The sequence below is a fragment of the Amblyraja radiata genome, chromosome 40, assembly GCF_010909765.2.
Source record: "Amblyraja radiata isolate CabotCenter1 chromosome 40, sAmbRad1.1.pri, whole genome shotgun sequence".
NCBI lineage: Eukaryota > Metazoa > Chordata > Chondrichthyes > Rajiformes > Rajidae > Amblyraja > Amblyraja radiata.
In genome coordinates, this window is record NC_045995.1 from 10,786,280 (window position 1) to 10,858,368 (window position 72,089).

General features: G+C 43.9%; 1 long non-coding RNA gene across 1 annotated transcript; it reads left to right on the forward strand.

Moving 5' to 3' along the window:
* The first annotated feature begins 15,120 nt into the window (after positions 1-15,120).
* Positions 15,121-31,700, forward strand: LOC116967630. The gene is made up of 3 exons (XR_004410284.1): positions 15,121-15,131; positions 18,046-18,056; positions 31,529-31,700. It is a non-coding gene; the product is annotated as an uncharacterized LOC116967630 (long non-coding RNA).
* The last annotated feature ends 40,389 nt before the right edge of the window (positions 31,701-72,089 follow it).

The following is a 72,089-nucleotide window of genomic DNA, read 5'->3' on the forward strand; positions in this document are numbered from 1 at the left end:
ACCGATATTCAGCTATGCCATTTTTGATCCTATTTATATTTCTTCACTGTGATGGGCGATGGATGCAAGATCTGCAACTTTAGAATGAAATGACTAACACACTTCTTTGTGGGCTTTGTTTCATCACATCACAGTGCCACAGGACGCACAGTCGCATAGCCGGTAGAGGTGTTGCCTCCCAGGGTCAGAGACCCAGGTTCGATCCTGACCTCGAGTGCCTTCTGTGTGGAGTTTGTACGTTCTGCTTGTGACCGTGTAGGTTTCCTCCGGGTGCTCCGGTTTTCTACCACATCCCAAAGACGTGTGGGTTTGTAGGTTCATTGGCCTCTGCAAATTGCCCCTAGTGTGCAGGGAGTGGATGTCAAAGAGGGATAATGTAGAACTAGTGTGAACAGGGCAATCTGGACTCGATGGTCAATGTGCACTCAGTAGGCCAAAGAGCCTGTTTGCATGCTGTATCTTTCAGTCAATTTAGACATTTCAAGCAATCTCTTCTACACTGTCCCTGTCAAAGGCACAGAGAGAAAGTAAGAAAAATACACTCAGAATATTTTAATTTTGTCAGTATCAAATTTTATTAACTCTTGATTATAAAAACTGAAACCAAGCATGTGAGACCGACTTTGGTTATAAATTGATTCTCTGGCTTATGATTTCCTTTCTCCACTATAACAAGTTTTGTTATAATACAAATAAAGCCAATGGATTATTTTTGATGCCACTTTGTGGCTTGGGGTTTATTTCACAGTTGTAGAAACGTGTATTTGCAAACCAATGCAGTAGGACATAAGTAGAACAGACTCTTGTAGAGCAATTTGTAAATATTTCTTCCATCATATTATGTTATTGCTTTCCTTATGCTAATCCCAAAATCTACACCACCATCCCTATTCTCCGCTCTCATCTGCCACTTTATAATCCATATTTTTTATCTTCCTCTGCTTGAGATATTTATTCAGTTTTCCTGAACTCTTGCTTGAGCTATTTCCTATGGAAAAGTACATGTGCTAATAATGCACAGCGGTAGAGTTGCTGCCTTACAGCGCCAGAGGCCTGAATTCAATCCTGCCTACGGGTGCTGTCTGTACGGTGTTTGTACGTTTTCCCTGTGACCTTCATTGGTTTTCTCCAGGAGCTCCGTTTCCCTCCCACATTCCAAAGACATACAGGTTTGTAGGTTAATTGGCTTTGGTAAGAATTGTAAATTGTCCCTAAGTGTGTGGGATAGTGGTAGTGTACGGGGATCGCTGGTCTGCTGGTCTCGGTGGGTGAAGGGCCTGTATTTCTAAAACCAAAAAGTAAAACTAATGGGCCTTTCCCACTAAGGCGACTTTTTAGGTGACTACAGAGGAGACTTTGCAATCGCCATATGGTCGCCACATGTTCACGGGTGGTTGCCGGAGAGTCACCTTCATGGTCATGAGGAGTTCCCACAATTTGGGAACTAGTTGCGGCCTCATTATGTTGAAAATGAGCGTCGACTATAATGAAGTCGCCATGGAGTTTAGCGAGAATTCTCGAGCCGTAGATGGGTCACCAGAAGGTCGAAGGTTCTTGTAGGTTCTCATAGGTTGGAGCCGGTGCTGACCAGTGAATTTCATTGGCTCATTGAGGGGAAAAAGGTAAGCAGTAGTTTTCAGAACCAAGGAACCGATGGGTAATGTTAAATGTCCACTGAACTTCATAGCTGTGCATCTCTGGTTTCTTAAAAGTTGTTGCCACTCCTTCTCCCTCCTCTCCCCCCCCTTTTTTTAAAGGACTTACCATACACTGTGCTTTAGTTGTCTTAATTACAGCACCAACTTTCCTGTTCATCGCGGTGTGTGTCTGTATCTCCTTGGCTTTGCACGGTGGGAAATTTTTAGACAGCGCTCCCCCGCTTGCCTTGTTCCCCGCCTTTGTGATGTGTTTATGTGTGTGTGTTCCACTCTGACAGTCGCCGTTCCATTTCCCGATTTTTCAGGCGACTGCCGGCAACTCGACAGTCGCCAGCAATCCATTGAAAAATCACCTGAGTGGGACAGGCCCATTAGCCTTCCGTAAACAGTGGAAGGAAAATGATCTTCATTTTCTCCCCACTTACAAAGGGAAAATTCCAAATGAATAATCTGTCATCTTTAAAGCTGGAATATGGAGAAATTTCATAGAAGTTAATATAATCAATTTCTAAAATAGTTATCCAAGAAATTTATATTTTATGCTTTGCATATGGGAACCAAATTACATTTGAGAAAGATTTTAGCAGTAATTTGCTATAAAGAGATATATTTATTCCCTAAATTGTTTTGAAACATAGAGTTGGTGACCATTGAACCCTCATGGGAATAGAATAATGGTGTTTGAACCAACTATAGTCGGTGATATATAAAGAAAGCACAGAATACTATAGAAATCTATGACAGTGAAAAAGGCTTCAGTGCAATTGTTTGACTACTCAGAGGCTCTATAAGGCATCAGACTACATTTGGAGTATTGTGAGCTGTTTTGAGCCCCATATCTAAGGAAGGATGTGTTGGTGTTGGATAGGGGCCAGAGGAGGTTTAGGAGAAAGATCCCAGGAATCATTGGGTTAACATATGATGAGCGTTTAACAACACTGGACCTGCACCTACTGGAGTTTAGAAGGATAAGGGGAGACCTCATTGAAACTTACAAAATAATGAAAGGCCTGGATAGAGTGAATGTGGAGAGGATGTTTCCACTAGTAGGAAAGTCTAGGCCATAGCCTCAGAATAAAAGGATGTACATTTAGAAAGGGGATGAGGAGGAATTTATTTAGTCAGAGGGTGGTGAATCTGTGGAATTAATTGCCACGGATGGCTGTGGAGGCCAAGTTAATGGATATTTTTAAGGCGGAACTTGACAGATTCTTGATTAGTAAGGTGTCAGGGGTTATGGAGAGAAGGCAGGAGAATGGGGTTGAGTGGGAAAGATAGATCAGCCATGAGTAGACATGGGCTATATGAGCTAATTCTGCTCCAAGAACTTATGAACTCATTAACATTGGGTGCAAGACCATAGCTTCCTGACAGTGGAATCACAGGTGGGTAGGGTTTTGAAAAAGTCATTTAGCAAGCGTGTCTTCATAGGTGGAAGCAATATTGGAGTTGCGATGTTGTGTTGCAGCTGAACAAACCATTGTTTTGGTCATACTTAGGGGCGTTGAATGTAATCCGTGCAATTGGACTGACAATTATGTGCATTGCCTCTGTATCACAGACCAGCAGTGATGGATTTAACTCTGCCATCCAGCTATTTAGCTCTGTCCACTCACATATTAAAGTCTTAGATGGTTGCCATGGTAGGAGAGGACCAACATTGAGCCATGTCACTGGTGTTAAAATCACAACCTCTTAGGTTTTAGGTGAAGGGGAAAATATTTAATAAGAATCTGAGGGGTAACATTTTCATACAAAGGGTGGTGGGGTGTATGGAACAAGCTGCCATAGGAGGTAGTTGAGGCTGGGACTATCCCAACGTTTAAGAAACAGTTAGACAGGTTCATGGATAGAACAAGTTTGGAGGAATATGGACCAAACGCACGCAGGCAGGACTAGCGTAGCTGGGATATGTTGGCCGGTGTTGGGCATGTTGGGCAAGTTGGGCCTGCTTCCACACTGTATCACTCTATAACTATGACTCTATAACTGAACTTTTAATAATTTATGTTGGATTTTACAGGTTTTGAATGCATCAAGAAAGTTTGATATATTAATCACATTGTCTTTCTCTATGAAAATGGCATGGGTTACAAATTAAATTTGGATTATTACTAAGCAGCTGCTAACAATGCAATAAAGTAACAATCATCAGAACATTGCAAGGGATTTTTTGTTTGTAGTGGGCTATTTGAATGGAAAATGTAGGAGATATAAATGGCACAATGGTTACATTATGCAGGATAATTTGACATATTTCCTATGCCATTCGTGAGCAGGGTATGCATGATTCCAATTTCAACTCAAAGTCTTCACATTTCATATTCCTGTGAACATTTCATATTCCTGATATTAGCCAGCACTAAAACTCTCACACATACAGTCATCAATTCATAAAGCATGGAAACAGGCCCATTGTTTGGCCCATCTTGACCACGCCGACCAACGTATCCCACCTACCTACGTTTGGTCCATATCCCTCTAAATCTATCCTATCCATGTACCTGCCCAAATGTTTTTTTAAACAATGTGATTTCATTTGCAAATCTACTTGGTGCAAACATTTGTGTAAGCTGGTTTAAACCGAAGATAGACAAAAAAAAGCTGGAGTAACTCAGCAGGACAGGCAGCATCTCTTGGAGAGAAGGAATGGGTGATGTTTTGGGTCGAGACTGAAGAAGGGTCTTGATCCGAAACGTCACCCATTCCTTCTCTACAGAGATGCTGCATGTCCCGCTGAGTTACTCCAGCTTTTTGTGTCTATCTACTACATTACGGAGTTGGCCCGTGTAGGGATCCGCATTGTATCTCATTTGGTATTAATTCAGTTTCAATTGAGATTTGTTGATTCTCACTGTTCAAGTTCATGAACACTGGAGAGCTCATAAGTGCTTCTATCTACAACACCTTTTATTAGTACTCAGCCCATTTGTTGCCTATGGTATCCCATAGACTGCAGCTGAAAACAAATCTTCCCGATGGGCAAGGTATTCAGCAGGGAACAGAGGGAGTAGGAATCGCTGAGGAATCTGTGAAATGTTCTTCTACTAAGGGCTGGAGGCTCTGAAAATGCAGTAACTTTAAAAAAAAACAAAAGAAAAATAATTGACATTTGCGCCCTACACATACATCATGGTTCCAGATATTACGGTGCGGTGATTTGAAAGCCTGACACTGGCAAGATTATAGCAACATTTAAAAGCAAAGTTCATATGGGTCATGATTTTCAATACCATGTACACATAGAATTAGATTAAAGAATAAAATAATAGGTAATCAATTTCGTGGGGTTTCAATTTTAATTAAAAATATTATGAAAGATAAAAAGGTACCTTATTGCTTCACATCTTTGCCAATTCTACTTTGTAATACTCAACATGAAGATTTATGGACAATCATTTCCATTTTTTTCATCTGTAATTTATTTTCAAAAGCTTAAAATCCTATCATTTAAACAAATCTGGTGCGGCTGATAACCTTATTGGAATAAGGATGAATGAATTATGCTAATTTGACCCACTTTAAAAAATCTGATTCAAGACAAATTGGAAACTGGCTTTTTTGCAATGAATTAAAAGTCCTTTCCTTTGTAAAACTCAGTGCTTCAGCGCACGAAACATTATTTAATGAATCATCAGTAATTAGATCTAATTGTCACTGACATGCCATGCTTCGGGGGAATGCGACTTTTTGTCGTATCCCCCTTCTCTTCCCCCGTCTGCGCTGAGGCCTAATGGCGGAGCTGGCGGCCTCCAACCTGCGACCGACCTCGAGGGTCCGGAGGTAGAGCCAGCCAGGACTCACCAACGCGAGGCTGGCCGTCTTCGAGCTGTGGCGACGTCCGGGTAGCGGCACGACTCGGCGCTCCGGTGAGGGCGGACGGTGCGGGGCTGAGACACTCCTGTGCGGCCGGCACGGCTACCGGCTGGAAGGTGCTCCCGTGGGGGCAGCCCGTTGCGGGGCTGAGACGCTGCCTTGTGGGCGGCCCGGTGCGGGGCGGAGACGGTGCTACGGCGGCTGAGGCGGCGTTCTGGCGGCGGCAACCTGGATCCGGGGCTCGGCCGCGGGCCAATGGAGGACAATGTCGGGAGCTCGCAGGTCACAGGCTGGTGCCTGTTTTCCGGAGCACCCGTTGCAACAGCTGAGGGCAGCTTCGACCACCCCCCGGGCCGCGGAGCTTGAACCGCGGGACTGACTTACCATCGCCCGGTGGGGTATCGCCTCGGCGCAGAGGGAGAAGAGGAGGGAAGAGACAGTAACTCTAAGACTTTTGCCTCCATCACAGTGAGGAGGTGTTTGGTGAACTCACTGTGGTGGATGTTAATTTGTGTTTATTGTGTTTTGTTATTATTACATGTATGGCTGCAGGCAACAGCATTTCGTTCAGACCGAAAGGTCTGAATGACAAATAAAGGATTCAATTCAATTCAATTCAATTCAAAAACAAACACTGGAGTCCAAACTCTTCTTTATTTGTAAACGGTACCACGGAGCCGGACTTGGATCCACTCACTCGAGCCCTCACCTGCCTCACGTAAACAGAACAGAAGAAAGAGACAATCGGCACCAAAGATCATAGAGGAGCTCCTCTATGACCTGTGGAGCGAAGGGAATAGACCCCTCACCAAGATGGCCGCCGGCTGACCACCTCACCTGCCCTCACCAAGATGGCCGCCGGCTGACCACCTCACCTGCCCTCACCAAGATGGCCGCCGGCTGACCACCTCACCTGCCCTCACCAAGATGGCCGCCGGCTGACCACCTCACCTGCCCTCACCAAGATGGCCGCCGGCTGACCACCTCACCTGCCCTCACCAAGATGGCCGCCGGCTGACCACCTCACCTGCCCTCACCAAGATGGCCGCCGGCTGACCACCTCACCTGCCCTCACCAAGATGGCCGCCGGCTGACCACCTCACCAAGTTGTTTCGGGCCGAAACCCTTCTTCACACGTGTGTTTGTGGAAACAGAGGCATAAAAAAAACCACCTCGGGTTTCGGCCCGAAACGTCGCCTATTTCCTTCGCTCCATAGATGCTGCTGCACCCGCTGAGTTTCTCCAGCATTTTTGTGTACCTTCGAACTTCCAGCATCTGCAGTTCCTTCTTGAACACCTCACCAAGATGGCCGCCGGCTGACGACCTCACCTGCCCTCACCAAGATGGCCGCCGGCTGACGACCTCACATTCCCTCACCAAGATGGCCGCCGGCTGACCACCTCACATTCCCTCATCAAGATGGCCGCCGGCTGACCACCTAACATTCCCTCATCAAGATGGCCGCCGTCTACGTCATATTTAGGCCCCTCACCAAGATGGCCGCCCTTCCGCCCGCCCCATCGACCGCATGAAAATGGCGGCGGAGAAGAAGCGGCGGTTGGTGACGTCGCTGCGGACGGTCGGAGCTGAGGTAAATAATGTTGTAAATGTAGTTTAGTGTAAATATAGTGTGTGTGTGGTCAATATATATATATATAGTGTAGTGTAAATATAGTACAGTGTAGTGTAGTTACACGTGTGTGTGTGAAACTGGTGAATATAGTGTAGTGTAGACTAGACCACACACACACAGTGTTCTGTACAACACGTGTACTACACTGGACTGGAACTACACGGACCGAGCTGAGGACAATAATGTTGTCAATGTGTGTGTGTGGTCAATATATATAAATATATAGTGTAGCGTAGTATAAATATACTTACACTGTGTGTGTGGGGTCAACATGTAGCAACGACCACATCATCTACAGTTACACGTGTGTGTGGTCAATATGGGTCAATGACCACATAAATACAGTATGGTCAATAAACTAGACGGACGGAGCTAAGGTAAATAATGTTTTAAATGAGCGGGAAATGTCTTTATAGTTCAGTCTAGTCTAGTATAAATGTAGTGTAGTGTAGTACAGAACACTGTGTGTGTGGGTCAAAATGGGTCAATATCACCATATAATGTACAGAATGGAGAAATTAGTGAGGTAAATAATGTTGTAAGTGAGCGGGAACTGTCTGTGGGCAATATTGTCAATATATATAAATATAGTGCAGTTACAGTTACAGTGTAGTACAGTGTAGTACAGAACAATGTGTGTGTGTGGGGTCAATAAATATATAAATACAGTAACAGTATAGTGTAGTATAGTACAGAAAACTGTGTGTGTGGGGGAATTAGTGAGGTGAATAATGTTTTAAATGAGCGGGAACTGTCTGTGTGGTCAATATTGTAAATATAGTATAGTGTAGTACACGTGTGTGTGGTGAATATTGTCAATATATATAAATATAGTGCAGTTACAGTGTAGTGTAGTCTAGTACAGTCTAGTACACGTGAGTGTGGGGAAATTAGTGAGGTAAATAATGTTGTAAATGAGCGGGAAATGTCTTTGTCTGTGGTCAATAAATATAAATATAAATATATAGTTATAATGTAGTCTAGTAGAGTACACGTGTGTGTGTGGAAACTGGTCAATATGGGTCAATGACCACATAAATAATGTTGTAAATGAGCGGGTACTCTGTGTGTGGTTAATATATATAAATATAGTTACAGTACAGTGTAGTACAGAACACTGTGTTTGTGTGGGGTCAATATAATTAGTATGCCACCCTACAACTTCAGGACTGCTTTGATCGCACCGACTGGGACCTATAAACACACAGGGGAGTGGAATAAACGCGGTCTGGGGTAAAACTGGGGTAAATAAGTAAGTGATTTGGCCAATTATTCACATACAAGGAATTTGCCTTGGTGCTCCGCCCGCAAGTAACAACATGACATACAGTGACAGTAAATAATGTTATAATACAGTATAATACAGTAAATAATGTTATAAACACACAGGGGAGCAAAATAAACCCGGTCTGGGGGTAAGACTGGGGTAAATAATGTTATAAACACACAGGGGAGTGGAATAAACTGGGCTGTGGAGTCGTTCCAAAAACATCCGACCCCGACCCCTCAGTAAAATAATTCTAAATCTGCTGTGATGACATTACACAAGTTGACATTTCATAAGAACCATGTGAATCATCTTTTAAACCCATGTCCATAAAGTTTTGAGTCTAATGGTTGTAGCTGTGCTATTGTGGCTTTTCTTTTAATGTTTATTCTTGAAATAAAAACGATAATTCATTATGCTAAAAGAAAACAAAATGACAGAAAAGACCATGACAAAATTAAAATTCCGTTGAATTAAGTAAAAATTATAAAAGCATTACTCCAAAATGTATTAAACTAAGGCCACAGGTCTGAGCTAAATGGCTAAATTATAACAAAAATTAATCTCATGTGCAATAGAAATTAAAAGTAAATGCCTAGGTAGTTAAGTTTGCTACAAAAGTACATACCTAAAATGTATTAATAACGTCTGGAACAGAATTGCTTCTGTCAGAGAGAGACAGAGAGAGAGAGGGAGAGTGGAGGGAGGGAGGGAGGGAGGAGAGGGGTGAGAGGCTGAAGGTGGAATGGGGGTGAAGTGAGTAGCGGGGGGGGGGGAAACAGGGAGCAAAGGGAGGGGGAGGATTCAAGGGAGAGTGGGCTTGGTGCCGAGGGGGTGAATGGGGGCAGGGAACTGGGGGGGGGGGGGAGAGAGAGGGGTAGGGAGCCAGGTGGAGTAAAGTGGGTTCACATTGTTTGGGGGTGGGTAGGAGGGGGGAGGGAGAAAAGGGGGTTAAGTAGCAGGAGGCGGCAGGGGTATGGAGGAGGTCACATTGTTTGGGGGTGGGGACTGTGTTGCCATTTAGGAAGTCAAACCAGGGCAGGGTCTTCACTGTGAATGGCGGGGCGCTGGGGCAATGTGTGGAACCGAGGGATCTAGGAGTGAAAGTACGAGTTGGGCCGAAGGGCCTCATTCCAAAGCTGTATCACTCTATGAATCTATGGCAAAGTGCTGGAGTAACTCAGCGGGTCAGGCAGCATCTATGGAGAAGATAGACACAAAGTGCTGGAGTAATTCAGCGGGTCAGGCAGCATCTGTGGAGAGATTGAATGGGTGACATTAGGGTTGAGACCCTTCTTTGCTTTAGTTATTTTAATTTAGTTTGGAGATGTAGCACGGAAACAGGTCTTTTAGCCCGCGGAGTCCTCGCCGACCAGCGATCACCCCGTACACTAGCACTATCCTACCACATTAGGGTCAATTTAACAATTTTGCGGAGGCCGATTAATCTCAAACCCTGAAGGTCTTTGAAATGTTGGAGGAAACCGGAGCACCCGGAGTGAAAACCCACGCAGGTCAAGGGGAGAACGTGCAAACTCCGCACATACAGCACCCGTAGTCAGGATCAGACCCGGGTCTCTGGCGATGAGGCAGCAACTGTACCGCTGTGCCGCGCAGGATTATATAATAGAATAGAATAGAATAGTTTCTTTATTGTCATTGTAACATGAACCATGTACAACGAAATTGTAAAATGTCAGCCAGTCAGTGCACCATTCAAACATTTCTAAAAGCTAAAGATACATACAAGGTAAAATATTTAAAAAAAGATAAACAACTAAAATAAATATCATGAAAATAGCATGCATAAACACCCAGCCCTACATCCTTCTGTCGATTTCACAGTCTCTTAGTATGTATCGCCCCTGCGTTCCTTGGCGGCTACATTTAGTGCCTTTATAGCAGTGGGGTAAAAACTGTTTTTAAGTCTGTTTGTCCTTGTCCTTGTAGATCTGTAGCGTCTGCCTGACGGTAACAGTTCAAACAGGGAGTGTCCGGGGTGGGAAATGTCCTTTATAATACTCTGGGATTTTTTGATGCAGCGGGAACTGTGTAAGTCCTCCAAGGTAAGGAGAGGGCAGCCGACAATCCTCTGGGCGTTGTCAATGGCCCTCTGGAGCGCTTTCCTCTGAACCGCTGTGCAGCTGCTGTACCATACGCATACACAGTATGTTAGGATGCTCTCAATGGAGCACCGATAAAAGGACAGCAGCAGTCTCTGAGTGATGTTATTCTTCCTGAGCACCCTCAGGAAGTGCAGTCTCTGCTGGACCTTTTTCAGCAGCGCAGAGGTGTTCACGCTCCACGTCAGGTCCTCCTCAATATGGATTCCCAGGAAGCGGAAATCCGCCACCCTCTCCACACAGTCCCCTCTGATAATTAATGGTACCATGTCCGTTTTATTCTTTCTGAAGTCTATTATTATTTCCTTTGTCTTTAAGGTGTTGAGGAGCAGGATATTTTCTCCACACCACACTGTCAGCTGCTCCGCCTCATCCCGGTAGGCGTACTCGTCCCCCCCGGAGATGAGTCCCACCACCGTAGTGTCATCCGCAAATTTGACAATGGTGTTGCTGTGGTGGGCGGGGGTGCAGTCATGTGTGTAGATGGTGTAGAGCAGGGGGCTCAGTACGCAGCCCTGTGGAGAGCCGGTACTGAGGCTGAGGGCCGTGGATGTGTGATGGCCCACTCTGACTCTCTGGCTGCGACCCGACAGGAAGCTATTTATCCACATGCAGGTGGAGTGTGGAAGTCCCAAGTCCCCCAGTTTGTCCACCAGTTTGTGGGGAAGGATGGTATTAAAGGCAGAGCTGTAGTCCACAAAGAGCATCTGCACGTAGCTCCCCCGCTGCTCCAGGTGGGACAGTGCAGCATGGAGAGCTGTGGCTACAGCGTCCTCTGTAGATCTATTCGCTCTGTACGCAAACTGGTGGGGGTCAAAGCTTCGGGGCAGGAGTGATGTGATATGACCCCGGACCAGTTTTTCAAAACACTTCATCACCACTGGTGTGAGTGCGACTGGCCGGTAGTCGTTGAGGCTGGAAATGTGGGTTTTTTTGGGCAAGGGGACTATGGTTGCGGACTTCAGACAGGGTGGAACAGTGGACTGGGCCAGAGACTGGTTGAAAATCCTCGTACAGAATCCAGCCAGCTGGTCAGCGCAGTCCTTCAGCACGCGTCCAGAGACGCCGTCGGGTCCAGTAGCCTTCCTTGGATTGATGGCCCGCAGCGTGCACCTCACCTCATGCTCCTCTATCTTGAGGGTTAGGCTGCTGTGGACCATGTGGTGTGATGTGGCTGTCTCGGGTGGCTCCACTTCAAAGCGAGCAAAGAAGAGGTTCAGCTCCTCTGCCAACGAGGCGTCACCTTCAGCAGCTCCAAGGTTGGTCTTGTAGTTGGTGAGATACTGGATCCCCTGCCACACCTGCCTGCTGTTGTTACTGTCCAGGTGGTCCTCTATCCTCCTCCTGTAGTCTGATTTGGCCTCTCTGATGCCTCTCTTCAGGTTAGCTCGGGCCGTGCTGTATAAAGCCCTATCGCCAGACCTAAAAGCGGTGTTCCTCTCTTTTAACAGCTGCTGGACCTCCCGGGTCATCCAGGGCTTCTGGTTGGGGTAGACCCGGATGCGTTTGTCCACTGTGACCGTGTCCATGCAGTTTTTAATGTAACACAGTACACTGTCTGTGAACACCTCCAGGTCCCGGTGTTCAAACACATCCCAGTTGGTCCTGTCGAAGCAGTCCTGCAGCTGCTGAGATGCACCATCAGGCCAGGTTGTGATGGTCTTTGTGATGGTAGGAGCGGTTTTCCTGAGGGGGGCATATGCAGGAATTAAAAACAGGGACATATGGTCCGACTGACCCAGGTGTGGTAGTGGTCTAGCCCTGTAGCCCAGCTTGATGTTGGAGTAGACCTTGTCCAGTGTGTTAGCTCCTCTTGTAGCACATTTAACATGCTGGTAGAATTTGGGGAGCATTTTCTTCAAGTCCGCGTACAGTTTCGGTAACAGACGGATAACAGTTTCCTCCGCCATAAACGCGCCCGATATGTGCTAGTAATGTCCTGTTTGCCAGCTTGTTGACCCTCTGTGTTTCCCGCCTGCGGGGTTTTGTAGCCGTTGCTGTGGACAGAGAGACCGGGGACGTGACCGGCCATTGAGGGCGGCGAGGGTGCCGGAGAGCCCCCCCCCCCCCACCCAACTGCTCGGTGTGCGGGCTGAGCTTCGAGGGGCTGAGCTTCGATGGTGGACCACATGACGGGGCACAACAAAGAGAAGCGTTATGAGTGCGACGTGTGTGGCAAGGCCTGGCGGTACCCGAGCGAGCTGGAGATCCACCGGCGGATGCACACGGGAGAACGCCCCTTCGACTGCTCCACCTGCGGCAAGAGCTTCACCAGCTACGACAACCTGCAGCAGCACAACCGTGTGCACTCTGGTGAGAGGCCCTTCACCTGCTCCACCTGGGGCAAGAGCCTTGCCAGCTACGACAACCTGCAACAGCACAACCGCGTGCACACGGGAGAAAGCCCCTTCAACTGCTCCACCTGCGGCAAGAGCTTTGCCAGCTACGACAACCTGCAACAGCACAACCGCATGCACTCTGGTGAGAGGCCCTTCACCTGCTCCGACTGCGGCAAGAGCTTCACCAGCTACGCCAGCCTACAGCAGCACAACCACTTGCACTCGGGAGAACGCCCCTTCGACTGCTCCGACTGCGGCAAGAGCTTTGCCTGGATGTCGGGGCTACGGCATCACCGGCGGGTGCACAGCAGTGAGCGGCCCTTCACCTGCTCCGACTGTGGCATAGGCTTCAAATCGTCGCCAGAGCTGAAGAGGCACAGGCTCGTGCACACCGGGGAGCGCCCCTACACCTGCGCCCAGTGCGGCAAGGGCTTCACCCATTCCAGCAACCTGCTGTCCCACCAGCGCACGCACACCAGCGAGCGCCCCTACACCTGCGGCCAGTGCGGCAAGGGCTTCACCTGCTCCAGCAACCTGCTGTCCCACCAGCGCACCCACACCGGCGAGCGCCCCTTCACCTGCGCCAAGAGCGGCAAGGGCTACACCCATTCCAGCACCCTGCTGGTGCACCAGCGCACCCACACCGGCGAGCGCCCCTACACCTGCGCCCAGTGCGGCAAGGGCTTCATCCGCTCCTCCAAGCTGCTGGAGCACCAGCGAACCCACACCGGCGACCGTCCCTTCACCCGCGCCCAGTGCCGCAAGGGCTTCACCCGGTCCTCCTATCTGCTGTCCCACCAGCGGGTTCACGCCTGCGATCGCCCCATCCCCAACCCGGTGTGTGAAGAGCGCTTTGCCATGGCCTCCCACGCCCCGTCTCACCAGCGCATGCACACCAGTGGCCAGCCCTATGACTGCCCGTACTGCGGTGAGGAGTTTGACAGCTCACGGGGGTTTCGGCAGCACCAGCGGACCCACGTCGGTGAGCAGCTGCTCCCACTGTGACGAGAGCACGGGGGCTGCGGGAGCACCAGCGGATACACACCGGAGAGAGACCTTATGTGTGCGCTGAGTGTCAAGTCACGCTTATTCGCCAAATACACATACGAGATGTGCAGTGAAATGAAAAGTGGCAATGCTCGCGGACTTTGTGCAAAAAGACAACCAAACAAACTACAAACAGAATGGAACAGAATCACATATTCTTTTACATATTGTAGGCGGAAGGAAAAATGGAAAAAACAGCAATTTAAAAAAAAGCAGTAGAGTGGTACAGTAAAGTTAGTCCCTGGTGAGATAGGAGTTTACAGTCCTAATGGCCTCGGAAGAAACTCCTTCTCAACCTCTCCATTCTCACAGCATGGCAACTGAGGCGTTTGCCTGACCGTAACAGCTGGAACAGTCCGTTGCAGGGGTGGAAGGGATCTCCCATGATCTTATTGGCTCTGGGGTTGCACCTCCTGATGTATAGTTCCTGCATGGGGGCGAGTGAAGTTCCCATAGTGCGTTCGGCCGAACGCACTACTCTCTGCAGAGCCTTCTTGTCCTGGGCAAGGCAATTCCCAAACCAGATTGTAATATTTCCAGACAAGATGCTTTCCACAGCCGCTGAGTAGAAGCACTGGAGGATCCTCAGAGACACTGAATTTCCTCAATTGCCTGAGGTGGTAAAGGCGCTGCCTTGCCTTACTCACGAATGCTGCGGCGTGTGATGTCCATGTCAGATCCTCTGAGATGTAGACTCCCAGGTATTTAAAACAGCTCACCCTATTCACAGTATCCCCATTTATCTTCAATGGTGTGTACATCCTCGGATGATGTGCCCTCTTAAAGTCCACGATCAGCTCCTTAGTTTTTTTGATGTTCAAGAGGAGGCTGTTGGCCTGACACCAGAGTGCCAGATCAGCCATCTCCACCCGGTAGGCCTTCTCATCGTTGCCTGAGATCAGGCCCACCATCACAGTGTCATCAGCAAACTTGATTATCGCGTTGGAGCTGAACCTAGCCACACAGTCATGTGGGCACAGGGAGTACATAGGGTGCTGAGGACGCAACCCTGGGGCGGATCCTGTGCTCAGGGTGAGGGACTTCGATGTATTCCCTTCCATCTTGACTACCTGGGGCCTGGTGGTGAGAAAGTCCAGGACCCAGGCACACAGGGGGGTGTTGAGCCCTAATTCCAGTAGCTTCTCGGCCAGTCTGGTGGGGACTATCGTGTTGAAGGCTGAACTGAAGCCTATGAACAGCATCCTCACGTAGCCCCCCTTCTGGCTGTCAAGATGAGAGAGAGCGGTGTGCAAAACCTGGGAGACCGCGTCGTCCGTGGATCTGTTCGGACGGTATGCGAATTGTAATGGGTCCATGTTGCGAGGGAGGAAGGCACAGATGTCAGTGGATATATATATATTAGTGGGACGACAGATGGCACAATGGGCTAAGTGTTCGGCTGGCAACCGGAAGGTAGCCGGTTCAAATCCCGCTTGGAGTGCATACTGTCGTTGTGTCCTTGGGCAAGACACTTCACCCACCTTTGCCTGTGTGTGAATGTGTTTGAATGTGTGTGAGTGATTGGTGGTGGTCGGAGGGGCCGTAGGCGCAGATTGGCAGCCACGCTTCTGTCAGTCTGCCCCAGGGCAGCTGTGGCTACAGAAGTAGCTTACCACCACTGAGTGTGACTGAGGAGTGAATGAATAATGCGATGTAATGCGCCTTGAGTATTAGGAAGGCGCTATATAAATCCCATCCATTATTATTATTATTATTATTATTATTATATTTCATGAAAACTAACAGTTTAAGGTATGGGTGAAAGATGATTTAGAATATTTTAAAAAAAAATCTCATTGTGGCGATTGAATAATCTCCCTACTGCTTTCCTTCTTCACTTATTCCTTCTCTTTCACTTTTACTTTATATATATATATATAATATATATATTTTTTTAAAATTAGAAGTGAGTACAATGCATTGGTACAAAAACGATGTTAACATATTACAGTCTCTGTACAACTTCCCTTTTTTTTTAAGAGAGAAGTGAGAAAGGAGAGAAGAAAAAGAGGTTATGAAAAGTGAAGAATAGATTAGTGAGCGTGGGTGAAAAACCGATAAAGAAAAAGTGAATCAATTGCTCCCAATTATCACTTTGTTCCTTTTTCAGAATCGTTATTTCACGAGCCATCTCCTTCATTCCAGTTGTAATCTCTTCTATCACGATGTCAGAGTGTTTCATCTCTTCAATCAACATATCAAATTTCTTTTTATGATCACTTTCTAGTCTTTCAAATTCCAGCGTGTTCCCTGATCAAAGTCACTGAGTTTCTGCTTCAGAGAAGTATACATTTCCCTTGATTCTTCTCGAGCAGCATCAATTTTCCTGGATAAATTAACTTCCAGTTTACAGAGATTGTTCTCCAGTTTAGTATTAATACTGCATATATTACTCAGTGGATATATTTAAGGCAGAGATAGATAGATTGTTGATTAGTGTGGGTGTCAGGGGTTATGGGCTGTGGATGGGAGCAGTGGTCCTGGGCTGTGGATGGGAGCAGTGGTCCTGGGCTGTGAATGGATGGGAGCAGTGGTCCTGGGCTGTGGATGGATGGGAGCAGTGGTCCTGGGCTGTGGATGGGAGCAGTGGTCCTGGGCTGTGGATGGGAGCAGTGGTTCTGGGCTGTGGATGGATGGGAGCAGTGGTCCTGAGGTGTGGATGGGAACAGTGGTCCCCTGACAGGGAGTCTCCCCTTGTGCCTGATGTGGATCTACATCTCCAGGGCATGAGGTCGGTGAGAACACTATCGCTTTCTACTGAATTGTGTTTGCATCTTTGATTAATTGTGCTGACTTTTACTTTCAATTGTTGTCATTTGAAGTGTCCAGGGTTTTTAATGTTGATATTTTTCTGGTACAACTGGAATTGTGTTGTTTCTGTGCTCTATCTCCAAACTAAACTGATGTTTCCACTAGTGGGAGAGTCTCGCACCAGAGGGCACAGTGTCAGAATAAAAGAATGTAACTTTGGAATTTTATTTGTGTAATTCCCTGCCACAGACGGCAGTGGAGGCCAAATCACTGGATGGATTTAGGAGAGAGATGGAGCTCTAGGGGCTAGTGGAATCAAGGGATATGTGGAGAAGGCAGGCATGGGTTATTGATTGGGGATGATTAGCCATGATCGCAATGGATGGTGGTGCTGGCTCGAAGGGCCAAATGGCCTCCTCCTGCACCTATTTTCTATGTTTACTAAAGTGATGATACCCTAACCTTATCACAACTGAAATTGAATCTGGCTGATGTAAATATAGAAACAAAGATTTGTAGAAGCTGGTTTATACCAAAGATAGACACAATGCTGGAGTAACTCAGTGGGTCAGGCAGCATCTCTGGCGAAACAAGAGATTTTGGGATGGAATAAAAGGGTTCTTACACAAAATATCACCCATCCTTTTCCTCCAGAGATGGTGCCTGACCTGCTGAGTTTCTCCAGAACTCTTATCATTGTTACTCGTACCAAGGACAGAGTCCCCATGTCCCCCATTGCAGGCATTGAAGAAAACGAATGGCCTGTTGGCCTTTATAACAAGAAGAATCGAATAAAGGAGCAACGATGTCCTTCTGCAGTTGTACAGGGCCCTAGTGAGACCACACCTGGAGTATTGTGTGCAGTTTTGGTCCCCTAATTTGAGGGAGGACATTCTTGCTATTGAGGGAGCCCAGCGTAGGTTCACCAGGTTAATTCCCGGGATGGCGGGACTGTCACATGCTCAGAGAATGGAGGGGCTGGGCTTGTACTCTCTGGAGTTTAGAAGGATGAGAGGACACACTAGAGGCAGGAAACATGTTCCCGATGTTGGGGGAGTCCAGAACCAGGGGCCACAGTTTAAGAATAAGGAGTAAGCGATTTAGAACAGATATGAGGAAACACTTTTTCTCACAGAGAGTTGTGAATGAATGGTGGTGCTGGTTCGAAGGGCCGAATGGCCTCTACTCCTGCACCTGTTGTCTATTGTCCTCACCTTCCACCGTCACATACAACAGATAATCCTCCAACATTTCGCCACCTCCAGCAGGATCCCAACATTGGCCACATCTTCCCATTCTCCAATTTCAGTGTTTTCTCCCTGCTTACACTTTCCAAGCTCTCCCACAGCCTACTGTCTCTGCCTCTTCCTTCCTCTATCCCGCACCCCCCCCCCCCCACCCCAACTTCAGTCTGAAGAAGGGTCTCGACCTGAAAAGTCACCTATTCCTTCTCTCCATGGATCCCATGGATGCTGCCTCACCCGCTGAGTTACTCCAGCATTTTTGTCCATCTTTGATTTTACCAGCATCTGCAGTTCTTTCTTAATCCACACGGTGGGAGTGTTGACCACAAATTGGAGCGACCTGTTATGTGAATTCACTACATTTTAGGAGTTGCTGTCCACAAATTAGATATAATTATGCTCTTTACTGCAAAATGGTTCTTTGTTGCTCTGTGACCCTTTACGTTTCCCCGTAATGCCCCCATTGCACAGATGCCAAACTTAGTAAAAGCCCTGAAACCAGGGAAGATTTGGGATGAAAATCAAGGAACTGCAGGTGCTGGTTGACAAAAATAAGGCACAGTGCTGGAGTAAGTTCAAGTTGAAGTTCAAGTGAGTTTATTGTCATGTGTCCCTGTATAGGACAATGAAATTCTCGCTTTGCTTAAGCACACAGAAAAATAGTAAGCATTTACTACAAAACAGATAAATGTGTCCATATACCATGATATAAATATATACACACATGAATAAATAAACTGGTAGTGCAAATAACAGAAAGTGGTTGCTAATAATCAGAGTTTTGTCCGAGCCAGGTTTAATAGCCTGATGGCTGAGGGGAAGTAGCTATTCCTGAACCTGGTTGTTGCAGTCTTCAGGCTCCTGTACCTTCTACCTGAAGGTAGCAGGGAGATGAGTGTGTGGCCAGGATGGTGTGGGTCTTTGATGATACTGCCAGCCTTTTTGAGTCAGCGACTGCGATAAATCCCCTCGATGGAAGGAAAGTCAGAGCCGATGATGAACTGGGCAGTGTTTACTACTTTTTGTAGTCTTTTCCTCTTCAGGGCGCTCAAATTTCCGAACCAAGCCACGATGCAACCGGTCAGCATGCTCTCGACTGTGCACCTGTAGAAGTTAGAGAGAGTCTTCCTTGACAATCCGACTCTCCGTAATCTTCTCAGGAAGTAGAGGCGCTGATGAGCTTTTTTGATAATTGCGTTAGTGTTCTCGGACCAGGAAAGATCTTCAGAGATGTGCACCCCCAGGAATTTGAAGTTCTTGACCTTTTCAACCATCGACCCGTTGATGTAAATGGGGCTGTGGGTCCCCCTCCTACTCCTTCCAAAGTCCACAATCAGTTCCTTGGTTTTGCTGGTGTTCAGGGCCAGGTTATTGCGCTGGCAACAGATGGACAGTTGCTCGATCTCTCTTCTGTACTCTGACTCATCCCCATCAGTGATACGCCCCACAATAGTGGTGTCGTCAGTGAACTTGATGATGGAGTTCGCACTGTGGTTCGCTACGCAGTCATGGGTATAGAGTGAGTACAGCAGGGGGCTGAGCACACAGCCTTGAGGTGCTCCCGTGCTGATTGTTATTGAGGCTGACACATTTCCACCAATACGAACAGACTGTGGTCTGTGGACGAGGAAGTCGAGGATCCAGTTGCAGAGGGATGCGCAGAGACCCAGTTCTGCGAGTTTGGTAACCAGTTTGGAGGGGATGATTGTGTTAAATGCCGAGCTATAATCAATGAATAACAGCCTGACATATGAGTTTTTGTTGTCCAAGTGGTCCAATGCGGAGTGGAGGGCCAGCGAGATCGCATCCACCATTGATCTGTTGTGGCGGTATGCGAACTGCAGTGGGTCCAGGTTTTTGTCGATGTAGGAGTTGATTTGCTCCATGATCAACCTCTCAAAGCACTTCATCACCACCGGCGTTAGTGCCACTGGTCGATAGTCATTGAGGCACGTCACCTCAGTAACTCAGCGGGTCAGGCAGCATCTGTGGAGAACATGGATAGGTGTCGTTTCACAGGGTGCTGGTGAAACATAGATAATAGGTGCAGGAGTAGAGGGCATTCGGACCTTCGAGTCTGCACCGCCATTCAATATGATCATGACTGATCATCCAACTCAGTATCCTGTACCTGCCTTCTCTCCATACCCCCTGATCCCTTTAGCCACAAGGGCCACATCTAACTCCCTCTTAAATATAGCCAATGAACTGTGTGGCCTGAACTATCCTCTGGGGCAGAAAATTCCACAGATTCACCACTCTCTGTGTGAAAAATGTTTTCCTCATCTCGGTCCTAAAATATTTCTCCCTTATCCTTAAACTGACCTCTTGTTCTGGACTTCCCCAACATCGGGAATAATCTTCCTGCATCTAGCCTGTCCAACCCCTTAAGAATTTTGTAAGTTTCTATAAGATCCCCCCTCAATCTTCTAAATTCTAGCGAGTACAAGCCGAGTCTATCCAGTCTTTCTTCATATGAAAGTCCCGACATCCCAGGAATCAGTCTGGTGAACCTTCTCTGTACTCCCTCTATGGCAAGAATAACTCAGCGGGTCAGGCAGCATCTGTGGAGAACATGGATAGGTGACGTTTCACAGAGTGCTGGAGTAACTCAGCGGGTCAGGCAGGATGCCCTTAGTAAAGAGAACAGGTTTGGTGGGCAACTCTGTGAGGGAGTTCACTAATTGTGTACAGGGTTTGATGCCCATAGTAAGAGTTACAGCATTGGGCAACTCTGTCGGGGAGTTCACTGTTTGTGTGAAGTGTTCTCTTTGATATAGCTGGCATGTTGCTGTGCCAGGCTGATTATGAAAATACTCAATGTATTCTTCTACCCTGTAGGATTCACTACTGCAGACACATTTAAATTTCACTGGACCTTAATTGGTACATGTAACGATAAACTGACCTTGAAACATTGGGCCTAGAATTATTTTTCCCGGCCCTGTCCATCCAGTGTTTGATATTTTGAGGTGAATGTAGAATCTTCTCACCTGCTGCTGTTTCTCCCTCTACAGTTATTCTACAGAGAAGGTTCACCAGACTGATTCCTGGGGTGGCAGGACTTTCATATGAAGAAAGACTGGATAGACTCGGCTTGTACTCGCTAGAATTTAGAAGATTGAGGGGGGATCTTATAGAAACTTACAAAATTCTTAAAGGGTTGGACAGGCTAGATGCAGGAAGATGCATCCCGATGTTGGGGAAGTCCAGAACAAGGGACCACACACAGTTTAAGGATAAGGGAGAAATCTTTTAGGACCGAGACGAGAAAAACATTTTTTTTCACACACAGAGAGTGGTGAATCTGTGGAATTCTCTGCCACAGAAAGTAGTTGAGGCCACAGTTCGTTGGCTATATTTAAGAGGGAGTTAGATGTGGCCCTTGTGGCTAAAGGGATCAGGGGGTATGGAGAGAAGGCAGGTACAGGATACTGAGTTGGATGATCAGCTATGATCATATTGAATGGCGGTGCAGGCTCGAAGGGCAGAATGGCCTCTACTCCTGCACCTATTGTCTATGTTTCACTAAATATATGGAAATATTTTTCAGGAAATTCCGGACCCCCTTTTGGACTCTGGACCCGGGTCCGATGTTCCCCTCACACCCCACTCTCTCATCGAGCCCTGTGAATATGTACGTGTGCACATAAACACAATATTGTGTGTGGTCGTGTACCTTTGTTAGGTTTCTACAAATGGCCTCAACAAATTGGTCTCAGCAGCCCCCAGATTTGGTGCCCGTTGTAAACAGTTTAACAAATTTAATTTTAGGTTATATTTTAGTTGTTTCCAAGTTCTAATTGTACTGTGTATAATTGGATTTTTATTGTATTTTGTGTTATTCAGATTCATTGGTGAGAGGAGGATCGGTCCTATATTGCAAGGGGAGCAATCCTCCCTCTCCATTATAAACCAATCCACCTGCTGGGCAGAGTTGTCCAGCAGGTGAATCATATTTTTGATATTTACTGCCCAATAATAGTACATAAAGTTAGGAAGTGCTAAACCACCCAATTGTTTGGGTTTGCTTAAGTGAGTTTTTTGTATTCTGTGGGATTTATAATCCCATGTAAAATTTGTAATGTCTGAGTCCAGTTTTTTAAAAACTTTTTTGGTAGGTATATAGGAATTGATTGGAATAGGTATAGAACAAGTAAGTATTTACCGGCGATTTTTCGGGCTCACTTTCCCAGCGGTTCGTTTTGCGGTTCGCCTTCCCGCCCGGTCTAGAATTAGTTTTTCCCGGCGCGGGGTTTGAATCTGGCACAGCTGGCTCAACGCAAACTGCCTGTGCCGTCGGCTGCTGCTGCGGGTCCCCGGCACCTTTACCGCCGACATCCTGCAGCTTCTTCACAGCCTTTCTGCGTCCTCTATCCATTCCTAAAAAACGGTGAAAATGCAGAATCACTTACCTGCCGTCGACCGGCTTGTTAACTCTCCCGTTCAAGGGGACGTTCTCCCCAGGTCCGACACGTTCAATGCGTGTATGCGATATGACACGCATGCGCCGTAGGCGGGGTTCTTCACGAAGTCACTCACGTGACTCCGAAGTAAAATTTGTGGTAGAAAGATCATTTTTATAGCATTTATTCAACCTATTAAAGACATCGGAAGAGTTTTCCAGAATTTAATTAAAGTATTTAATTTCTTAAGTAGGGGACTATAATTTGCATTAAACATAGCTTGATATTTTCTAGTGATTTCAATTCCCAAATATTTAAATTTTTTGTAGCTATTTTAAAAGGGAAATTTAAGAAGTGTGTTGAGTCTTTTGGTTTTATCGACATCATTTCATTTTTATTCCAATTTATTCTGTAGCCTGAGAAAGACAGTTTAACAAAGAGGAGAGTTGAAACAATCTCTGAAAGCTGCCTGTATGTCTCCAAAGACAATTGATTCAGCTACAGAAAGTAAACAAACATGTACTTAATAACCATTGAGGACTGTGTTAATTGTCGGCCTGCGAGGATAAGAAAGGAAGGAGCACACAAGATAAGTAGGAAGTTTAAAACAAATACAACATGTGCTAATTGCCTGCCTTCAGACAACAGGGGGCGCTGACCTGTGCGCGGCTGCCCAGCCAGCAGCTGTCTGTCTTTTCATCTTTTTTTTATTTTTAGTTAGTTAAAGTGCTTTTGTTTCTGGAGTTCTAGACTTTTTTATGTGGGGGGGGGGAAGGGGGAAACTACCTTTCAGGGTCCCTACCTGGTCGGAGAGGCAGCTTTTCTCCGGGCTGCAGTTTCGACCCGTCCTCGCGGCCTACCAGCGGGCCTGGAGCGGTGTTTCCTGTCGGGGACCGCCCAGAACCACGGCTTCGACAGCGGCACAGCGCTGGAGCGCTATCGTGGAGCGGGCGATGCCTTGTCCGGGTCGCCGCGCTGGAGCTCCAGTGAGCTGAAGACCGCCGGGAACAACATCGCGGAGCTGCGGGTCTGAGGAGCGGCCAGCTGCGGGCGGCGGCGCCGAGCTGTACATCGGGAGCCTGGGATCTCGCGACGAGATCGCCAGTAGTGGAGCTCCAACCGGCGCGGCCTTGTTGGCTTTGGAAGCCGCGGCCTCCAGTACGGAAGCGGCCGTTCCAAGTGTTCCAAGCCGCTGTGAGGATTCTCCCGACGCCGGAGCACCATCACCCGGCGAGAACGGCCAGGAACATCGGGCCTCCGTAGAGGCAACTGTGGAGGCCTCAATTGGCTCGACTATGGGTGAACTGGGGTTGGGGACTGGACTTTGTGCCTTCCCTCATGGTGGGAGCCATTGTGGGGGGATGTTCTTTATGTTTAAATCTCTTATTAATGTTATGTCTGTATTCTTTCTTTATGTGCTGCATTGGCAAGAAGCATTTCACTACACCTAGGTGTATGTGACCAATAAATAACCTTTGAAATAACCTTTTTTTCCTGCATATTTAACGCAGCATTTGGAGACAAGATTCGAACTTCAAACACATGACCTGTGGAAGGTGTTTGCAAGAGAATGGAAGAGGGGCTGCAGAATATCATTAACAACTTTGATTGCCTGCAACCCTGCTAGAGAATTACATAGATATAAAGGGTTATTGCAGGTAAAAATATGAAAGTTTACATCTAAATGAACCTGTCCAAATTGCAGTCATAGAAACATAGAAACTGCATCTGCTGTTCCTTGATTTACATCCCAAATCTTCTGTGGTTTCAAGGCTTTTACTAAGTTTGGCACAGAAACATAGACAATAGGTGTAGGAGGAGGCCATTCGGCCCTTCGAGCCTGCACCGCCATCCAATATGATCATGGCTGATCATCCAACTCAGTATCCTGTCCCTGCTTTCTCCATACCCCCTGATCCCTTTAGCCACATGAGCCACATCTAACTCCCTCTTAAATATAGCCAATGAATTGACCTCAACTACCTTGTGTGGCAGAGAATTCCACAGATTCACCACTCTCTGTGTGAAAAAAAATGTTTTTCTCATCTCGGTCCTAAAAGACTTCCGCCTTATCCTTAAACTGTGTGTGACCCCTTGTTCTGGACTTCCCTAACATCGGGAACAATCTTCCTGTATCTAGCCTGTCCAACCCCTTAAGAATTTTGTAAGTTTCTATAAGATCCCCCCTCAATCTTATAAATTCTAGCGATTACAAGCCGAGTCTATTCAGTCTTTCTTCATATGAAAGCGCTGACATCCCAGGAATCAGTCTGGTGAACCTTCTCTGTGCTCCCTCTATGGCAAGAATATCTTTCATGGCTAAAAGAAAATTATTGAGCTACTGAAGACATAAAATAAGCAGGTACTCACAAGTGCAGTCAGGATACCCTCTCTCACAAGCAGTACTTGGAACAGCAAGTTGACAAAGCACATCTATCACAAACCATAGAAAACTGGGGACATTAGAAGATCTCCAAAGACCTTGACTCATCAACGAGAAACAAGTAGAGTAACTGTAGAGGGAGAAACAGCAGTCCTAATCAGAGGAAAGACATTCTTGCCATAGAGAATGTACAGAGAAGGTTCACCAGACTGATTCCTGGGATGTCAGGGCTTTCATATGAAGAAAGACTGGATAGACTCGGCTTGTACTCGCTAGAATTTAGAAGATTGAGGGGGGATCTTATAGAAACTTACAAAATTCTTAAGGGTTTGGACAGGCTAGATGCAGGAAGATTGTTCCCGATGTTGGGGAAGTCCAGAACAAGGGGCCACGCACAGTTTAAGGATAACGGGGAAGTCGAGATGAGAAAAACATTTTTTTGCACACACAGCGAGTTGTGAATCTGTGGAATTCTCTGCCACAGAAGGTAGTTGAGACCACAGTTCATTGGCTATATTTAAGAGGGAGTTAGATGTGGCCCTTGTGGCTAAAGGGACTTGCACTTGCTAGAATATAGAAGATTGTGGGGGGATCTTATAGAAACATACAAACTTCTTAAGGGGGTGGACAGGCTAGATGCAGGAAGATTGTTCCTGATGTTGGGGAAGTCCAGAACAAGGGGCCACACACAGTTTAAGGATAAGGGGGAAATCTTTTAGGACTGAGATGGGAAAAACATTTTGTCCACAGTGGTGAATCTGTGGAATTCTCTGGCACAGAAGGTAGTTGAGGCCACAGTTCATTGGCTATATTTAAGAGGGAGTTAGATGTGGCCCTTGTGGCTAAAGGGATCAGGGGGTATGGAGAGAAGGCAGGTACAGGGTACTGAGTTGGATGATCAGCCATGATCATATTGAATGGCGGTGCAGGCTCGAAGGGCAGAATGGCCTCTACTCCTGCACCTATTGTCTATGTTTCTATGTCTCACAAAATATATGCAAACATTTTCTGAGATTTCAGGTCCGATGTACCCCCTGCACCCCACTCTCTCATAGGCCCTGTGAATATGTACGTGCGTATGTGAACACAATACTGTGTGTGGGATGTATCAAAGATCCTATAGGCCACTGCTGCGAAATGCAATGGGCTGACGTGTAGTAGCTACGGAGGGGAACCTGGGCATTTATTCCGCACATTTTAGTAACCGGAACCTATCCGACCCGACTCGCAGTGTAATCAATGTTGCGGGGGAACAGTTTGTGTGTGTGATATAGGGTTAGATTCATAATTCTGTTAGTCCATACTTCTGTTAATTCTTGTTAAAGAATAAAATTTGACTGGTAATTGTCTTTTTTAATGTTTTTTAAATCATTTCTTTTTAAGTTGGGATGTAATGTTAAAATTGTACAAGGCATTGGTGAGGCCAATTCTGGAGTATGGTGTACAATTTTGGTCGCCTAATTATAGGAAGGATGTCAACAAAATAGAGAGAGTACAGAGGAGATTTACTAGAATGTTGCCTGGGTTTCAGCAACTAAGTTACAGAGAAAGGTTGAACAAGTTAGGTATTTATTCTTTGGAGCGCAGAAGTTTAAAGGGGGACTTGATAGAGGTCTTTAAAATGATGAGAGAGCTAGACAGAGTTGACGTGGATAAGCTTTTCCCATTGAGAGCAGGGAAGATTCAAACAAGAGGACATGATTTGAGAATTAAGGAACAGAAGTTTAGGGGTGACATGAGGGGGAACTTCTTTACTCAGAGAGTGGTAGCTGTGTGGAATGAGCTTCCAGTGGAAGCGGTGGAGGCAGGTTCGATTTTATCATTTAAAAATAAATTGGATAGGTATATGGACGGGAAAGGAATGGAGGGTTATGGTCTGAGTGCAGGTTAATGGGACTAGGGGAGAATAAGTGTTCGGCACGGACTAGAAGGGCCGAGATGGCCTGTTTCCGTGCTGTAATTGTTATATGGTTAAATGGCACATAAGCTGTGTTTGAGATGATGTTTGTAATACACTTGCACTCTGTAATTCATTCATCTAATCACACTAATGCAATCACACTGTTCACATCTGCGGTATTTGGGAAAATAATAGCAATATGAAGATTCCAGTTGCTCTAGCCCTGGAATGTTACTTAATGTTTTTGTGCTTATTTTCTATTTTCTATGGATTTGTTTCTCCACAAATAAAAAGGGGTTTGGTCTTCCCAATAGCCAGACAGTGGAATGAAATCTGTCTGTAATGGTGGGATTATCTAATTGAAGAATTTCACAAAATTAAATTTGTTTTGAGCAAGATTTACAAAAGATGTCTAACTTAAGGATGGTTTTATTCTACGAGCACACAACTGACTAGATTGTGCAGCAAAGATTCGCTATTAGATCTTTGGTCTGTACCTTTGTTAGGTTCCTAAAAATGGTCTCAACAAATTGATCCCAGCAGCCCACGTTTGGTGCCCATTGTAAACAGTTTAACAAAGAGGAGAGTTAAAACCACCTCTGAAAGCTGCCTGTATGTCTTCAAAGACAATGGATTCAGCTGCAGAAAGTAAACAAACATGCACTTAATAACCATCGAGGACTGTGTTAATTATCGGGGATGCGAGGATGAGAAAGGAAGGAGCACACAAGATAAGTAGGAAGTTTAAAACAAATACAACATGTGCTAATTGCCTGCCATCCTGCATATTTAATGTAGCAGTGAAGCCGGCGCATGTGCGGATGTGCAGGACATTTCTAGAGAGTGCGCATGTGCAGGACATTTCCGGAGTGTGCGCATGTGCGAAGTATTTCGGGCGGGAAAAGCCTGCGGAATCAGCCATGTTTGCCAGACGTTTCTGAGATTATGTATTAAAGAAATAAGTTGCTTAAAGCTTAAATAAAGTTAAGTAAATTACGAGTAGTGAAAGTTTCATTTATCTCACAACAATTTAAGCAACTTAATCTTAGAAGTCAAACAGTCCGACTTGGAATGGAGAAACTACTGAAACCACAACGCATGGATCTGGATCCCAACTCACCTGCTGCTGCTGCAAAGGATTGGAAGCACTGGCTTCGTAAACTAAATAACTTCTTTGATGAGTGTGGCAATGATGGACCAGACAGACTCAGGACATTAATAAGCTTTGTCTCTTCTGATGTATATGATTACATAGAGGAATGTACAACTTATGATTCTGCTATTGATGTACTAAGCAAACTCTTCGTTAAGACACCCAACGTGATATTCGCTCGACACCTCCTTGCTACTCCGAAACAAAAACCTGGTGAATCATTTGATGAATTTTTACAAGAACTTCAAAGACTTAGTAAAGACAGTGCCTTCAAAGCAGTTACGGCTGATCAATATCGACAGGAAGTTATTCGAGACTCTTTTATCAATGGTTTGGCATCGCCTTTAATACGACAGGAGACTATTAGAAAACAAAACCTTGGATTTACAGTCAGCTTACAATCAAGCTTACTCTTTAGACTTGGCTCAGAAAAATTCAGATGCTTATGGCTCATCTAATGTGTATTCTGCTGCGACTACGCCAATGTTAAGGTTCATTTTCTTAAAACAGCCAACTTACAATGTTGGGTAAAACCAATACAAGCTTTAATGATCATTTAGCTAGAGAGTGCTAGGAGATACAAAGTCAAGCATATAGCAGATGCTTAACTCCTCCCAGGCCATCACTCTAATGAATGAAGACATACAGCATCTTTTTATACTGTTTTGGAACCATAGTCACATGTTCATACAGAATGGCAGCAATGATGTCTAACATATCAATCACAGCTCTACCCATTCAAAGCATGCTTGTCACTAATACAATATACTCATGCTATGGTTATATCGATCTTAGTTTAGTTACGAAACCCCAAATAACAGGAAGTTAGTCAAAGGTCTATCATCTGCTGTACCTTCTTAAACAATGTAAGGATCCTTATCAGTTGCCCACAGAAGTTTCTGCTAGTCGAGGATACATAATTCTCAGGAAGTTCCCAAGCTCCCAAGGCTTGTGTTTACAGAAGCCAGAACCTTCTCACCATTGTCAATATCTTTTGCTTGGGCACAACAGGAAGCAGCTTGGATGCAGTTTGAATACTGGCCTCCAATTTCCTGATCTACAGTACCCAATTTTAAAGCTTTCATTTACTCAGAACCCAAAACCCAATTTAATCTTTACTTAATTAAATACATAAAGTATTCCATTATTAACTAGGATATTATCTGTCTTACCCCAAAGGTTATGTGTGCTGAGCCATAGAGTGATAGTGTGGAAACGGGCCCTCTGGCCCAACTTACCCACACCAGCCAGCATGTCCCAGCTACACGTCCCATCTGCTTGCGTTTGGCCCATATCCCTCCAAACCTGTCCTATCCAGCTTCTTCTTCTTTTGTGTGGCGTGCACAGCCTAAAGTTGTTGATCAACTTGTTCTATTTGATCTTCCGTTTGTGCATGTCGAGTTGATTGTATTAGTCGAAACAGGGCGGACCACGTGAAGGTTGCAATCTTCTTCCCCGTCCTATCCATGTACCTGTCTAACTGTTTCTTAGATGTTGTGACAGTCCCTTTCTCAGCTAACCCCTCTGGCAGCCTTTTCCATACACCTACCACCCTTTGTGTGAAAAGGTTACCCTCAGATTCCTATTAAATAATTTCCCCTTCACCTTAAACCTATGGGATTAAGGAATAATCATCTTAATTTGGCAAATTTTCAAACAGGTTGTTTAAATAACTAGTGAACATCATACTCAGCTAGTTTCCCCATCTTTAGGAAATGGATTTCCACCTTCTCCACCTGTGGCACTCCTGAAACGGCTGTGAATAGCTTTGTCTAGTTCCAGTTTTTCATTCTTTGCTGGGACAACATGCTGGAGGGACTCTGCTCGACAGACACTGCATCTTATCCGTATCCATCTGTTGCTCCCTCCCTGCCTCTGTCCTGCTTTCTCTGAGCTATCTGCTTATGGCGAGCAGTTGTGGTCACTGTGAGTGGAGGGGAAGGGGAGAGTGGTGAGGGGGAGAAGAAGAGGCAGTTCTGGTCATTGTTTTGAGGATGGAGGGAGGGGGAGATTGGCGAAGGTGTGGGGGGGGGGGGGAGGGGAGGGGGGCAGTTCTCGTCACTCCGTGACAGGAACCACACGGCTGGGTAGCAAGCAGAGTTGTGAAAGTGTGGCAATAAATGGTGACCCCCGCATGTTTTGATAGCGATGTCCATGCCTGGAGGGGCGGGTTGGAATGTTGGGGTGATGTTGCCGCAGTCCCGGGGAGATGGAACATTGACACAAACTAACATTCTATAATGTAGCATTTTGAACGATGCACACAATGGGCAGGAAGATAAACAGACACAGACACAGACAGACGGCGTTGGAGGAGGTCGTGTTTGCTCTGTTTAGCTCAACCATCTCTACCCGACCCCACCCTACCCTACCCTCACCAGAAGGGGAGTGGTTGAAGTGGCCACGCTCCCGCTCCTTATTCCCAGCGCCGCGGGGAAGCTTCTGCCGCTCGGACCCGCAGGGACCATCACACCGTGAGTCTGTCATGTCGGTCCCTGGCCCTGCACAGGTGACCGCTCTTCCCCGTGTTGGGGGCCCTGCGTCCGGGGGTGGCTCCCAGCCTCACCCCCTTGACTGCCTCCCCTTAAACACCGACCCACGGCAGCGCTGTCAGAGCCAAGAGGCGCTTCACCGCTGAATGAACCAACCGCCCATTTTAAAGAGGTATTGTACAAGATGCTAATAATAGTCTGTATTTACACCATTAAGGTGTATTATCGCTGTGAGGATTTGCTGCTTCTTCTCTGGCACTTTAACTTTGGATCACAAGTTTATAGTTTACGTTTATTATTGTCAATATGATCCACCGTTTGGTTTGGTGGATCATACACCAAACGTCCAGTTCAAGGAGAGGCCAAAGGCTGCTGTTTTGGAAACAGTATGGAACCTTCACGCTCTCTTGAAGGTCCTGTGCTAATCCTGGGCATTAGCCTCTGTCTACCTTCATTTTGTATCAGTGCAGGGCTGGATTTACATATAAGCTTGGCAAGCTTAAGCTTACGGCCTCAAGATCTAGGGTGGCCTCGCAGAGCCGGATTCACCACTAGGCTTCATAGGCTGAAGCCTAGGGCATCGAAATCTAGGCGACCTCCGGCCAAGGCAGGATACCTGGCGTTCAACTCTGGGCGCCCCCCCCCCCTCGCTATCTCTTTATCTCTCTGTCTGTCAGCTCTCCGTCTCCACCCACCATCCGTATCTGTGTCCGGGCTGCAGGGTTCCCGCTCTCCTCTCGCTTCTCATCCACGGCCAGTGCATCATCGGCCGCCCTGCGCTTGCGCGCTGCCACGGCAACTGGTCGGCGCTGGGCACTTTGTGGGGTATCTGGCCGCCATTGCTGTCCGGTCGCCACCTCGCCGCAACCGCTGAAAACCAACGCAGAATCACTCCCTGACCCTGGATCTGGAGTAACTCCCTGGAGTAACTCTCTTGTTTCTGGTTTCCTGGTCCTCCATAAATATTCTAAATGGAATTTAAACTGAAGATGGTAAAGGGCTGAACAATAACAGCCTATTGCATTTTATCTATTGTGTATATATATGGTCTATGGTATATACACTTAATTAACTTTTATCTCCTGTTCTGTATTATGTTTACATATTCTGTTGTGCTGCAGCAAGCAAGAATTTCATTGTCCTATCTGGGACACATGACAATAAAACTCTCTTGACTCTTGACTTGGACTTAACCAAAAAAGGGTTCTTGGGGGAAAAAAGAGGTGCCTTAAATTTAGTTGCGTCTGGTTGGGTAACTATGGTAGGGTGAAGACTATTCCATGCTTTAATTGTGCAGGAGAACTCCATGGAGCAGCCAACAGGAAGGAGATGGGAAGATGTGGCCAATGGGGGGGATCCCGTTGGTAGCCAAAAAAGGTGGAGACAATCAGCGGGTAAGGCAGCATCTGTGGAGCGAAGGACTAGACGACGTTTCGGGTCGAGACCCTTCTTCTGATTGATGGGGGGGGGGGGACACGAAAAAGAAAGGAAGATGCAGAAACAGTAGGCTGTGGAAGAACTGGGAATGGGAGGGGAAGGAGGGAGAAAGCAAGGACTACCTGAAATTAGAGAAGCCAATGTTCATACCGCTGGGGTGTAAAATACCCAAGCAAAATATGAGGGGCTGCTCCTCCAATATGTGGTGGGCCTCACTCTGGCCGTGGAGGAGGCCCCGGACAGGAAGGTCGGATTCGGAATGGGAGAGGGAGTTGAAGTGTTGAGCCACCGGAAGACCAGGTTGGTTATTGCAAACTGAGTGGAGGTGTTGTGCGAAGCGATTGCCAAGCCTACGCTTGGTCTCACCAAGGTTGATCATAGGCTGAATCGCATTTTTGTTTGGAAGTGGAAAGAAATAATACTTGCATTCATTGAAACGTGTAAAAAGAGTTGAGATACTGTATTATGATTTTGCTGCATGTCATTTTGGTATATAATGTCTTGATTGGTGAATATGTTTAGTTTGTGACTTTATTTGAAGCAGAAATAATATGTAAATGCTTCATTGAGCATAATTCCGACTGGTAACTACGCACTTCGTCCGAGCACATTATCGCACGCATCTTGCAAGCCGTCTTAAATGACCACTTAAACTGTCATTTGGCAACTTAAAAAGCTGCCAAGGTTGCCCGGATGACAACAGAGAAAAAAAATTAAGTGAGAGCCCTGCAAGATGTATAATATTTTTGACACTGTCATAGGCCTTTCTTACATATGCTGTCACAATGCACAGCTGTCTCTAATCAACCCTTCAGTAATTTTCCTTGCCCTCTATTTCAGAATAATAGTGTTTTAAGCCAATAACTTGACACTAGCACTGGCAAAAAATAAATAAATAAAAAGCACCGCTTTCCATCCTCTTATCTCATTGGCCACGCTTGGCTGCAAATCGGTGTCAATCTGGTGGACCATCTTCCTCTAATCATGGGGGTGGGGGATTGGGAGGGGCCTCACAAGTGGAACAGCTCTTCATCTAAATCCGGCCCTGTATCAGTGTGTTAACTGGTGCCGGTATCTTGGCCCTCTGTGACCGATGAATTGATGAATTTGCAGTGTCGTGGCCGTGAAGCTGTAGAGGTTTTCAAACCATATCAACCCTGTGCTATTGTTGGCGTCTTGCTGCAAACTTCGTTATCTCTGATACAGGGGTGGTAGCTGATGACTCGTGGAGTCAACTGAACGGTTAATAATAGGGAAACTGTGATAAAATCTGAAAGAAAATGTTATGTTAAAGGGAGAATAACAATTTTCCAAAAGTATTAGTATCTATCTCTTATTAATATATATATATATTTTTTTTTATTGGAGGCATCTGCATATAATAGTCCAAACCAATACAAACTTTGTTTAATGGTTACATATTAAATATCCTGGATTCCAGGGACCCAATTACCAAAGTAGCTGGGATCCTCCTTTATTGATTACATATTAACATTGCCTCTATTTATTTATTTATATTTATAGATAGGAAAAATAAAGAAAGAAATTAGAAAAGTAGGATAAACTATCAATAATACAACTTAGGAGGTCCGTAGGTCAGAGAACATAACTATTCATCTAGTCCTGGGTTCAGGTTTCAGTCAGGCCTCTGAGCCAGTCCAATCTACCCCTTCAAATAATCTATAAATGGAGACCACATTCACGTTCTGGTTTGTCAATTAAGACAAATCTAATTTTTTCCAAATGTAAGGTCTCCGACATCTCCATAAACCACATCTTGATTGAGGGGGTTGCTTGGTTTTTCCAAAATGTTAATATTAATTTTTTCCCAATTATACTGTAATTTAGGACATTTCTTTGGTTTGTTGTAGGTTTTTGTTATTATTCTAATATGCCCAATATTATTAATTTAGGATCGGGATCCAGTTGGATATTAACAACTACAGAGATTATTTTTAAAATATCCATCCAGTAATTTTAAATTTTTATACAATTTACAAAAGTATGGGTTAAATTAACTGCAGAATATTGACATTTATCACAGATAGGAGAGATATTAGGAAAAATTCTATTTAATTTTGTTTTAGAATAATGCAGTCTATGTAGAACTTTAAATTGTATTAAAGAATGTCTGGCATTTAATGAACATTGATGTATATGTTGTCGGCTTTCCTCCCAAATATCTTTCGTTATGGGTTGGGTTAATTCCTTTTCCCATGCTAGTCTATATAATTCCTTCGACGGAATCTCACTGCCTAAAAGGGTATTATAAATGTAAGATATTAATTTGACTGTGTTAGGGTGTTTATTCAAACATTCATCTTGAATTTCTGGTTCTCTAGTTCTGTATTCTTGTGTATGTGATTTAACATAATCTTTAAATTGTAAATATCTAAAAAAATTATTTGAATGTAATCCGTAATTCTGTTGTAATTCCTGAAACGAGAGAAAAATACAATTTCTATAAAGATGTCCCATCTTTTTAATTCCATGATTTTTCCATTGTGCAAACCCTTTATCCAACACTGAGGGTTTAAATGAAGGATTATTTGCAATGGGGATAGAAAGTGATAAATTATCCAATTTTAATGTCTTTTTTAATTGTTTCCAAATTCGAACACCACTATATATTATAGGGTTTTCACGATAGATTTTTTAATTCAATTTTGTGGCAGCTAATAGAATCGGACCAATTTCAAAAGGCAGACAGTCTTCCTTTTCCATCTTTAACCAGTCTGGTTGTTGATCCATATCTTCCAACCAAAAATTAATATTTTTGACATTGACTGCCCAAAAGTAAAATAAAAAGTTTGGTAAAACTAATCCTCCTTTGGCCTTGAATTTACATAAGTGTCTTTTATTATTCTATGGTTCTTATAATTCCAAATAAAACTTGTCACTATAGAGTCAACCTTTTAATATAATTGATATATAATTGATAATTGATATAATTTAATTGCCACACAACCAAGGTCGGTGGAATTTGGGTTGCCAGCAGCGGTACAGTAATAAAGAACACAACCACAATAAAAAATGTACACAAACATCCACCACAGCATTCATCACTGTGGTGGAAGGCACAGAGCTTGGCCAGTCCTCCTCCATTTTCCCCCGTGGTCGGGACCACCACCCTCCACAGCCGTTGCTGTGGGCGCCCAGATGGTAAGGGACAAAGTCAAAGTCAAGGTGAGTCCAGGATCGGCTCTTCCCAACCAGAGACCGCGGCTTCAGGCTGGTGTAGGCCGCAGGCCGGCGGTCAAAGTTTTAAAGTACCTGCCGTGCCGCAGCCGGAAGCACCGCAGTCTGCAGGGCCGGCGGTCGAAGCTCCCCTCCAGGGGAGATGGTAAGTCCATGCCGCACCCGCGGTAGAAGACGGCCGCGGGCCGGCGGTGGAAGCCCTTCTTCGCCCCGGGTCCTCCACAAGGGATCCCGGGCTGTAGACGCCACACCAGCTGGAGTTCTGCAGACTGCGGCTTCAGGCTGCCGGCTGCCGGCTGCCGCGGGCCAGCGTAACGGAGCGCTCCCCTCCAGCGAGGTCTCACCCGCTCCGCGCCGAGAGTCCACGCTGCGCCCGCCGCTAAAGCTCCGGGCGCGTCTCCGGGAAAGTCCGTGCCGATCCTTGCTGTTAGGCCACGGGGGAGGCGACCTGAAAAAATCGCCTCTCCATGGAAGAGGCGGCGAAACGGTTTCCCCCTCACCCCCCCCACACCACCCCCCCCCACACCACCCCCCACACATAACACACAAAGAAACATTAAAAACACACTTTTAAACATACTAAAAAAATAAAAAAAGTTGGGGGGAAAACGGACACGCTGCCGACAGGCTGCTGCCAGTGCAGCGCCCCCTTTCAGTATGTAGGAAATATATAGGAAATATATAGGAGATATATAGGAATTGATTGAAAAAGGTATAGCAATTGCGGAAGGAAAATCATTTTTATAGCATTAATTCTACCGAGCATTGAAATAAGTGTTTTCCAATATTGATTATTCTTATGCAATTTATTAAGTAAAGGCATGAAATTTGATTTAAATAAAGAAGTATATTTCTTGGTCACATAAATTCCTAGGTATTTAAATTTTTCATTGTCTATTGTTGCAATATGTATAAATTAGGTTCCGTTATTGGCATAATCTCACTTTTATTCCAATTAATTCTACAGGTATATCGGAAAATAAACCAAATTGAGTTATAAGATTTAACAAGTTTGGAATGCTGATTCCTGGGTTTGTAATATATAGTAATACATCGTCTGCATATAGAGAGATTTTATTAACTGTATTTTTTGTATTATACCCATATATTTCTGGATGTGCTCGAACACTTTCTGCTAGTGTTTCAATAGCAAGGGTGAATAATAACGGAGATAACGGGCATCATTGTCTGCAACCTTTAGATAAATCAAATTGTGTTGATAATATTTGATTTGTCATTATTCTAGCTGTTGGGTTAGTATATAAAAGCTTATCCCATGTGCAAAACTTTTCACCCAGTTGAAATGTTTCCATCACCGAAAATAAATAGGGCCATTCCACTTGATCGAATGCTTTCTCAGCGTCTAATGAGATGACTGCTAGATCTACATTAATTATACTATTTGAGTATATAATATTAAATAATCGTCTCAGATTATAATATGAGTAGCGTTTTGGAGTAAAGCCTGTTTGGTCGGGGTGTATTAATTTATGAATCACTAAACTTAATCTATGGGCTAAGATTTCGGTTAATATTTTCGGTGTTTAAGGGAGCAATGAACCTGGGTCATCAGGGTCCTTATCCGTTTTGGGTATGTATTATTGTTGATTCATTTAAAGTTTCTGGTAGTTTCTGTGTGTGAAGGCATGAGTATACAGTGTCTGTAGGCGTGGGGAGATCAGATCATTGAATTGTTTATAAAATTCGCTATTTAAACCATCAAGGCCAGCGGCCTTTCCATTTTTTAAAGATCTAATAAATTCTTCAATATCTTTTACTGATATTTCGGCCCCTAATAATTCCCTCTCTTTCAGATCTAAACCTGTAAGATTACATTTCTGTAAAATTGATTCCATTCCTGCAGACCCCACTATCGTTTTGGTTGAGTAAAGTGTTTGATAGTATTGAGAAAATCTATCATTAATATCCTTGGGTAATGTTAGTATTTCTCCCTTATCTGATTTAATTTTATAAATTGTTTTTTCCCCTTCCTGTTTCCAGAGTTAACGTGCTGGTAATTTTTGTGGTTTATCACCGAACACAAAATGTAGCTGTTTAGTATTTTGATAAAGTTTTATGATTTGATCTGAATATATTTGAATTAACTTATATTTGAGTGCAGCAATTTTATTATGTATTATCGTGGATGGGCGCGATTGCATTTTCCATATCTATTTGCCTTATCTCCCTGTTGTTTGGCGCGATTCTCTTTATTACGAAATGCTTGCGTGGAGATTAACGCACCTCTTATAAATGCTTTAAATGTTTCCCAAGAAGGGAGGCAGATATTTCAGGGCAGTCATTAGTCTCGAAAAACATATTTATCTGTGTGATAAGGTATTCATAACATGCTCTATCATTTAAAATTTGAGGAATAAGTCTCCATTGTGTCTGCTTCTCAGTCATTCCACTTAGTTTGATCATAAATGTTAAAGGAGCATGGTCAGAAATTATAATATTATGATATTTCGAGTTATAAGTAAATGGGATAAGCTTAGAATCTACTAAAAAGTAATCTATCCTTGAATAAGTTTTATGTATCGGTGAGTAGAATGAGTATCCCTTTCCGGATGGGTTTTCAATTCTCCAAACATCTTTGATATTAGTAGTATTAATGTACAAATTTAATAATTCGCTTGTCTTGGATTTTGCTTTTCTTTGGCTTGATGATCTATCTAGATAAGAGTAGTGTACTGAGTGATACAAATACATCGATAGATGCTCCTGAACACATCATCAGTGATGTAACCGGGGGTCATTGGGTGTTTCGGGTCTTTCAACATCAGACACCCTCACCCAGGCGACCCAGCCGTGGTTGATCAGACCACGACTTGTGTTCAGGTGGCATTCGTTCCACCCCATGGACCTCCTCTCCTGATCCAGAGCCAGTTCGAGGCCTTCTCCTCTGCCTCTGTGGTGTTCTTGATGGCCCTTCTCCTTGCCACTCCGTTGATGCCCAGTGCACTCAAGGCTTTGTAGAGCGATTGCCCTGCAAAACCTCTGCAGCCAACCTCGATGGGCATACACCTTGCCTTCCAGCCCTGCTTGCGGCAGTCTATGACCAGTTCTTCATATTTGGCCATCTTCCTCTCATGGGCCTCCTCCAGATGGTCCTCCCACGGCACTGTCAGCTCCATCAAGACGATGTTTTTGGTCGCCTCTGAGACCAGGAGGATATCTGGCCTCAGGGTGGTCGTGGAAATGTTCTGTGGAAACTTCAGCTGTTTCACCAGGTCTACGGAAAGCTGCCAGTCCTGCGCAGTCGCCAGGATTCCTGATGGATTCCTGGCTGCTGTGGTTCTTGGCAGCTGCACTCCGTCCTTCACGAAGGTGATCATCTGGGTGGTGGGGCGTTCTCGTCTGCAGCTGCTGATCCCCATGCTGATGGCATCTGCAATGGGTTTAAGAACCTGGTCGTGACGCCATGTGTACCGGCCCTGCCCAAGAGCCTTTGGGCAACAGCTCAGGATGTGCTCCAACGTCCCCTTGCCTGAGCATAGCAGGCAATCTGGAGATTTCGCTTTGCCCCAGATGAAGAGGTTCGATGGGCTGGGCAGGACATCATACACTGCCTGGACCAGGAACTTGATGCGTTGTGGTTCAGCCTGCCAGAGCTCAGTCCATGTGACTGTTCGGTTCATGGCCTGCTCCCACCTTGTCCAGGCTCCCTGCTGCCTAAATCCAACTGCTCTGGTACACCTCTCCTCCTCCACCACTGCCCTCACTTCCTCCTGGACCAGCCTGTGCCTCTCCTTCCCCTTGGCCTTGTCAAACTGGGGAGATGGGAAGATTCCCAGGCCTGTTCTTCCCCGAGTCACTGCTCCCACCAGGACTCTGCGGCATATCCGGGACTCTGCTTGCAGCACGGCTTCGCTGGCTCTCCACTTCCTCCCAGGTTTCACCTCCACCCCTGCTTGAGCCACCTTGGGGTCGCTGGGGTCCCTGTACAGCATCACCTCTCTGGCCCGAGTCACCTTGAACTCCTCCTCCAGGGACTTCAGGGGCAGCTGGAGCTTGGTGTTATTTCTGTGAAGGGCGATGCTGCTAAGGCTCCTGGGCAGTCCCAGCCACCTTCTGAGAAAGCTGCTGACTTTCCTCTCCAATCTCTCTACGATGGATATTGGGACTTCATAGACAAGCAGTGGCCAGAGTATCCTTGGCAGGATACCATGCTGGTAAATCCATGCCTTGAACTTGCCGGGAAACCCCGACCGGTCCACTGCTCTCAACCAGCTCTCCAGCTCCTGACAGGTTGCCTGGACAGATGCTGTATCCTTCAGGCTGCTGTTAAACACCTTGCCAAGACTCTTCACTGGCTTTTCGGAGACAGTTGGGATTGGTGACCCTTCGATGCTGAAGCGGAACCTGTCCATGACTTTGCACTTCTTCAGCACCAGTGACCTTGATTTTCCTGGCTTAAACCTCATCCTTGCCAATCCAATCAGTTTCTCCAACCTCTGCAGGATCCACCTGCCTCCTGGCACTGACTCAGTGGTGACAGTCAGGTCGTCCATGAAGGCTCTGATTGGTGGTTGGCGCATTCCTGACTTGCTCCGAGGGCCCCGGCACTCTGGCTCAGCAGACTTGACGATCATGTTCATCGCCAAGGCAACAAGGATCACAGAGATGGTACAGCCTGTGATGATCCCAACCTCTAGTCTGTGCCACTCTGATGTTACTGACCCTGATGAGACTCTCATGCTGAACTGGTTGTAATAGTCCAGGATGAGATCTGCCACTTGGCCCGGCACATGATGCTTGGCCATGACTGTCTGGATCAGCTTGTGCGGGATGGAGCTGTAGGCGTTGGCCAGGTCAAGCCAGAGCACTGTCAGGTCACCCTTGTTCTCCCTGGCTTCTCTGATGAACTGGGTCACCACTCCCGTGTGCTCTAGACACCCCGGCACTCCAGATAAGCCTCCCTTTTGCACTGAGCTGTCGATGTAACCATTGCTGGAGAGGAAGTTGGTCAGCCGCCTTGCCACTATGCTGAAGAAAATCTTGCCTTCAACACTTAGCAAGGAGATGATTCTGAACTGATCGATCTTCTTGGAATCTTCCTCCTTTGGGATCCAGACTCCTTCAGCGAATCGCCACTGCTGCACCACTTTTTCTCTCCTCCAGATGACTTTCAGGATCTTCCACAGCCGTTTCAGTAACAAGGGGCAGTTCTTGTAGACCCTGTAGCGGAATCCGCTCTGGCCAGGGACTGAGCCAGCTCTTGCTCTCTTCAAAACGTCCTGGACCTCTTTCAGGAGTGGCTCTCTACTATCAAACTTTAAATCTCCACCAATTATCAAGTTATGTTGTGTGAGTTCTCGGATAGTATGTTCTTAAAAAACAAAGGGTTATCAAAATTTGGTCCATAGACATTGAGAAAAATCACTTTTTTTAGATATAATTCACCCACTAGAATAATATATCTACCATTATTGTCCGCAATAGTTGATATGTGTTTAAAAGGTATACCTTTACGGATTAAAATTGCGACCCCTCTGGCCTTATGGGAGAATGAAGAATGATATGTTTCAGCAATCCATCTTGCTATCAATCTATGTTGTGCTTCGTTTTTAAGATGAGTTTTTTGAAGGAATGTTATATCTGCAATGAGTGACTTTAAGTGTGCTAATGCTTTACCTTTCTTGATTGGTTCATTAATTCCCTTAACGTTCCAGCTGCAAAAGGTAATTCCTTGACCCCCAATGTTTCTATTGCCGTCTTGCATCTTATGGTTAGGGTGGTCTATAAAAGAACAGATAGCTCAGCACAGTAAGCCGGACATTCTACCCCAACACAGGACAGATGAATTTTAAATTTAATAAATCTTCCTCCTCTCTCCACAAATAATATGTATAATTCAAATCAAGTTTAAGATAGTAATTAAATAAGAAATAAAGAATGTAAAAAAATAAAGGGTTAATAAAGTGCAAGAAAAAAGAAGAAACTACATCTACAAATAGTATAGTTAGTGTTAGCCACACTAGCGTGGCTGGCCATCTAAGGACTTCCGTAGCCTTAGAAGAAATTATTACTACTAGCTCCACGCTATAATAAAAAATTCAATGTCTCATTCTCAAAATTCGTCGCTTTATGTGTCCTGAATTTTCATCGCTTTTAGCATGCTGAATTTTCGTCACTTTTCGTGTGCTGAACTTTCGTCACATTTCGCATGCCGAATTTTCGTTGCTTTTCTCATGCTGAATTATTGTCGCTTTTCGTGTGCTGAATTTTCGTCGCTTTTCCCGTGCTGATATTTCGTCACCTTTCACGTGGTGAATTTTCGTCGCTTTTCGCGTGCTGAATTTTTGTCACTTTTCACATGCTGAATTTTCGTCGCTTTTCTCGTGCTGAATTTTTGTCGCTTTTCGCGTCCTGAAGGTTCGTCGATTTCCGCGTGTTGAAATGTTGTTACTTTTCACGTCCTGAATTTTCATCGCTTTTGGAAGGCTGAGTTTTGTCGCTTTTCGCTTGTTGATATTTCGTCGCTTTTCACATCCTGAAATTTCGTCGCTTTATGCGTCCTGATGTTTCATTGCATTCATGTCCTGAATTTACATTGCTTTTCATGTGCTGAATTTTAGTCGCTTTTCGCGTGCTGAATTTTGGTCACTTTTCACGTGCAGAATTTACCTTGGTTTTCGCGTGCTTCATTTTCATGATTTTTTTGCGTCCTGAGTGTTCCTCTCTTTATGCGTGCTGAATTTTCATCTCTTTTCACTTGCTGAATTTTCGTCGCTGTTCCTGAGCTGAAATGTTGTCACTTTTCTCATTCTCAAAATTCGTCGCTTTATGTGTCCTGAATTTTCATCGCTTTTAGCATGCTGAATTTTCGTCACTTTTCGTGTGCTGAACTTTCGTCACATTTCGCTTGCCGAATTTTCGTCGCTTTCCTCATGCTGAATTATTGTCGCTTTTCGTGTGCTGAATTTTCGTCGCTTTTCCCGTGCTGATATTTCGTCACCTTTCACGTGGTGAATTTTCGTCGCTTTTCGCGTGCTGAATTTTTGTCACTTTTCGCATGCTGAATTTTCGTCGCTTTTCTCGTGCTGAATTTTTGTCGCTTTTCGCGTCCTGAAGGTTCGGCGATTTCCGCGTGTTGAAATGTTGTTACTTTTCACGTTCTGAATTTTCATCGCTTTTGGAAGGCTGAGTTTTGTCGCTTTTCGCTTGCTGATATTTCGTCGCTTTTCACATCCTGAAATTTCGTCGCTTTTCACATCCTGAAATTTCGTCGCTTTATGCGTCCTGATGTTTCATCGTATTTCACGTCCTGAATTTACATTGCTTTTCATGTGCTGAATTTTCGTTGTTTTTCGCATGCTGAATTTTGGTCACTTTTCGCGTGCAGAATTTTCCTTGGTTTTCGCGTGCTTCGGAAGTGGCGGCGCTGGAAACGGCTGCGGTTCGCCTGCAGTCCGTTTGTCTTTACTTTTTTGTGTTGTTTTTTTTCATTTTGTGTAGTTTCGTTTTTGGTTTTAAGTTGTGTTTATGTGGGGGTGGGGGGGGGTGGGGGGTTGAAACGGGGCTTGCTGTCTCTCCCTTCAGGGGAATACGTATCCCCCTTCTCTGCCTCCGTCTGCGCTGAGGCCTAATGGCGGAGCTGGCGACCTCGAGGCTCCGGAGGCAGAGCCTGTCAGGACTCGCCCTGGCCTCGCTCCCGTGAGGGCGGCCTGACGAGGGGCTGAGACTCTCTCGTGAGGGGCTGTGACGCTCCCGTCGGAGCAGCCCGGCCCGAGGGTGGAACGGCACTCCCGTCGGAGTGGCCCAGCCCGAGGGAGGAACGGCACTCCCGTCGGAGTGGCCCAGCCCGAGGGAGGAACGGCACTCCCGTCGGAGTGGCCCAGCCCGAGGGAGGAACGGCACTCCCGGCGGTGTGGCCCAGCCCGAAGGAGGAACGGCACTCCCGTCGGAGTGGCCCAGCCCGAGGGAGGAACGGCACTCCCGTCGGAGTGGCCCAGCTCGAGGGAGGAACGGCACTCACGTGAGGGTGATCCGGCTCGGGTCTGCAACGGTGCTCCGGTGGCTGGGACGGCGTTCCGGCGGCGGTGACCTGAGTCCTGGGTTCAGCCGCGGGCCAGCGGCTGCGTACGCTGGACTGGAGGTCGGCAGCTTCGACCACCCCGGGCCGCGGTGTTTGAACCGGCCTGTTTGCAGGGTTCGGTGGGCCGCGGGACTGTTTGTGCCATCGCCCGGTGGGGAATCGCCTCAGCGCAGAGGGAGAAGAGGAGGGAAGAGACAGTAACCCTAAGATTTTTGCCTCCACCACAGTGAGGAGGTGCTTGGAGGATACACTGTGGTGGATGTTAATTTGTGTTTGTTGTTGTTTTATATTGTATGATTGTATGTATGGCTGCAGGCACGAAATTTCGACAATAAAGGTATTCAATTCAATTCAATTCATTTTCATGGCTTTTTGCGTCCTGAGTGTTCCTCTCTTTATGCGTGCTGAATTTTCGTCGCTTTTCACTTGCTGAATTTTCGTCGCTGTTCCTGAGCTGAAATTTTGTCGCTTTTCTCATTCTCAAAATTCGTTGCTTTATGTGTCCTGAAATTTCGTCGCTTTTAGCATGCTGAATTTTCATCACTTTTCGTGTGCTGAACTTTCATCACATTTCGCATGCCGAATTTTCGTCGCTTTTCTCATGCTGAATTTTGGTCACTTTTCGCGTGCAGAATTGTCCTTGGTTTTCACGTGCTTCATTTTAATGGCTTTTCGCGTCCTGAGTGTTCCTCTCTTTATGCGTGCTGAATTTTCATCGCTTTTGGCGTGCTGCATTTTTGTAACATTTCGCATGCTGAATTTCCGTAGCTTTTCTCCTGCTGAATTTGTGTTACTTTTCTCATGCTGAATTTGTGTTACTTTTCTCATGCTGAATTTTCATCGCTTTTCGCATCCTGAAGGCTCGTCGCTTTTCGCGTGTTAAATTTTAGTTGGTTTTCGCGTTCGGAATTTTCGTCATTTTCACATCCTGAAGGTTTGCATCTTTTCGCGTGCTGAATTTTGGTTACTTTTTGCGTGCAGAATTTCACGGCCTGAATTAATGTCGCTTTTCATGTGCTGAATTTTCGACGCTTTTCAACTGCTGAATTTTTGTCTCTTTTCGCATGCTAAATTTCCGTTGCTTTTCGCGAGCTTCATTTTCATTGCTTTTTGCATGATGAAGAATTGTCGCTATACGCGTGTTGAATTTTCGTTGGTTTTCTCGTTCGGAATTTTCATCGCTTTTCGCATCCTGAAGGTTTGTATCTTTTCACGTGCTGAATTTTGGTCACTTTTCGCATGCAGAATTTTCCTTGGTTTTCGCGTGCTTCATTTTCATCGCTTTTTGCATCCTGAGTGTTCCTCTCTTTATGCGTGCTGAATTTTCGTCACTTTTCACTTGCTGAATTTTCGTCGCTTTTCTCTTGCTGAATTTTCGTCGCTCTTCGTGTGCTGAAATTTTGTCGCTTTTCTCGTTCTGAAAATTCGTCGCTTAATGCGTCCTGAAATTACGTTGCTTTTCACGTTCTGAATTTTCATCGCTTTTTGCAGGCTAAATTTTGTCACTTTCAGCTTACTGAAATTTTGTCGCTTTATGTGTCCTGATGTTTCATCACATTTCACATCCTCAATGTACGTCGCTTGTTGTGTGCAGAAGTTTTGTCGCTTTTACCCTGCTGAATTTTTGTCACTTTTCGCATGCTGAATTTTTGTCAATTTACACGTGCTTCATTTTCGTCGCTTTTCGCGTCCTGAAGGGTCGTCGCTTTTCGTGTGTTGAATTTTCGTTGGTTTTCGCGATCGGAATTTCCGTCACTTTTCGCATCCTGTAGGTTTGTCGCTTTTCGCGTGCTGAAGGTTTGTCACTTTTCGCCTGCTGAATTGTGGTCACTTTCCAAGTGCAGAATTTTCCTTGGTTTTCGCGTGCTTCATTTTCATCGCTTTTGGTGTCCTGACTGTTCCTCTCTTTATGCAAGCTGAATTTTCACTTGCTGAAACTTCGTCGCTTTTCGTGTGCTGAAATATTGTCGCTTTTCTTGTTCTGAAAATTCGTCGCTTTATGTGTCCTGAATTTTCATCGCTTTTAGCATGCTGAATTTTCGTCGATTTTCGCGTGATGAATTTTTGTAACTTTTTGCATGCTGAATTTTTGTCGCTTTTCTCATGCTGAATTTTCGTCGCTTTTCGTGTGCTGAATTTTCGTTGCTTTTCATGTTCTGAAGGTTCGTCGCTTTTCGCTTGTTGAAATTTCGTTGCTTTTTACGTTCTGAATTTCCATCCCTTTCCACAGGCTGAATTTTGTCGCTTTTCGCTTGCTGAAAATTTGTCACTTTTCACGTCCTGAAATTTCGTCGCTTTATGCGTCCTGATGTTTCATCGCTTCACATCCTGAATTTACGTCGCTTTTCGAGTACTGAATTTTGGTCACTTTTCACTTGCTGAATTTTCGTCGCTTTTCACTTGGTGAATTTTCGTTGCTTTTCACATCCTGAAAGTTCGTCGCTTCATGCGTACTGATGTTTAATCGCATTTCATATCCTGAATTTACATGGCTTTATGTGTGCTGAAGTTTCTTCGCTTTTCACGTCCTGAAATTTCGTCGCTTGATGCGTACTTTTGTTTCATCGCATTTCACGTCCTGAATTGACCTCGCTTTTTATGTGCTGAATTTTCGTCACTTTTTCCCTGCTGAATTTTTGTGACTTTTCGCATGCTAAATATTTGTCGCTTTTTGTGTGCTTCATTTTCATCGCTTTTCGCGTCCTGAAGGTTCATCGCTTTTCGTGTATTTAATTTTCGTTGCTTTTCACGTTCTGAATTTTCATCGCTTTTTGCCGGGTGAATGTTGTCATTTTTCGCATGCTGAAATGGTGTTGCTTATAACGTCCTCAAATTTAATCGCTTTATGCATCCTGATGTTTCGTCGCATTTCACATCATGAATTTTCATCAATTTCGTCACTTTTCGCATCTGTAGGTTCGTTGCTTTTCGCGTGCTGAATGTTTGTCGCTTTTTGCATGCTGAATTTTCGTCGCTTTTCTCATGCTGAATTTTCGTCGCTTTTTGTGTGCTGAATTTTCGTCGCGTTTCACGTTCTGAAGGTTCGTCGCTTTTCGCGTGTTGAAATTTCTTTGCTTTTTACGTTCTGAATTTCCATCCCTTTCCACAGGCTGAATTTTGTCGCTTTTCGCTTGCTGAAATTTTGTCACTTTTCACATCCTGAAATTCCGTCGCTTTATGCGTCCTGATGTTTCATCGCTTCACATCCTGAATTTACGTCGCTTTTCGAGTACTGAATTTTGGTCACTTTTCACTTGCTGAATTTTCGTCGCTTTTCACTTGGTGAATTTTCGTTGCTTTTCACATCCTGAAAGTTCGTCGCTTCATGCGTACTGATGTTTCATCGCATTTCATATCCTGAATTTACATCGCTTTATGTGTGCTGAAGTTTCTTCGCTTTTCACGTCCTGAAATTTCGTCGCTTGATGCGTACCTTTGTTTCATCGCATTTCACGTCCTGAATTGACCTCGCTTTTTATGTGCTGAATTTTCGTCACTTTTTCCCTGCTGAATTTTTGTGACTTTTCGCATGCTAAATATTTGTCGCTTTTCGTGTGCTTCATTTTCATCGCTTTTCGCGTCCTGAAGGTTCATCGCTTTTCGTGTATTTAATTTTCGTTGCTTTTCACGTTCTGAATTTTCATCGCTTTTTGCCGGGTGAATTTTGTCACTTTTCGCATGCTGAAATGGTGTTGCTTCTAACGTCCTGAAATTTAATCGCATTATGCATCCTGATGTTTCGTCGCATTTCACATCCTGAATTTACGTCGCTTTTTGTGTGCTGCATTTTGTCTCTTTTTGCGTGCTGAAATTTTGTCACTTATCGCGTGCTGAATTTTCGTCAATTTTCGCGTGCTTCATTTCCATCACTTTTCGCGTCCTGAAGGTTCGTCGCTTTTCGCGTGCTGAAATTTCGTTGGTTTTCGCGTTCGGAATTTTCGTCACTTTTCGCATCCTGTAGGTTCTTTGCTTTTCGCGTGCTGAATGTTTGTCGCTTTTTGCATGCTGAATTTTCGTCGCTTTTCTCATGCTGAATTTTCGTCGCTTTTCGTGTGCTGAATTTTCGTCGTGTTTCACGTTCTGAAGGTTCGTCGCTTTTCGCGTGTTGAAATTTCGTTGCTTTTTACGTTCTGAATTTCCATCCCTTTCCACAGGCTGAATTTTGTCACTTTTCACGTCCTGAAATTTCGTCGCTTTATGCGTCCTGATGTTTCATCGCTTCACATCCTGAATTTACGTCGCTTTTCGAGTACTGAATTTTGGTCACTTTTCACTTGCTGAATTTTCGTCGCTTTTCACTTGGTGAATTTTCGTTGCTTTTCACATCCTGAAAGTTCGTCGCTTCATGCGTACTGATGTTTCATCGCATTTCATATCCTGAATTTACATCGCTTTATGTGTGCTGAAGTTTCTTCGCTTTTCATGTCCTGAAATTTCGTCGCTTGATGCGTGATTTTGTCTCATCGCATTTCACGTCCTGAATTTACCTCGCTTTTTATGTGCTGAATTTTCGTCACTTTTTCCCTGCTGAATTTTTGTCACTTTTCGCATGCTAAATATTTGTCGCTTTTCGCGTGCTACATTTTCATCGCTTTTCTCGTCCTGAAGGTTCGTCGCTTTTCGTGTATTTAATTTTCGTTGCTTTTCATGTTCTGAATTTTCATCGCTTTTTGCCGGGTGAATTTTGTCACTTTTCGCTTGCTGAAATGTTGTTGCTTTTAACGTCTTTGAAATTTCGTCGCTTTATGCATCCTGATGTTTCATCGCATTACACATCCTGTATTTACGTCGCTTTTTGTGTGCTGCAGTTTTGTCGCTTTTTGCGTGCTGAATTGTTGTCACTTTTCGCATGCAGAATTTTCGTCATTTTTCATGTGCTTCATTTTCATCACTTTTCGCGTCCTGAAGGTTCGTCGCTTTTCGCGTGCTGAAATTTCGTTGGTTTTCGCGTTCGGAATTTTCGTCACTTTTCGCATCCTGTAGGTTCGTTGCTTTTCGCGTGCTGAATGTTTGTCGCTTTTTGCATGCTGAATTTTCGTCGCTTTTCTCATGCTGAATTTTTGTCGCTTTTCGTGTGCTGAAGTTTCGTCGCGTTTCACGTTCTGAAGGTTCGTCGCTTTTCGCGTGTTGAAATTTCGTTGCTTTTTACGTTCTGAATTTCCATCCCTTTCCACAGGCTGAATTTTGTCGCTTTTCGCTTGCTGAAATTTTGTCACTTTTCACGTCCTGAAATTTCGTCGCTTTATGCGTCCTGATGTTTCATCGCTTCACATCCTGAATTTACGTCGCTTTTCGAGTACTGAATTTTGGTCACTTTTCACTTGCTGAATTTTCATCGCTTTTCACTTGGTGAATTTTCGTTGCTTTTCACATCCTGAAATTTCGTCGCTTCATGCGTACTGATGTTTCATCGCATTTCATATCCTGAATTTACATCGCTTTATGTGTGCTGAAGTTTCTTCGCTTTTCACGTCCTGAAATTTTGTCGCTGGATGCATACTTTTGTTTCATCGCATTTCACGTCCTGAATTGACCTCGCTTTTTATGTGCTGAATTTTCGTCACTTTTTCCCTGCTGAATTTTTGTGACTTTTCGCATGCTAAATATTTGTCGCTTTTCGTGTGCTTCATTTTCATCGCTTTTCGCGTCCTGAAGGTTCATCACTTTTCGTGTATTTAATTTTCGTTGCTTTTCACGTTCTGAATTTTCATCGCTTTTTCCCGGGTGAATTTTGTCACTTTTCGCATGCTGAAATAGTGTTGCTTCTAACGTCCTGAAATTTCATCGCTTTATGCATCCTGATGTTTCGTCGCATTTCACATCCTGAATTTACGTCGCTTTTTGTGTGCTGCATTTTGTCTCTTTTTGCGTGCTGAATTTTTGTCACTTATCGCGTGCTGAATTTTAGTCAACTTTCACGTGCTTAATTTCCATCACTTTTCGCGTCCTGAAGGTTCGTCGCTTTTCGCGTGCTGAAATTTCGTTGGTTTTCGCGTTCGGAATTTTCGTCACTTTTCGCATCCTGTAGGTTCGTTGCTTTTCGCGTGCTGAATGTTTGTCGCTTTTTGCATGCTGAATTTTCGTCGCTTTTCTCATGCTGAATTTTCGTCGCTTTTTGTGCTAAATTTTCGTCGCGTTTCACGCTCTGAAGGTTCGTCGCTTTTCGCGTGTTGAAATTTTGTTGCTTTTTACGTTCTGAATTTCCATCCCTTTCCACAGGCTGAATTTTGTCGCTTTTCAATGCTGAAATTTTGTCACTTTTCACGTCCTGAAATTTCGTCGCTTTATGCGTCCTGATGTTTCATCGCTTCACATCCTGAATTTACGTCGCTTTTCGAGTACTGAAATTTGGTCACTTTTCACTTGCTGAAATTTCGTCGCTTTTCACTTGGTGAATTTTCGTTGCTTTTCACATCCTGTAAGTTCGTCGCTTCATGCGTACTGATGTTTCATTGCATTTCATATCCTGAATTTACATCGCTTTATGTGTGCTGAAGTTTCTTCGCTTTTCACGTCCTGAAATTTTGTCGCTTGATGCGTACTTTTGTTTCATCGCATTTCACGTCCTGAATTGACCTCGCTTTTTATGTGCTGAATTTTCGTCACTTTTTCCCTGCTGAATTTTTGTGACTTTTCGCATGCTAAATATTTGTCGCTTTTCGTGTGCTTCATTTTCATCGCTTTTCTCGTCCTGAAGGTTCGTCGCTTTTCGTGTATTTAATTTTCGTTGCTTTTCATGTTCTGAATTTTCATCGCTTTTTGCCGGGTGAATTTTGTCACTTTTCGCATGCTGAAATGGTGTTGCTTCTAACGTCCTGAAATTTCATCGCTTTATGCATCCTGATGTTTCGTCGCATTTCACATCCTGAATTTACGTCGCTTTTTATGTGCTGCATTTTGTCTCTTTTTGCGTGCTGAATTTTTGTCACTTATCGCGTGCTGAATTTTCGTCAATTTTCGCGTGCTTCATTTCCATCACTTTTCGCGTCCTGAAGGTTCGTCGCTTTTCGCGTGCTGAAATTTCGTTGGTTTTCGCGTTCGGAATTTTCGTCACTTTTCGCATCCTGTAGGTTCGTTGCTTTTCGCGTGCTGAATGTTTGTCGCTTTTTGCATGCTGAATTTTCGTCGCTTTTCTCATGCAGAATTTTCGTCGCTTTTCGTGTGCTGAATTTTCGTCATGTTTCACGTTCTGAAGGTTCGTCGCTTTTCGCGTGTTGAAATTTCGTTGCTTTTTACGTTCTGAATTTCCATCCCTTTCCACAGGCTGAATGTTGTCGCTTTTCGCTTGCTGAAATTTTGTCACTTTTCACGTCCTGAAATTTCGTCGCTTTATGCGTCCTGATGTTTCATCGCTTCACATCCTGAATTTACGTCGCTTTTCGAGTACTGAATTTTGGTCACTTTTCACTTGCTGAATTTTCGTCGCTTTTCACTTGGTGAATTTTTGTTGCTTTTCACATCCTGAAAGTTCGTCGCTTCATGCGTACTGATGTTTCATCGCATTTCATATCCTGAATTTACATCGCTTTATGTGTCCTGAAGGTTCGTCGCTTTTCGCGTGCTGAAATTTCGTTGGTTTTCGCGTTCGGAATTTTCGTCACTTTTCGCATCCTGTAGGTTCGTTGCTTTTCGCGTGCTGAATGTTTGTCGCTTTTTGCATGCTGAATTTTCGTCGCTTTTCTCATGCTGAAAGTTCGTCGCTTCATGCGTACTGATGTTTCATCGCATTTCATATCCTGAATTTACATCGCTTTATGTGTGCTGAAGTTTCTTCGCTTTTCACGTCCTGAAATTTTGTCGCTTGATGCGTACTTTTGTTTCATCGCATTTCACGTCCTGAATTGACCTCGCTTTTTATGTGCTGAATTTTCGTCACTTTTTCCCTGCTGAATTTTTGTGACTTTTCGCATGCTAAATATTTGTCGCTTTTCGTGTGCTTCATTTTCATCGCTTTTCTCGTCCTGAAGGTTCGTCGCTTTTCGTGTATTTAATTTTCGTTGCTTTTCATGTTCTGAATTTTCATCGCTTTTTGCCGGGTGAATTTTGTCACTTTTCGCATGCTGAAATGGTGTTGCTTCTAACGTCCTGAAATTTCATCGCTTTATGCATCCTGATGTTTCGTCGCATTTCACATCCTGAATTTACGTCGCTTTTTATGTGCTGCATTTTGTCTCTTTTTGCGTGCTGAATTTTTGTCACTTATCGCGTGCTGAATTTTCGTCAATTTTCGCGTGCTTCATTTCCATCACTTTTCGCGTCCTGAAGGTTCGTCGCTTTTCGCGTGCTGAAATTTCGTTGGTTTTCGCGTTCGGAATTTTCGTCACTTTTCGCATCCTGTAGGTTCGTTGCTTTTCGCGTGCTGAATGTTTGTCGCTTTTTGCATGCTGAATTTTCGTCGCTTTTCTCATGCAGAATTTTCGTCGCTTTTCGTGTGCTGAATTTTCGTCATGTTTCACGTTCTGAAGGTTCGTCGCTTTTCGCGTGTTGAAATTTCGTTGCTTTTTACGTTCTGAATTTCCATCCCTTTCCACAGGCTGAATGTTGTCGCTTTTCGCTTGCTGAAATTTTGTCACTTTTCACGTCCTGAAATTTCGTCGCTTTATGCGTCCTGATGTTTCATCGCTTCACATCCTGAATTTACGTCGCTTTTCGAGTACTGAATTTTGGTCACTTTTCACTTGCTGAATTTTCGTCGCTTTTCACTTGGTGAATTTTTGTTGCTTTTCACATCCTGAAAGTTCGTCGCTTCATGCGTACTGATGTTTCATCGCATTTCATATCCTGAATTTACATCGCTTTATGTGTCCTGAAGGTTCGTCGCTTTTCGCGTGCTGAAATTTCGTTGGTTTTCGCGTTCGGAATTTTCGTCACTTTTCGCATCCTGTAGGTTCGTTGCTTTTCGCGTGCTGAATGTTTGTCGCTTTTTGCATGCTGAATTTTCGTCGCTTTTCTCATGCTGAATTTTCGTCGCTTTTTGTGCTGAATTTTCGTCGCGTTTCACGCTCTGAAGGTTCGTCGCTTTTCGCGTGTTGAAATTTTGTTGCTTTTTACGTTCTGAATTTCCATCCCTTTCCACAGGCTGAATTTTGTCGCTTTTCGCTTGCTGAAATTTTGTCACTTTTCACGTCCTGAAATTTCGTCGCTTTATGCGTCCTGATGTTTCATCGCTTCACATCCTGAATTTACGTCGATTTTCGAGTACTGAAATTTGGTCACTTTTCACTTGCTGAAATTTCGTCGCTTTTCACTTGGTGAATTTTCGTTGCTTTTCACATCCTGAAAGTTCGTCGCTTCATGCGTACTGATGTTTCATCGCATTTCATATCCTGAATTTACATCGCTTTATGTGTGCTGAAGTTTCTTCGCTTTTCACGTCCTGAAATTTTGTCGCTTGATGCGTACTTTTGTTTCATCGCATTTCACGTCCTGAATTGACCTCGCTTTTTATGTGCTGAATTTTCGTCACTTTTTCCCTGCTGAATTTTTGTGACTTTTCGCATGCTAAATATTTGTCGCTTTTCGTGTGCTTCATTTTCATCGCTTTTCTCGTCCTGAAGGTTCGTCGCTTTTCGTGTATTTAATTTTCGTTGCTTTTCATGTTCTGAATTTTCATCGCTTTTTGCCGGGTGAATTTTGTCACTTTTCGCATGCTGAAATGGTGTTGCTTCTAACGTCCTGAAATTTCATCGCTTTATGCATCCTGATGTTTCGTCGCATTTCACATCCTGAATTTACGTCGCTTTTTATGCGCTGCATTTTGTCTCTTTTTGCGTGCTGAATTTTTGTCACTTATCGCGTGCTGAATTTTCGTCAATTTTCGCGTGCTTCATTTCCATCACTTTTCGCGTCCTGAAGGTTCGTCGCTTTTCGCGTGCTGAAATTTCGTTGGTTTTCGCGTTCGGAATTTTCGTCACTTTTCGCATCCTGTAGGTTCGTTGCTTTTCGCGTGCTGAATGTTTGTCGCTTTTTGCATGCTGAATTTTCGTCGCTTTTCTCATGCAGAATTTTCGTCGCTTTTCGTGTGCTGAATTTTCGTCGCGTTTCACGTTCTGAAGGTTCGTCGCTTTTCGCGTGTTGAAATTTCGTTGCTTTTTACGTTCTGAATTTCCATCCCTTTCCACAGGCTGAATGTTGTTGCTTTTCGCTTGCTGAAATGTTGTCACTTTTCACGTCCTGAAATTTCGTCGCTTTATGCGTCCTGATGTTTCATCGCTTCACATCCTGAATTTACGTCGCTTTTCGAGTACTGAATTTTGGTCACTTTTCACTTGCTGAATTTTCGTCGCTTTTCACTTGGTGAATTTTTGTTGCTTTTCACATCCTGAAAGTTCGTCGCTTCATGCGTACTGATGTTTCATCGCATTTCATATCCTGAATTTACATCGCTTTATGTGTGCTGAAGTTTCTTCGCTTTTCACGTCCTGAAATTTCGTCGCTTGATGCGTACTTTTGTTTCATCGCATTTCACGTCCTGAATTGACCTCGCTTTTTATGTGCTGAATTTTCGTTACTTTTTCCCTGCTGAATTTTTGTGACTTTTCGCATGCTAAATATTTGTCGCTTTTCGTGTGCTTCATTTTCATCGCTTTTCGCGTCCTGAAGGTTCATCGCTTTTCGTGTATTTAATTTTCGTTGCTTTTCACGTTCTGAATTTTCATCGCTTTTTGCCGGGTGAATTTTGTCACTTTTCGCATGCTGAAATGGTGTTGCTTCTAACGTCCTGAAATTTCATCGCTTTATGCATCCTGATGTTACGTCGCATTTCACATCCTGAATTTACGTCGCTTTTTGTGTGCTGCATTTTGTCTCTTTTTGCGTGCTGAAATTTTGTCACTTATCACGTGCTGAATTTTCGTCAATTTTCGCGTGCTTCATTTCCATCACTTTTCGCGTCCTGAAGGTTCGTCGCTTTTTGCGTGCTGAAATTTCGTTGGTTTTCGCGTTCGGAATTTTCGTCACTTTTCGCATCCTGTAGGTTCTTTGCTTTTCGCGTGCTGAATGTTTGTCGCTTTTTGCATGCTGAATTTTCGTCGCTTTTCTCATGCTGAATTTTCGTCGCTTTTCGTGTGCTGAATTTTCGTCGCGTTTCACGTTCTGAAGGTTCGTCGCTTTTCGCGTGTTGAAATTTCGTTGCTTTTTACGTTCTGAATTTCCATCCCTTTCCACAGGCTGAATTTTGTCACTTTTCACGTCCTGAAATTTCGTCGCTTTATGCGTCCTGATGTTTCATCGCTTCACATCCTGAATTTACGTCGCTTTTTGAGTACTGAATTTTGGTCACTTTTCACTTGCTGAATTTTCGTCGCTTTTCACTTGGTGAATTTTCGCTGCTTTTCACATCCTGAAAGTTCGTCGCTTCATGCGTACTGATGTTTCATCGCATTTCATATCCTGAATTTACATCGCTTTATGTGTGCTGAAGTTTCTTCGCTTTTCATGTCCTGAAATTTCGTCGCTTGATGCGTGCTTATGTCTCATCGCATTTCACGTCCTGAATTTACCTCGCTTTTTATGTGCTGAATTTTCGTCACTTTTCCCCTGCTGAATTATTGTCACTTTACGCATGCTGAATATTTGTCGCTTTTCGCGTGCTACATTTTCATCGCTTTTCTCGTCCTGAAGGTTCGTCGCTTTTCGTGTATTTAAATTTCGTTGCTTTTCATGTTCTGAATTTTCATCGCTTTTTGCCGGGTGAATTTTGTCACTTTTCGCTTGCTGAAATGTTGTTGCTTTTAACGTCCTGAAATTTCGACGCTTTATGCATCCTGATGTTTCATCGCATTACACATCCTGTATTTACGTCGCTTTTTGTGTGCTGCAGTTTTGTCGCTTTTTGCGTGCTGAATTGTTGTCACTTTTCGCATGCAGAATTTTCGTCAATTTTCATGTGCTTCATTTTCATCACTTTTCGCGTCCTGAAGGTTCGTCGCTTTTCACGTGCTGAAATTTCGTTGGTTTTCGCGTTCGGAATTTTCGTCACTTTTCGCATCCTGTAGGTTCGTTGCTTTTCGCGTGCTGAATGTTTGTCGCTTTTTGCATGCTGAATTTTCGTCGCTTTTCTCATGCTGAATTTTTGTCGCTTTTCGTGTGCTGAATTTTCGTCGCGTTTCACGTTCTGAAGGTTCGTCGCTTTTCGCGTGTTGCAATTTCGTTGCTTTTTACGTTCTGAATTTCCAACCCTTTCCACAGGCTGAATTTTGTCGCTTTTCGCTTGCTGAAATTTTGTCACTTTTCACGTCCTGAAATTTCGTCGCTTTATGCGTCCTGATGTTTCATCGCTTCACATCCTGAATTTACGTCGCTTTTCGAGTACTGAATTTTGGTCACTTTTCACTTGCTGAATTTTCATCGCTTTTCACTTGGTGAATTTTCGTTGCTTTTCACATCCTGAAATTTCGTCGCTTCATGCGTACTGATGTTTCATCGCATTTCATATCCTGAATTTACATCGCTTTATGTGTGCTGAAGTTTCTTCGCTTTTCACGTCCTGAAATTTCGTCGCTTGATGCGTACTTTTGTTTCATCGCATTTCACGTCCTGAATTGACCTCGCTTTTTATGTGCTGAATTTTCGTCACTTTTTCCCTGCTGAATTTTTGTGACTTTTCGCATGCTAAATATTTGTCGCTTTTCGTGTGCTTCATTTTCATCGCTTTTCGCGTCCTGAAGGTTCATCGCTTTTCGTGTATTTAATTTTCGTTGCTTTTCACGTTCTGAATTTTCATCGCTTTTTCCCGGGTGAATTTTGTCACTTTTCGCATGCTGAAATGGTGTTGCTTCTAACGTCCTGAAATTTCATCGCTTTATGCATCCTGATGTTTCGTCGCATTTCACATCCTGAATTTACGTCGCTTTTTGTGTGCTGCATTTTGTCTCTTTTTGCGTCCTGAAGGTTCGTCGCTTTTCGCGTGCTGAAATTTCGTTGGTTTTCGCGTTCGGAATTTCCGTCACTTTTCGCATCCTGTAGGTTCGTTGCTTTTCGCGTGCTGAATGTTTGTCGCTTTTTGCATGCTGAATTTTCGTCGCTTTTCTCATGCTGAATTTTCGTCGCTTTTTGTGCTGAATTTTCGTCGCGTTTCACGTTCTGAAGGTTCGTCGCTTTTCGCGTGTTGAAATTTCGTTGCTTTTTACGTTCTGAATTTCCATCCCTTTCCACAGGCTGAATTTTGTCGCTTTTCGCTTGCTGAAATTTTGTCACTTTTCACGTCCTGAAATTCCGTCGCTTTATGCGTCCTGATGTTTCATCGCTTCACATCCTGAATTTACGTCGCTTTTCGAGTACTGAATTTTGGTCACTTTTCACTTGCTGAATTTTCGTCGCTTTTCACTTGGTGAATTTTCGTTGCTTTTCACATCCTGAAAGTTCGTCGCTTCATGCGTACTGATGTTTCATCGCATTTCATATCCTGAATTTACATCGATTTATGTGTGCTGAAGTTTCTTCGCTTTTCACGTCCTGAAATTTCGTCGCTTGATGCGTACTTTTGTTTCATCGCATTTCACGTCCTGAATTGACCTCGCTTTTTATGTGCTGAATTTTCGTCACTTTTTCCCTGCTGAATTTTTGTGACTTTTCGCATGCTAAATATTTGTCGCTTTTCGTGTGCTTCATTTTCATCGCTTTTCGCGTCCTGAAGGTTCATCGCTTTTCGTGTATTTAATTTTCGTTGCTTTTCACGTTCTGAATTTTCATCGCTTTTTGCCGGGTGAATTTTGTCACTTTTTGCATGCTGAAATGGTATTGCTTCTAACGTCCTGAAATTTCATCGCTTTATGCATCCTGATGTTTCGTCGCATTTCACATTTACACTTTTCGCATCCTGTAGGTTCGTTGCTTTTCGCGTGCTGAATGTTTGTCGCTTTTTGCATGCTGAATTTTCGTCGCTTTTCTCATGCTGAATTTTCGTCGCTTTTTGTGTGCTGAATTTTCGTTGCGTTTCACGTTCTGAAGGTTCGTCGCTTTTCGCGTGTTCAAATTTCGTTGCTTTTTACGTTCTGAATTTCCATCCCTTTCCACATGCTGAATTTTGTCGCTTTTCGCTTGCTGAAATTTTGTCACTTTTCACGTCCTGAAATGTCGTCGCTTTATGCGTCCTGATGTTTCATCGCTTCACATCCTGAATTTACGTCACTTTTCGAGTACTGAATTTTGGTCACTTTTCACTTGCTGAAATTTCGTCGCTTTTCACTTGGTGAATTTTCGTTGCTTTTCACATCCTGAAAGTTCGTCGCTTCATGCGTACTGATGTTTCATCGCATTTCATATCCTGAATTTACATCGCTTTATGTGTGCTGAAGTTTCTTCGCTTTTCACGTCCTGAAATTTCTCGCTTGATGCGTACTTTTGTTTCATCGCATTTCACGTCCTGAATTGACCTCGCTTTTTATGTGCTGAATTTTCGTCACTTTTTCCCTGCTGAATTTTTGTGACTTTTCGCATGCTAAATATTTGTCGCTTTTCGTGTGCTTCATTTTCATCGCTTTTCGCGTCCTGAAGGTTCATCGCTTTTCGTGTATTTAATTTTCGTTGCTTTTCACGTTCTGAATTTTCATCGCTTTTTCCCGGGTGAATTTTGTCACTTTTCGCATGCTGAAATGGTGTTGCTTCTAACGTCCTGAAATTTCATCGCTTTATGCATCCTGATGTTTCGTCGCATTTCACATCCTGAATTTACGTCGCTTTTTGTGTGCTGCATTTTGTCTCTTTTTGCGTGCTGAATTTTTGTTACTTATCGCGTGCTGAATTTTCGTCAATTTTCGCGTGCTTCATTTCCATCACTTTTCGCGTCCTGAAGGTTCGTCGCTTTTCGCGTGCTGAAATTTCGTTGGTTTTCGCGTTCGGAATTTCCGTCACTTTTCGCATCCTGTAGGTTCGTTGCTTTTCGCGTGCTGAATGTTTGTCGCTTTTTGCATGCTGAATTTTCGTCGCTTTTCTCATGCTGAATTTTCGTCGCTTTTTGTGCTGAATTTTCGTCGCGTTTCACGTTCTGAAGGTTCGTCGCTTTTCGCGTGTTGAAATTTCGTTGCTTTTTACGTTCTGAATTTCCATCCCTTTCCACAGGCTGAATTTTGTCGCTTTTCGCTTGCTGAAATTTTGTCACTTTTCACGTCCTGAAATTCCGTCGCTTTATGCGTCCTGATGTTTCATCGCTTCACATCCTGAATTTACGTCGCTTTTCGAGTACTGAATTTTGGTCACTTTTCACTTGCTGAATTTTCGTCGCTTTTCACTTGGTGAATTTTCGTTGCTTTTCACATCCTGAAAGTACGTCGCTTCATGCGTACTGATGTTTCATCGCATTTCATATCCTGAATTTACATCGATTTATGTGTGCTGAAGTTTCTTCGCTTTTCACGTCCTGAAATTTCGTCGCTTGATGCATACTTTTGTTTCATCGCATTTCACGTCCTGAATTGACCTCGCTTTTTATGTGCTGAATTTTCGTCACTTTTTCCCTGCTGAATTTTTGTGACTTTTCGCATGCTAAATATTTGTCGCTTTTCGTGTGCTTCATTTTCATCGCTTTTCGCGTCCTGAAGGTTCATCGCTTTTCGTGTATTTAATTTTCGTTGCTTTTCACGTTCTGAATTTTCATCGCTTTTTGCCGGGTGAATTTTGTCACTTTTTGCATGCTGAAATGGTATTGCTTCTAACGTCCTGAAATTTCATCGCTTTATGCATCCTGATGTTTCGTCGCATTTCACATTTACACTTTTCGCATCCTGTAGGTTCGTTGCTTTTCGCGTGCTGAATGTTTGTCGCTTTTTGCATGCTGAATTTTCGTCGCTTTTCTCATGCTGAATTTTCGTCGCTTTTTGTGTGCTGAATTTTCGTCGCGTTTCACGTTCTGAAGGTTCGTCGCTTTTCGCGTGTTGAAATTTCGTTGCTTTTTACGATCTGAATTTCCATCCCTTTCCACAGGCTGAATTTTGTCACTTTTCACGTCCTGAAATTTCGTCGCTTTATGCGTCGTGATGTTTCATCGCTTCACATCCTGAATTTACGTCGCTTTTCGAGTACTGAATTTTGGTCACTTTTCACTTGCTGAATTTTCGTCGCTTTTCACTTGGTGAATTTTCGTTGCTTTTCACATCCTGAAAGTTCGTCGCTTCATGCGTACTGATGTTTCATCGCATTTCATATCCTGAATTTACATCGCTTTATGTGTGCTGAAGTTTCTTCGCTTTTCATGTCCTGAAATTTCGTCGCTTGATGCGTGCTTTTGTCTCATCGCATTTCACGTCCTGAATTGACCTCGCTTTTTATGTGCTGAATTTTCGTCACTTTTCCCCTGCTGAATTTTTGTCACTTTTCGCATGCTAAATATTTGTCGCTTTTCGCGTGCTACATTTTCATCGCTTTTCTCGTCCTGAAGGTTCGTCGCTTTTCGTCTATTTAATTTTCGTTGCTTATCATGTTCTGAATTTTCATCGCTTTTTGCCGGGTGAATTTTGTCACTTTTCGCTTGCTGAAATGTTGTTGCTTTTAACGTCCTGAAATTTCGTCGCTTTGTGCATCCTGATGTTTCATCGCATTACACATCCTGTATTTACGTCGCTTTTTGTGTGCTGAATTGTTGTCACTTTTCGCATGCAGAATTTTCGTCAATTTTCATGTGCTTCATTTTCATCACTTTTCGCGTCCTGAAGGTTCGTCGCTTTTTGCGTGCTGAAATTTCGTTGGTTTTCGCGTTCGGAATTTTCGTCACTTTTCGCATCCTGTAGGTTCGTTGCTTTTCGCGTGCTGAATGTTTGTCGCTTTTTGCATGCTGAATTTTCGTCGCTTTTCTCATGCTGAATTTTTGTCGCTTTTCGTGTGCTGAATTTTCGTCGCGTTTCACGTTCTGAAGGTTCGTCGCTTTTCGCGTGTTGAAATTTCGTTGCTTTTTACGTTCTGAATTTCCATCCCTTTCCACAGGCTGAATTTTGTCGCTTTTCGCTTGCTGAAATTTTGTCACTTTTCACGTCCTGAAATTTCGTCGCTTTATGCGTCCTGATGTTTCATCGCTTCACATCCTGAATTTACGTCGCTTTTCGAGTACTGAATTTTGGTCACTTTTCACTTGCTGAATTTTCATCGCTTTTCACTTGGTGAATTTTCGTTGCTTTTCACATCCTGAAATTTCGTCGCTTCATGCGTACTGATGTTTCATCGCATTTGATATCCTGAATTTACATCGCTTTATGTGTGCTGAAGTTTCTTCGCTTTTCACGTCTTGAAATTTCGTCGCTTGATGCATACTTTTGTTTCATCGCATTTCACGTCCTGAATTGACCTCGCTTTTTATGTGCTGAATTTTCGTCACTTTTTCCCTGCTGAATTTTTGTGACTTTTCGCATGCTAAATATTTGTCGCTTTTCGTGTGCTTCATTTTCATCGCTTTTCGCGTCCTGAAGGTTCATCGCTTTTCGTGTATTTAATTTTCGTTGCTTTTCACGTTCTGAATTTTCATCGCTTTTTCCCGGGTGAATTTTGTCACTTTTCGCATGCTGAATTTTCGTCGCTTTTTGTGCTGAATTTTCATCGCGTTTCACGTTCTGAAGGTTCGTCGCTTTTCACGTGTTTAAATTTCGTTGCTTTTTACGTTCTGAATTTCCATCCCTTTCCACAGGCTGAATTTTGTCGCTTTTCGCTTGCTGAAATTTTGTCACTTTTCACGTCCTGAAATTCCGTCGCTTTATGCGTCCTGATGTTTCATCGCTTCACATCCTGAATTTACGTCGCTTTTCGAGTACTGAATTTTGGTCACTTTTCACTTGCTGAATTTTCGTCGCTTTTCACTGGGTGAATTTTCGTTCCTTTTCACATCCTGAAAGTTCGTCGCTTCATGCGTACTGATGTTTCATCGCATTTCACATCCTGAATTTACGTCGCTTTTTGTGTGCTGCATTTTGTCTCTTTTTGCGTGCTGAATTTTTGTCACTTATCGCGTGCTGAATTTTCGTCAATTTTCGCGTGCTTCATTTCCATCACTTTTCGCGTCCTGAAGGTTCGTCGCTTTTCGCGTGCTGAAATTTCGTTGGTTTTCGCGTTCGGAATTTTCGTCACTTTTCGCATCCTGTAGGTTCGTTGCTTTTCGCGTGCTGAATGTTTGTCGCTTTTTGCATGCTGAATTTTCGTCGCTTTTCTCATGCAGAATTTTCGTCGCTTTTCGTGTGCTGAATTTTCGTCATGTTTCACGTTCTGAAGGTTCGTCGCTTTTCGCGTGTTGAAATTTCGTTGCTTTTTACGTTCTGAATTTCCATCCCTTTCCACAGGCTGAATTTTGTCACTTTTCGCTCGCTGAAATGTTGTTGCTTTTAACGTCGTGAAATTTCGTCACTTTATGCGTCCTGATGTTTCATCGCTTCACATCCTGTATTTACGTCGCTTTTCGAGTACTGAATTTTCGTCGCTTTTCACTTGGTGAATTTTTGTTGCTTTTCACATCCTGAAAGTTCGTCGCTTCATGCGTACTGATGTTTCATCGCATTTCATATCCTGAATTTACATCGCTTTATGTGTCCTGAAGGTTCGTCGCTTTTCGCGTGCTGAAATTTCGTTGGTTTTCGCGTTCGGAATTTTCGTCACTTTTCGCATCCTGTAGGTTCGTTGCTTTTCGCGTGCTGAATGTTTGTCGCTTTTTGCATGCTGAATTTTCGTCGCTTTTCTCATGCTGAATTTTCGTCGCATTTCGTGTGCTGAATTTTCGTCGCGTTTCACGTTCTGAAGGTTCGTCGCTTTTCGCGTGTTGAAATTTCGTTGCTTTTTACGTTCTGAATTTCCATCCCTTTCCACAGGCTGAATTTTGTCACTTTTCACGTCCTGAAATTTCGTCGCTTTATGCGTCCTGATGTTTCATCGCTTCACATCCTGAATTTACGTCAGTTTTCGAGTACTGAATTTTGGTCACTTTTCACTTGCTGAATTTTCGTCGCTTTTCACTTGGTGAATTTTCGTTGCTTTTCACATCCTGAAAGTTCGTCGCTTCATGCGTACTGATGTTTCATCGCATTTCATATCCTGAATTTACATTGCTTTATGTGTGCTGAAGTTTCTTCGCTTTTCATGTCCTGAAATTTCGTCGCTTGATGCGTGCTTTTGTCTCATCGCATTTCACGTCCTGAATTGACCTCGCTTTTTATGTGCTGAATTTTCGTCACTTTTCCCCTGCTGAATTTTTGTCACTTTTCGCATGCTAAATATTTGTCGCTTTTCGCGTGCTACATTTTCATCGCTTTTCTCGTCCTGAAGGTTCGTCGCTTTTCGTCTATTTAATTTTCGTTGCTTTTCATGTTCTGAATTTTCATCGCTTTTTGCCGGGTGAATTTTGTCACTTTTCGCTTGCTGAAATGTTGTTGCTTTTAACGTCCTGAAATTTCGTCGCTTTATGCATCCTGATGTTTCATCGCATTACACATCCTGTATTTACGTCGCTTTTTGTGTGCTGCAGTTTTGTCGCTTTTTGCGTGCTGAATTGTTGTCACTTTTCGCATGCAGAATTTTCGTCAATTTTCATGTGCTTCATTTTCATCACTTTTCGCGTCCTGAAGGTTCGTCGCTTTTCGCCTGCTGAAATTTCGTTGGTTTTCGCGTTCGGAATTTTCGTCACTTTTCGCACCCTGTAGGTTCGTTGCTTTTCGCGTGCTGAATGTTTGTCGCTTTTTGCATGCTGAATTTTCGTCGCTTTTCTCATGCTGAATTTTTGTCGCTTTTCGTGTGCTGAATTTTCGTCGCGTTTCACGTTCTGAAGGTTCGTCGCTTTTCGCGTGTTGAAATTTCGTTGCTTTTTACGTTCTGAATTTCCATCCCTTTCCACAGGCTGAATTTTGTCGCTTTTCGCTTGCTGAAATTTTGTCACTTTTCACGTCCTGAAATTTCGTCGCTTTATGCGTCCTGATGTTTCATCGCTTCACATCCTGAATTTACGTCGCTTTTCGAGTACTGAATTTTGGTCACTTTTCACTTGCTGAATTTTCATCGCTTTTCACTTGGTGAATTTTCGTTGCTTTTCACATCCTGAAATTTCGTCGCTTCATGCGTACTGATGTTTCATCGCATTTCATATCCTGAATTTACATCGCTTTATGTGTGCTGAAGTTTCTTCGCTTTTCACGTCCTGAAATTTCGTCGCTTGATGCATACTTTTGTTTCATCGCATTTCACGTCCTGAATTGACCTCGCTTTTTATGTGCTGAATTTTCGTCACTTTTTCCCTGCTGAATTTTTGTGACTTTTCGCATGCTAAATATTTGTCGCTTTTCGTGTGCTTCATTTTCATCGCTTTTCGCGTCCTGAAGGTTCATCGCTTTTCGTGTATTTAATTTTCGTTGCTTTTCACGTTCTGAATTTTCATCGCTTTTTCCCGGGTGAATTTTGTCACTTTTCGCATGCTGAAATGGTGTTGCTTCTAACGTCCTGAAATTTCATCGCTTTATGCATCCTGATGTTTCGTCGCATTTCACATCCTGAATTTACGTCGCTTTTTGTGTGCTGCATTTTGTCTCTTTTTGCGTGCTGAATTTTTGTCACTTATCGCGTGCTGAATTTTCGTCAATTTTCGCGTGCTTCATTTCCATCACTTGTCGCGTCCTGAAGGTTCGTCGCTTTTCGCGTGCTGAAATTCGTTGGTTTTCGCGTTCGGAATTTTCATCACTTTTCGCATCCTGTAGGTTCGTTGCTTTTCGCATGCTGAATGTTTGTCGCTTTTTGCATGCTGAATTTTCGTCGCTTTTCTCATGCTGAATTTTCGTCGCGTTTCACGTTCTGAAGGTTCGTCGATTTTCGCGTGTTGAAATTTCGTTGCTTTTTACGTTCTGAATTTCCATCCCTTTCCACAGGCTGAATTTTGTCACTTTTCACGTCCTGAAATTTCGTCGCTTTATGCGTCCTGATGTTTCATCGCTTCACATCCTGTATTTACGTCGCTTTTTGTGTGCTGCAGTTTTGTCGCTTTTTGCGTGCTGAATTGTTGTCACTTTTCGCATGCAGAATTTTCGTCAATTTTCATGTGCTTCATTTTCATCACTTTTCGCGTCCTGAAGGTTCGTCGCTTTTCGCGTGCTGAAATTTCGTTGGTTTTCGCGTTCGGAATTTTCGTCACTTTTCGCATCCTGTAGGTTCGTTGCTTTTCGCGTGCTGAATGTTTGTCGCTTTTTGCATGCTGAATTTTCGTCGCTTTTCTCATGCTGAATTTTTGTCGCTTTTCGTGTGCTGAATTTTCGTCGCGTTTCACGTTCTGAAGGTTCGTCGCTTTTCGCGTGTTGAAATTTCGTTGCTTTTTACGTTCTGAATTTCCATCCCTTTCCACAGGCTGAATTTTGTCGCTTTTCGCTTGCTGAAATTTTGTCACTCTTCACGTCCTGAAATTTCGTCGCTTTATGCGTCCTGATGTTTCATCGCTTCACATCCTGAATTTACGTCGCTTTTCGAGTACTGAATTTTGGTCACTTTTCACTTGCTGAATTTTCATCGCTTTTCACTTGGTGAATTTTCGTTGCTTTTCACATCCTGAAATTTCGTCGCTTCATGCGTACTGATGTTTCATCGCATTTCATATCCTGAATTTACATCGCTTTATGTGTGCTGAAGTTTCTTCGCTTTTCACGTCTTGAAATTTCGTCGCTTGATGCATACTTTTGTTTCATCGCATTTCACGTCCTGAATTGACCTCGCTTTTTATGTGCTGAATTTTCGTCACTTTTTCCCTGCTGAATTTTTGTGACTTTTCGCATGCTAAATATTTGTCGCTTTTCGTGTGCTTCATTTTCATCGCTTTTCTCGTCCTGAAGGTTCGTCGCTTTTCGTCTATTTAATTTTCGTTGCTTATCATGTTCTGAATTTTCATCGCTTTTTGCCGGGTGAATTTTGTCACTTTTCGCATGCTGAAATGTTGTTGCTTTTAACGTCCTGAAATTTCGTCGCTTTGTGCATCCTGATGTTTCATCGCATTACACATCCTGTATTTACGTCGCTTTTTGTGTGCTGAATTGTTGTCACTTTTCGCATGCAGAATTTTCGTCAATTTTCATGTGCTTCATTTTCATCACTTTTCGCGTCCTGAAGGTTCGTCGCTTTTCGCGTGCTGAAATTTCGTTGGTTTTCGCGTTCGGAATTTTCGTCACTTTTCGCATCCTGTAGGTTCGTTGCTTTTCGCGTGCTGAATGTTTGTCGCTTTTTGCATGCTGAATTTTCGTCGCTTTTCTCATGCTGAATTTTTGTCGCTTTTCGTGTGCTGAATTTTCGTCGCGTTTCACGTTCTGAAGGTTCGTCGCTTTTCGCGTGTTGAAATTTCGTTGCTTTTTACGTTCTGAATTTCCATCCCTTTCCACAGGCTGAATTTTGTCGCTTTTCGCTTGCTGAAATTTTGTCACTTTTCACGTCCTGAAATTTCGTCGCTTTATGCGTCCTGATGTTTCATCGCTTCACATCCTGAATTTACGTCGCTTTTCGAGTACTGAATTTTGGTCACTTTTCACTTGCTGAATTTTCATCGCTTTTCACTTGGTGAATTTTCGTTGCTTTTCACATCCTGAAATTTCGTCGCTTCATGCGTACTGATGTTTCATCGCATTTGATATCCTGAATTTACATCGCTTTATGTGTGCTGAAGTTTCTTCGCTTTTCACGTCTTGAAATTTCGTCGCTTGATGCATACTTTTGTTTCATCGCATTTCACGTCCTGAATTGACCTCGCTTTTTATGTGCTGAATTTTCGTCACTTTTTCCCTGCTGAATTTTTGTGACTTTTCGCATGCTAAATATTTGTCGCTTTTCGTGTGCTTCATTTTCATCGCTTTTCGCGTCCTGAAGGTTCATCGCTTTTCGTGTATTTAATTTTCGTTGCTTTTCACGTTCTGAATTTTCATCGCTTTTTCCCGGGTGAATTTTGTCACTTTTCGCATGCTGAATTTTCGTCGCTTTTTGTGCTGAATTTTCATCGCGTTTCACGTTCTGAAGGTTCGTCGCTTTTCACGTGTTTAAATTTCGTTGCTTTTTACGTTCTGAATTTCCATCCCTTTCCACAGGCTGAATTTTGTCGCTTTTCGCTTGCTGAAATTTTGTCACTTTTCACGTCCTGAAATTCCGTCGCTTTATGCGTCCTGATGTTTCATCGCTTCACATCCTGAATTTACGTCGCTTTTCGAGTACTGAATTTTGGTCACTTTTCACTTGCTGAATTTTCGTCGCTTTTCACTGGGTGAATTTTCGTTCCTTTTCACATCCTGAAAGTTCGTCGCTTCATGCGTACTGATGTTTCATCGCATTTCACATCCTGAATTTACGTCGCTTTTTGTGTGCTGCATTTTGTCTCTTTTTGCGTGCTGAATTTTTGTCACTTATCGCGTGCTGAATTTTCGTCAATTTTCGCGTGCTTCATTTCCATCACTTTTCGCGTCCTGAAGGTTCGTCGCTTTTCGCGTGCTGAAATTTCGTTGGTTTTCGCGTTCGGAATTTTCGTCACTTTTCGCATCCTGTAGGTTCGTTGCTTTTCGCGTGCTGAATGTTTGTCGCTTTTTGCATGCTGAATTTTCGTCGCTTTTCTCATGCAGAATTTTCGTCGCTTTTCGTGTGCTGAATTTTCGTCATGTTTCACGTTCTGAAGGTTCGTCGCTTTTCGCGTGTTGAAATTTCGTTGCTTTTTACGTTCTGAATTTCCATCCCTTTCCACAGGCTGAATGTTGTCGCTTTTCGCTTGCTGAAATTTTGTCACTTTTCACGTCCTGAAATTTCGTCGCTTTATGCGTCCTGATGTTTCATCGCTTCACATCCTGAATTTACGTCGCTTTTCGAGTACTGAATTTTCGTCGCTTTTCACTTGGTGAATTTTTGTTGCTTTTCACATCCTGAAAGTTCGTCGCTTCATGCGTACTGATGTTTCATCGCATTTCATATCCTGAATTTACATCGCTTTATGTGTCCTGAAGGTTCGTCGCTTTTCGCGTGCTGAAATTTCGTTGGTTTTCGCGTTCGGAATTTTCGTCACTTTTCGCATCCTGTAGGTTCGTTGCTTTTCGCGTGCTGAATGTTTGTCGCTTTTTGCATGCTGAATTTTCGTCGCTTTTCTCATGCTGAATTTTCGTCGCATTTCGTGTGCTGAATTTTCGTCGCGTTTCACGTTCTGAAGGTTCGTCGCTTTTCGCGTGTTGAAATTTCGTTGCTTTTTACGTTCTGAATTTCCATCCCTTTCCACAGGCTGAATTTTGTCACTTTTCACGTCCTGAAATTTCGTCGCTTTATGCGTCCTGATGTTTCATCGCTTCACATCCTGAATTTACGTCAGTTTTCGAGTACTGAATTTTGGTCACTTTTCACTTGCTGAATTTTCGTCGCTTTTCACTTGGTGAATTTTCGTTGCTTTTCACATCCTGAAAGTTCGTCGCTTCATGCGTACTGATGTTTCATCGCATTTCATATCCTGAATTTACATCGCTTTATGTGTGCTGAAGTTTCTTCGCTTTTCATGTCCTGAAATTTCGTCGCTTGATGCGTGCTTTTGTCTCATCGCATTTCACGTCCTGAATTGACCTCGCTTTTTATGTGCTGAATTTTCGTCACTTTTCCCCTGCTGAATTTTTGTCACTTTTCGCATGCTAAATATTTGTCGCTTTTCGCGTGCTACATTTTCATCGCTTTTCTCGTCCTGAAGGTTCGTCGCTTTTCGTCTATTTAATTTTCGTTGCTTTTCATGTTCTGAATTTTCATCGCTTTTTGCCGGGTGAATTTTGTCACTTTTCGCTTGCTGAAATGTTGTTGCTTTTAACGTCCTGAAATTTCGTCGCTTTATGCATCCTGATGTTTCATCGCATTACACATCCTGTATTTACGTCGCTTTTTGTGTGCTGCAGTTTTGTCGCTTTTTGCGTGCTGAATTGTTGTCACTTTTCGCATGCAGAATTTTCGTCAATTTTCATGTGCTTCATTTTCATCACTTTTCGCGTCCTGAAGGTTCGTCGCTTTTCGCCTGCTGAAATTTCGTTGGTTTTCGCGTTCGGAATTTTCGTCACTTTTCGCACCCTGTAGGTTCGTTGCTTTTCGCGTGCTGAATGTTTGTCGCTTTTTGCATGCTGAATTTTCGTCGCTTTTCTCATGCTGAATTTTTGTCGCTTTTCGTGTGCTGAATTTTCGTCGCGTTTCACGTTCTGAAGGTTCGTCGCTTTTCGCGTGTTGAAATTTCGTTGCTTTTTACGTTCTGAATTTCCATCCCTTTCCACAGGCTGAATTTTGTCGCTTTTCGCTTGCTGAAATTTTGTCACTTTTCACGTCCTGAAATTTCGTCGCTTTATGCGTCCTGATGTTTCATCGCTTCACATCCTGAATTTACGTCGCTTTTCGAGTACTGAATTTTGGTCACTTTTCACTTGCTGAATTTTCATCGCTTTTCACTTGGTGAATTTTCGTTGCTTTTCACATCCTGAAATTTCGTCGCTTCATGCGTACTGATGTTTCATCGCATTTCATATCCTGAATTTACATCGCTTTATGTGTGCTGAAGTTTCTTCGCTTTTCACGTCCTGAAATTTCGTCGCTTGATGCATACTTTTGTTTCATCGCATTTCACGTCCTGAATTGACCTCGCTTTTTATGTGCTGAATTTTCGTCACTTTTTCCCTGCTGAATTTTTGTGACTTTTCGCATGCTAAATATTTGTCGCTTTTCGTGTGCTTCATTTTCATCGCTTTTCGCGTCCTGAAGGTTCATCGCTTTTCGTGTATTTAATTTTCGTTGCTTTTCACGTTCTGAATTTTCATCGCTTTTTCCCGGGTGAATTTTGTCACTTTTCGCATGCTGAAATGGTGTTGCTTCTAACGTCCTGAAATTTCATCGCTTTATGCATCCTGATGTTTCGTCGCATTTCACATCCTGAATTTACGTCGCTTTTTGTGTGCTGCATTTTGTCTCTTTTTGCGTGCTGAATTTTTGTCACTTATCGCGTGCTGAATTTTCGTCAATTTTCGCGTGCTTCATTTCCATCACTTGTCGCGTCCTGAAGGTTCGTCGCTTTTCGCGTGCTGAAATTTCGTTGGTTTTCGCGTTCGGAATTTTCATCACTTTTCGCATCCTGTAGGTTCGTTGCTTTTCGCATGCTGAATGTTTGTCGCTTTTTGCATGCTGAATTTTCGTCGCTTTTCTCATGCTGAATTTTCGTCGCGTTTCACGTTCTGAAGGTTCGTCGATTTTCGCGTGTTGAAATTTCGTTGCTTTTTACGTTCTGAATTTCCATCCCTTTCCACAGGCTGAATTTTGTCACTTTTCACGTCCTGAAATTTCGTCGCTTTATGCGTCCTGATGTTTCATCGCTTCACATCCTGTATTTACGTCGCTTTTTGTGTGCTGCAGTTTTGTCGCTTTTTGCGTGCTGAATTGTTGTCACTTTTCGCATGCAGAATTTTCGTCAATTTTCATGTGCTTCATTTTCATCACTTTTCGCGTCCTGAAGGTTCGTCGCTTTTCGCGTGCTGAAATTTCGTTGGTTTTCGCGTTCGGAATTTTCGTCACTTTTCGCATCCTGTAGGTTCGTTGCTTTTCGCGTGCTGAATGTTTGTCGCTTTTTGCATGCTGAATTTTCGTCGCTTTTCTCATGCTGAATTTTTGTCGCTTTTCGTGTGCTGAATTTTCGTCGCGTTTCACGTTCTGAAGGTTCGTCGCTTTTCGCGTGTTGAAATTTCGTTGCTTTTTACGTTCTGAATTTCCATCCCTTTCCACAGGCTGAATTTTGTCGCTTTTCGCTTGCTGAAATTTTGTCACTCTTCACGTCCTGAAATTTCGTCGCTTTATGCGTCCTGATGTTTCATCGCTTCACATCCTGAATTTACGTCGCTTTTCGAGTACTGAATTTTGGTCACTTTTCACTTGCTGAATTTTCATCGCTTTTCACTTGGTGAATTTTCGTTGCTTTTCACATCCTGAAATTTCGTCGCTTCATGCGTACTGATGTTTCATCGCATTTCATATCCTGAATTTACATCGCTTTATGTGTGCTGAAGTTTCTTCGCTTTTCACGTCTTGAAATTTCGTCGCTTGATGCATACTTTTGTTTCATCGCATTTCACGTCCTGAATTGACCTCGCTTTTTATGTGCTGAATTTTCGTCACTTTTTCCCTGCTGAATTTTTGTGACTTTTCGCATGCTAAATATTTGTCGCTTTTCGTGTGCTTCATTTTCATCGCTTTTCGCGTCCTGAAGGTTCATCGCTTTTCGTGTATTTAATTTTCGTTGCTTTTCACGTTCTGAATTTTCATCGCTTTTTTCCCGGGTGAATTTTGTCACTTTTCGCATGCTGAAATGGTGTTGCTTCTAACGTCCTGAAATTTCATCGCTTTATGCATCCTGATGTTTCGTCGCATTTCACATCCTGAATTTACGTCGCTTTTTGTGTGCTGCATTTTGTCTCTTTTTGCGTGCTGAATTTTTGTCACTTATCGCGTGCTGAATTTTCGTCAATTTTCGCGTGCTTCATTTCCATCACTTTTCGCGTCCTGAAGGTTCGTCGCTTTTCGCGTGCTGAAATTTCGTTGGTTTTCGCGTTCGGAATTTTCGTCACTTTTCGCATCCTGTAGGTTCGTTGCTTTTCGCGTGCTGAATGTTTGTCGCTTTTTGCATGCTGAATTTTCGTCGCTTTTCTCATGCTGAATTTTCGTCGCTTTTTGTGCTGAATTTTCGTCGCGTTTCACGTTCTGAAGGTTCGTCGCTTTTCGCGTGTTGAAATTTCGTTGCTTTTTACGTTCTGAATTTCCATCCCTTTCCACAGGCTGAATTTTGTCGCTTTTCGCTTGCTGAAATTTTGTCACTTTTCACGTCCTGAAATTACGTCGCTTTATGCGTCCTGATGTTTCATCGCTTCACATCCTGAATTTACGTCGCTTTTCGAGTACTGAATTTTGGTCACTTTTCACTTGCTGAATTTTCGTCGCTTTTCACTGGGTGAATTTTCGTTGCTTTTCACATCCTGAAAGTTCGTCGCTTCATGCGTACTGATGTTTCATCGCATTTCACATCCTGAATTTACGTCGCTTTTTGTGTGCTGCATTTTGTCTCTTTTTGCGTGCTGAATTTTTGTCACTTATCGCGTGCTGAATTTTCGTCAATTTTCGCGTGCTTCATTTCCATCACTTTTCGCGTCCTGAAGGTTCGTCGCTTTTCGCGTGCTGAAATTTCGTTGGTTTTCGCGTTCGGAATTTTCGTCACTTTTCGCATCCTGTAGGTTCGTTGCTTTTCGCGTGCTGAATGTTTGTCGCTTTTTGCATGCTGAATTTTCGTCGCTTTTCTCATGCTGAATTTTCGTCGCATTTCGTGTGCTGAATTTTCGTCGCGTTTCACGTTCTGAAGGTTCGTCGCTTTTCGCGTGTTGAAATTTCGTTGCTTTTTACGTTCTGAATTTCCATCCCTTTCCACAGGCTGAATTTTGTCACTTTTCACGTCCTGAAATTTCGTCGCTTTATGCGTCCTGATGTTTCATCGCTTCACATCCTGAATTTACGTCAGTTTTCGAGTACTGAATTTTGGTCAGTTTTCGAGTACTGAATTTTGGTCACTTTTCACTTGCTGAATTTTCGTCGCTTTTCACTTGGTGAATTTTCGTTGCTTTTCACATCCTGAAAGTTCGTCGCTGCATGCGTACTGATGTTTCATCGCATTTCATATCCTGAATTTACATCGCTTTATGTGTGCTGAAGTTTCTTCGCTTTTCATGTCCTGAAATTTCGTCGCTTGATGCGTGCTTTTGTTTCATCGCATTTCACGTCCTGAATTGACCTCGCTTTTTATGTGCTGAATTTTCGTCACTTTTCCCCTGCTGAATTTTCGTCGCTTTTCTCATGCTGAATTTTTGTCGCTTTTCGTGTGCTGAATTTTCGTCGCGTTTCACGTTCTGAAGGTTCGTCGCTTTTCGCGTGTTGAAATTTCGTTGCTTTTTACGTTCTGAATTTCCATCCCTTTCCACAGGCTGAATTTTGTCGCTTTTCGCTTGCTGAAATTTTGTCACTCTTCACGTCCTGAAATTTCGTCGCTTTATGCGTCCTGATGTTTCATCGCTTCACATCCTGAATTTACGTCGCTTTTCGAGTACTGAATTTTGGTCACTTTTCACTTGCTGAATTTTCATCGCTTTTCACTTGGTGAATTTTCGTTGCTTTTCACATCCTGAAATTTCGTCGCTTCATGCGTACTGATGTTTCATCGCATTTCATATCCTGAATTTACATCGCTTTATGTGTGCTG